The following is a 71,739-nucleotide window of genomic DNA, read 5'->3' on the forward strand; positions in this document are numbered from 1 at the left end:
GTGAGCCGGCCCCTAATCCCAGCTAAGCCCCAGTCAACCGACCATATCCTTTCTTTATTAAAAAAGAAAGAATGAACAAGGCACTCCGACTCTAGTTGAAAACAAAGCACTGACATGAGAAGAGACGGTTCCCTCCCTGAGACCAGCCAGGAGAGAGTCACTCTGCTTCCCACACGGGCTCGCAGGTGCAAATGAAGCTCAGAGTTTCAGCACAGATCCTTTCTGCAATTTCTGGATAAAGACTTGCTTTTCACCTTTCTGACCATAACAGCAAACGCTGAACACTCACCATTAGGAACTGATCCTGAAAGCTGTCGCCCCGGCAGACACTGTGCTAAGCTAGTTCCTCTACAGAAAAGAAACAGACACACCTGTTTTAACATGTGACCAGCCGAGGTGGAGACGACGGCCTGTTCCTGTGGAGCGTCCCAGGGTAGATTGATTTAGAAGGCAAAGTGGCCCACCCCACTGGCTCCAGCAACCACTTATGGAATTCTCATGGAATCCAAGAGAACAAAACAGCCAGTCTCCCACCGGACAACAGGACATAGAAGTCCCCTGGGAGCTTGGTCAGCTCCGCCTGGGTTCCTGGGGCCCTTCCTGCCAGGCCAGCACCCAAATCCCCACTTCCACACACACCAGGCAATCTGGGACTCACGAGGGCACCTGTGTGTCTCAGTCAGCCTGTTCCCATGTCCCAGCTCGGCCACATCCCTGAACATCCCAGGGCATGGCACCCGCATGGTCACTGACAATACCTCCTCTGAAAAGCAGTAATTAACACAGCCATTTTAAGGGGGCAGGGTTACACCCCCTTAGGGAGAGCAATTTGACAATGTCCAACAAAATTGCAAGTTAATATGGTCTTTGACCCAGCAATGCCACTATACAGATATACTCAGATGTGTGTGGACAGATGTGAGGACAGGCCCCATTGCTCTGTTTAGAAGATCAGAGATCAGAAGCAGCTTAAGTGTTCATCCACAGGGAAGGGTTGAGTGAACCACAGCTTACTCATAAAATGGCAGGAAAAAAGAATAAGAAAACCTACAGACAGGGAAAGATCACCAGACAAAAGATATGGTGCATGACCTACACTATGTATGATGATCCTACAATATGTATAGTCAGAAAAATGAGAGATTATACTCCATTTATGTGTGATCTATCAAAATGCACTGAACGGTGGTGTTAACGCAGCACCATCTCCTGTAGAAACTGCCACCCGAGCCCAGCCTCTCTCTCCCTATTGGAAAGGAGAGTGAGAAAGCTGCCCAGGTCACCAGCACCTCTGGAGGTCCCTCATGTCATTGTCAGAGGCCGAGGGAGAGCGTAGCGTGGCTACCAGATTGTGCAGCACTGAACTGCTTAGGAACTGAAGCTGCTGACCCAGTCCACTCGCTCCTCCTCTCTCCGCAGAGGTCGAGCTGCCCAGTGAGCTGCAGCACCGGTGTGGGCCTTGGGGCTGCACCTCACTCATGAACACTGTAGCAGTTGGACACGGCTCTTGAGCCAGGTAACAAGCAGCACAGAACGCACAGCAATCTATTAAGTGCGTCACGGCCCACTCTTCCCTCTGCCCCTCTCCAAGGTGAACTGCAGACGTGCCAACAACTTGGCTGTGATGGTGTCTCAGTGGTGACAGGTAAATAATTTTTGTCTTATTTTTTAGCTGAAGTCAACAGTGCATGTAATCAGATACATCAATCTGATTTCCACAGACAGCTGCCTCTTGGCTGCCAGGGCCACAATTCCTGGGGCCCAGGAGGAATGGAGGCCTGGGACCGGCAGAGAGCGGAGCCCCAGGGCTCTCTGGGGAGGAGATCAGGCCTTAGCCCTGGGGATTTCAGAGCGACCTGCAGAAAGGCCTGCATGGAGAGCTATGTGTTAACACCCTGCTGAGTGACTCCCGACAGGTGGCAGCACGGATGTCTGATTAGCGGCTCTCCCTGGCTCTGTGTCGTTTGCCTCAGTGGTTCCTGACGAGAGCCTGGTGGCGCTCAGGAGCTGCACACCTACAAACGGAAGAGTCAGCCGAGGTCGAACGGCCGGGCCACCGGGCCAGGGCACTCAAGTGAGAGCAGCAGACCAGGGGTGAATTCTCCCCGGATGTCTGATCTGTTAACCGATCCAGCAGCCTCAGAAAGCGAGACGGACCCAGGCACGTTGGTTCTTCATGACCCACGAGGGAGAGGGACTTATGGCCTCATGCAAATGAAAAGTCCAGTATCACTATCTGCCTCCCTGGGTGGCTTGGATCTCAGGACCCTTCTGTTCCGAGGGAACCCAGGGCCTGCTCCTTGCCAGCTTCACAGAACCAGCAAGCGGGGACTGACCCAAAAATTAACTTTATCCTGATGGGACTGCATGGATGACCAGGTCAACCCTGACCCGACCACCAATACCAGGAATGTGGGACATGTGGCCTGGTGTGCACCGTGCGCAGGCTCCAGATGAGACGGCAGTTCATCTTCCAGGAAGAGGGCAATGCGTTTGAGGAGGAAGGAAATAACAGATAATAACAGATAGCCACATGGAAGCTGGTGTCTGCCTGGGGACAGTGGCCTGTCTTCAACAGCACTGTGACTCCACCTTCCCTGTCCACCCCATCTGCCCTGGCCAGCTTCCATCCTCCCCTCCCGCCTCAGCAGACAGTCTGGAGCCTGCAGGAGGGCCAGATCTCAGAAACTGTAGAAAAGTGGCCGTTTTCTCTCCGGACCCTGCACTCTTGCTGGCCCTCACCCACAGACCATCCCCACCCACCCACCCTGCTCATTCTCATGCCTGGAAACCCCCACATGAATCATGCCACACCCAAATGCCACCGCACCATACTACTTATTCAAATGATCTCACTTTTCAAAAGTATATTTAAAAGTGCAGCATGCCATAAATAGAAAGCAACAGTGAACAGGAGGAACGCTGTAAAATCAATGAGTGTTATTAAATCCTGCCTGGATACTGAGGCCTGTGGAAGACCCTGGGCCTCCGTGCTGAGGCCTGAACCTCTCCAGGGCTCATGGTCCCCTGCAGAGAGGGAAAATCTGAACTGGGCATGTAGCTCAATGGCAGAGCACCTGCCTAGTATGTGGAGGGCCCTGCCTCTGGTCTCCAGCACCACAGAGAGGGAGAAGCACCCTGGACCTTCAGCCCTCCTCCTGGAAGGGACAGCAATGCACCACAGAGAGTCCTTTCTCGTCCAGGAGAAAAGCTACGCGCTGCACTCTGAATCAAACCAATCAATACCTGTCTCCCACTTTATGTAACACACAAATCTTGGAGCCCTTAACACGCACTTTAATGAATCCCTCCCCTCAAATCCAGGCAGGTCGGCAGAGCAGCCCAGTGAACTAAAGCAAAAGGTGGCAGGTCCCCTCTTGGGAATTGAGGCTATTACACCATCACAATCCAGCACGATGTGGGCGAGCACGGGAGGCATGGAGGACGGGCTGCCCCTCTGTCAGCGGGAAGGGAGGACAAGAACCTGAGGCACAGGTTTCCAAAGAAAGGAAGAAAAAGCTGCTGCACATCCGAGCAATGGGGTCACGGCAGCCATCCCAAAGAGCAGCGCAGGGTCGTTTCCACGGACACGAGCGCTACCGGCAGAGTGAGCGCACAGAGCAGCCCGCTGGCCATCGGCGTCACGCCGAGTGATGCTGTGCCCAGTTTCAGATGCATTCACGAGCTTTATGTACAGTCACGTCTACCACACGCTCGGTCAGCGATGGACGATTTATATTTCACTGGTCACATAAAATTATAATGGAACTGAAAAATTCCTATCACCTGCTGACATTGTAGCCATGGGAACAGTGCCCGTGCCTGTGGCCATGCTGGGGTTGACGCACCTCCATGTGCGGGTCCTACCGAAGTCCAGCAGGTACAGTCGTGCCCGGTACGTAGTGCTTCCTGAGATGAATGCCCCGGGTCTGCACATTCACCGCGCTATACTTCGACTCTCGCTGCAGAGCGCGCCTGCTTATGAAAAGCTCATGAAGGAGCGTCTGCTATGCGTGTTCTGCAGGCAGCAGCCCCTACACCTCCTGCTTGCCGGGTGTCTAGACTGCATATTTTTTCCTCTTGGGCTTGATTTAATTCCTGTGCTGCTTGGTTCCACATAGTCCTAAAAGCATTGAGCTATTATAAATGTACACACACACACACAGATACGTGCATGCCACCTGTGTGCAGGGACCTTGGCCATGGAGTCTGTGTAAGCAGACTGTGATATGTGTACCTTGATGATGTTGGCTGAGGACACCTTTGCACATCTCACAGGACACAGTCCTGCTGTTAGGTGACACACATCTGTCTGTGTCAGATGGCACAGAGATTTTTTGGCACTTACCACAGGCCTTAGTATATTTCACCCTCAAAACTTCCTTGAGGAATGACTGTCACTGGCCCCACTTGACATCAGTATGAACTGGGATCTGAAGTTAGGGAGGTTGGCAGAATTACAGCCACCTGGCCCAGAGGGAGGGTGGCTGGGAGAGAGGGCTCTCCTTTCCCTGTACTCTGTATGCTTCTGTCACTTGATATTCACCTTCCATTGAGCACATGTGGGTTTGTGCCAAGAACCACATCAGGTTCCACTTCCAGGTATGGAGAAGAAAGTGCGTCCACCCTGTCTATCCTCCTGAGTACATGAAGAAAACCTGGACAACATTGCATGGAGCAGCTACTCCAGGACTCTAAAGTCTCCGTACACAGCAGCCAGCAAATATGGAAGACACCAAGTTGAAGTGCCCCAGAGCTACAGGTGGGTTCAGCATCTCTTCCCCCAGAATCTCCCAAGCTGGGATCAACACAGCCTGAGTCCTGCAAGTGGACATCAGAGCTCAGACCCAGACCCTGGGGAGGCTGAGGAGTGGGGAGGGACTCCTGAAGCTCAGGCACTGCAGAAATCCTCTTCTCACCAAGCAGTAGCCAGTGGCAGCAATAGGGGCCCATGGGCTACACTTCTGAGGCAGAGCACGCTTCCCGTCCAGATGGTGGAGGAGGCTGGTGTGAGTCCCTGTTGCTCTTTGTCCTTTCTTCCTCCTGCCACTTGGACACAGGATGGGCACAGTCACAGAAGCCCAGGTCAAAGTGAACCAACATCCAGGGAGAAGATTGAAAACAAGAGCTCTGTGGAGAGAAGAGAACCCGCAGGCCCCAAAGCAGGGGCGTGCGAGCAGCCGGGCAGCAGCGAGTCCTGGCTTTACCCAGAAGCTGCCCAGGAGAGGTCCAGGTGGTCGTGCTGGCACCGGGGCTTTTGAGAACTGACCAACGCACCACTGGCTATGGAGTGTCACCGTCGGGACTGTTGTGAGTAGCACGCAGAGATGCAAATGGAGGGTTTGAAATGAGTGGGAAGTCGCAGCCTCAGCCTCCCCAGTTCGGTTCCTGCTTCCACTCAACATTCTCCATAAGCTGTAAACAAGACACCAGGCCGACAGCGTGTCCAGGACACCGTCCGAAAGACTCAGCATGCAAAAGATCACCTGTGAACAGGGCGTGGACAGATGCCAGTGTCAAAATGGCACAGATGTCAGGACCTTATGGCAAAGGCTATAAAACAGTTCCTTCAAAAATGCTCTAAAAAATCACAATCATGCTTAAAACAACTGGGAAAGGAAGATATTTTAGAAATAGAACACGTATAGAAAGTATGTAGAACACATATAGGAATTTTAGAGCTGAAAAATAAAATAACAAGAAAAAAAATCCCTACGTGGGCTCAAAATCCAAATAGAGATGGCACAAGAAAAAGTCAGTGAACTTGAACACAGATAAACAGAAATTGTCCAATCCGGACAACAAAGAATAGAAACAGTTTTTTAAATGACCAGTGCCTCAGAGGTTGTGGGACAGCAGCAAGTTCTGACACTCATGTCACTGAAGTCCCAGCAAGAAGAGAGACAGCTCAGGGCTATAAAATTAAGCAATGAAACAATGACTGAAAACTTCCAAATCTGATAAAATGTCTACACCTACACATTTAAGAAGCTTAGCAAATTCCAAATGGGATAAATTCCCCTAAAAAAAGTCCATGCCCAGACACATTGAAATCAAGTTAATGAACACAAAAATTGTTAGAAGAATCTTGAACAGACGAGAAAAAATAATCTATCGTATTTCACCAGCTGGGGAACAATGTTCTGCAGGACAGCAGATCTCTCATCAGAAGCTGTGGAGGCCAGAGGGAAGGGGCTTGGGACTTTGAAGAGGCTGAAAGAATGGTCACCCCAGAATCCCATAGCCAGAGTTGAGGAGTGAAGGGAAAATAAAGGTGTTCTCAGGTGAAGGGAAACTACCAGAATGCACATGCGTTGCCTTCAGACCTACACTTCAGGAAATGCACAAGGAAGTCCCCAAACGGGCAATGTGAAGGATCTGGAATGAAGGGAAAGCAGTTCCCCGAGCAAGTGCAGTAGACTCCACCCTTCCTGAGATTTTAAAAATGCTTCATGTTGGAAAGTAACAACCACACCTTCCGCAGGGGTCTTGGAGTACAGAGGTGCAGCGTGACGGGGGAGTGTGAAGGGAGGGAGACGAGCCTGTGACATTTTCTGAATTCTAAACACATCGCTTGCTTGACAATGGCTCCGAAAAATTATTTATGAGCACAATCTGTGGCAAGAACCCTGTGTGTTGTCCCAAGCCCCATGCTGGGCCAGGGGGCCTTTGATGGACAGAACTGGCTTGTCTGTGGTGGCTCTGGGAGTTATCTGTGAGTGGACACCCAGCCCTAGCTGGGAACACAGCAAAGCACCTCTTGGAGCTTGGGGAAGAGTTTTGCTTCCCCTAAAAGCAAAATGGGAGCGCCCTGAAGGTCATGGACAATGCACAAAGCTTATTCTTTCAATATTCTTTCAACCATTTACTTGTTTGTTTTGCAAATTGCATTTTATTTTGCAGATTATTGGTTAGAAAGCTTCCCCATCTCACACAGAGATGGATCCATGAGCAGAATACACAGATACAACAGGGACACAGAGAGGCAGAAAAATCACATCTGGGCACCATTTAGTGCCCTTATAAGCCAGTGTCACTGGTGAGCTGGGTCTGATCCGCTGGAGCTGGGGGACCAAAGTGTTCCACTCACAGCCAGTGCCTCCCCCTCCCCCTCAGGATTTCTCCTCGCTGAGTTGGCAGCAGCAATAAATGATCTGATTTGCGATCTGTCCCTTTGCTCTTGGGACTATAAATGCAACCGTGGTATATGATACAAAGGGCTGGGCTGTTCGCAGCCTCCCAAGCAAGCCGCTACCCAAAGCTGTAATTTCACTTTATCTCTCTCCCATTAAAAGGCAATTGAAAGTGAACCGAGGAGAATGAAAGCTGCCTCAACTTGAGGAAGCTTTGAGCAGTGCTTGCCAAAGGCAGGGCGGCTGGCGGGCCAAAGGCACCCGGGGCTCCAGGAATGGACCAAAGGCAATGACTTGCAGAACAGCAACTTCTTAATAAAAGTAACAACGGTAGCAATCATTGTAACAACCGCCACCGCTGTTTATAGAGCATTTGTGAGCACCGGGCTGTGTTAAGGCCATAGGCACATGGCTTTGTGGCTCTCGTGAGACTGATTTGCAGTAAAAGATCCTTAGTGAGGTCCAGGGAGGGTCAGCTCAACAGCCAGGAAGGCAGGAGTTGGTACTGTCAGGGTCCAAAGCCTGGCTCAAAACTGCCCTGGGCCCACACTTCCAGAACCTGGAGTGGCCAGAGCTCCACCTTTGGATTCACATTTCAAACCCTAGCAAGCATTTGGCAGCCAGTCAGCAGCAGGACCAAGAATCACACCCAGCCTGTGTCCTTTCTGCCATGTCGTGCTGGCCCAGGCTCCAGGGTCTTCTGCTCAAGTCCTGTCAAGGCAGCACCCAAGGAGTCTTCCCCAGGGTGACCCCCAAACAGGTGATGCCCGCACTGGGATAGCAGAGGCCAAGGAGCAGCCTGCTGCAGACACACAAGGTTTGGGGCCTTTGAACTTTGGGCAGGGAGCATGGGTATCTGACTGAGCCGTGGCAAATTTCAGCAGAATTGTCTGTATGTGCAGACTCTGATAAACTCACGCTGCCATCAGAAGCAGAGAAAACGTTTTTTAAAGTCAGTGAAAATGTCCCCAAATAGCTGGATGATTGAGAGCAGAGACTGTTGCCGGGGTTTACACACCAAGGCCCCAGCTTGCCTCTCTGGGACCTCACGTCGTTATTCCTGAGTGAGACTCAATTTTCTAAACTGTGAATTGAGGATAAGGATAGTATTGATGCACCTTGGCTGTCATGAAGATAAATAAAAATTCTACACAAAATGTTTCAAATAATAAGTGGAAATTACTAATTATCTGGTAAATAGTAGGGACACACAGCATGTTCTACTAATGTGAGCCCCGCCTCTCACTGAGAGGGGCATTTCCTCTTTATTTTAGGCTTGGTTTTCATTCAAACTGTGCTGCTGGTCGAGCCTGGTTACTCTTTTTGCAACTTTTGCTCTTTCTGCAAATCCCAGGCTGTGGCACACACACCCTGATGGTCGCATCCCTAAGGAAAACAACCCTGTGAACCTGCTCATAGCAAGACGTGTACAGGTAAGGACAGCTAGGTCCTGAACCATTTCAGCCTAAGGTAGGGCCTGAGCAGAGCCAAGGGGGAAACCAGTGAGCACCCTCCCATCTGAGCTGTGGGGACCTCAGCGGCCTTCTACCCTATAAGCCAGGGACACTGGACTGGATGAAAAGTCCTCTCTCCTCCTACAGGGGCAGGCATTAAGGTCCTGCAGATGGAAGTGCATCAGTGGCCCAAGGTCAGTCAACACATTAGTGAAGCGGTGGACACGGGACCAACGTCCCCTGATGCCATCTCAGGCCCTCCTACCTCCTCCTGTCACTCAGGCCACGCCCACTTGGCACCAGGGAGAGAGCTGTCAAGACTCTGGCAAGTGACAAAGCACGACTCAAACTGACTTCCATTTGAAAGGGAAAGTCATGGGCTTGCAGTTCAGCAAATCTAGGGGGAGACAGTCCTGAGGACTGGCTGGTTCAGGTGGTGGTGCCGGGGGCCACTCGGCAGCAGCTCCTTGTCCTCCTGTCACAACACGTAGGTGGACAAGAGGGAATCAGCTTCCTGTGATTCAAGAAGATTCAGAATCCACTCTCACTCTCCTGATTGACTTTGTGAAGTCATGTGCCCAACCCCAATCCAACCCAATTGCTAAGAAGAGGGTGTGGCTCTTGGACGGACAGGCCCGGGTCACACTCACCACATGGACAGTCAACCAGTCGGGGTGTCTGGCCTCTGGACTGCTCAGCTGGAGGCAGGGGGACGTGGCCAAACAGCAGCCTGGCCGCGCCCTTGGCTTCTCTGCTGTTCTCCTGCCTCTTGTGTAATACAGACAGGAGGGCAAAAGAACTGGAGGGGGCACTTCCTGAACTCAGGGAGCCAGGGCTGAGCTCCCCAAGCTTGCACCATGTCAGGGTGCGCCGGCTGGAGTCGGGAACAAGAGGGAGGCAGCCGTCCTGTGGGAGCTGGGGCTGTGGAGGAAACGGCCGTGCTGGGGAGGCCCCTCGAGCGCAAGCGAAGGTGAGAAAGGGCCCAGGCTTCTGCCCTTTCTCCTCTTCCTCCCACCGCCTCTCCTCGTCCTATCCCAGTGGCCACACCAGTTGCAAAGTAGGCTGGGAAGTGTAGTTCCGTACCCAGTGTGAGCAGGGAAGGAGGAAGACAGGACGGAGAGCCAGCCAGCCAGTCTTGGAGAGTGTCGGGTCTCCAGAGCAAGCCAGCCTGGCCCAGTGACCAGAGACCAGAGGCGCTGAGTGTGGCGGCTGCACATCACAGAGACCGGCCGACAGTGTGTCCCAGAGCACGTGCAAAGCTTGTGCCCAAGATGCGGTCAAAGGGAGCAGAGCTTTGGACCCTCTCAACCACCAGCACCAGTGACACTGGTAGTAATTCTCTAGAATACAGAGCTCTCCGGGAAAGGCATTTCTCAAGCACCTCTTGGACAGGCTTCAGGAGGCTTCGCGGCATCCCCAACGCACACAGGCTTGCCCCACCTCTGTGACCCTGTGCTTGTCCCCTTTAGGGTTCCACGCCTCCCGATCTCCTTGCTGGGATAATTGAAGGAATGGCATCAAAGAAGTTTTCAAGTGCAGTAACACGTCTCGTTGGTGGGGTGGCATGGAGTTCTGCACACAGCCCTCTGCCCCAGCGTGGGGAGGCCCGCAGTGCAAAGGAACCCACCTACCAGGCGTCCTGGGGACGTCCTGCTAGCCATAGTCATGCAGGAGCCCTCAAGCCCCCCGGCAAGGCAGGCATGGCAAGGCGGCGAGAAAACTTGCTGGCCATGCAAGGACCGTGCAATGCTTTCCTCGTTAGAAAATGAGGTGGAGGGCTGGGGAGATAGCTCAGCTGGTAGAGTGCTTGCCTCGTAAGCACAAGGCCCTGAGTTCAATCCCCAGTACCACAAAAAAAAAAAAAAAAGAAAATGAGGTGGAGTCCTGGGTCCACCACGGCCACGTCGGCATCTCAGAAGAGTAACCGAGAATCAGCAGCACGATTCTCATCTAGGACAGAATTGCCCCTCAGGCAGCGGCGTTCCCCGTTTGCCCCGGGAACTCCCATGTACCCTCCTCCCCAGGGCCTCACCCACTGCCCTTCAGCGCCTTGCAAGCCCCCTACCCTCCCATCCTCAGGGTCAGCGTAAGAGGCACCTCCTCAGAGAGACCTCCCTGGCCTGCAGGTGGGCCGAAGGCAGGTGCTGACTGTCCTTCTCAGCAAGCTGCTACCCTCAGTCTCATGGACGGCTGGCACCACCAAGGTTGGAATTGTTTCTTTCACTTCTCCTGAAGAACTAAACAAGGAGCACTGAGGACTGAGGCTTGTGCGTGACGGTGCCCACAATCCCACAGGGTCCAGTGCCCCTGTCCACCTGCCAGCCCAGACTTGGGCTGCCAGAGCAGGATGGGGTGGTAGTCCCCAAGACTCCCTGAGCTGCCCCTCACCACAGGGCTCCCAGCCTTACCCCCAGGTTTAGCCAGACATGTTTAGGCAGCCAGATTGGACCTCCGCCAGCGGCCTTCACGTGGCCACAACTGGTCACCATGACAGGCTGCCTTTCTGGAAAGCTGCCATGAGGGTGGGGAGACAGACAAACAGAAGCAAGGTGGGGGCTTTGGAAGATGAGCGATTAAAGGGAGGCAGCTGCTCCATCAGAAGCCTCTAGAAGGGCCCCAGCCAGGCCAGCCCTCTGGCTCTGGAGGGGCACAGCAAGAGGGGTGAGTGTCTCCCTCCCAAGGAGACCGTATGTGTCCTGACAGATAAAAGGCCAGGATCCTGTGGGTTTATAAAGAACCACCACAGAACAAGAAGAATGTGCCTAATGCCACTGAGCTGTGCCCTGGAGATGGGCTAAGGTGACAAACTCAATGCTACGTATATCTCACCACAATCTAAAAACACCTGGAGGCCAAAAATGTGAACATCTATCCAATCTTAATTGAGGTGGGTGAAAGTGTGCAAAAATATTACAGGTGATTTTTATTTTCATTACACAAAATGTGCTTTCTAAATTTTCCATAAAATGTGCCTTTTTTAGTATTAGAAAAGTTATAAACAGCACTGGCTTTGTAGACAGGTTTCAGAATTCTTTATAACTTCATTAACAGTGAAATTCTGCACAGTAACCATAAACCTGTATCACAAAATGAGACTCTGAGATGTAGATCGTGGCTGCTAAGAGCCCGCGTGCTGGTGGGGGCCGCCTGCAGCCGCCAGCCGACTCCCGTCCCCCCAAGGCCCAGGCTACCCGTGGCCTGGCCCTCACGGGGCTTCCTTCCTGGGACAGAGCTGGGCGTCAGGGTCCTGTGGACAAGTGTGGGCCACGGGCCACGAGTGCCCAGGGGACGGTGCAGGGCGTGACATCAGGAATGGTGCCAGGCTCGTCCTCGGGTGAGTCAAGCTGGGAGCTGTGGCAGTGAGGGGCGGCCCTGACTACTGGGTGAGACACCCCGAGCAGGGGCGCACATGTGCCCAGGACCTGAGGCAGGACCCAGAGCAGGCTGAGGGGCTGCAGGAGGAGCTGCTGGAGGCCTGCGAGAGGCGGGGCCGAGGCTGACCAGGCAGGAAGCCTGCGGAGCTTCAGGGCAGGGGAGTGTGGCTTTTAAAGCAGGGTCCCACCTGGTGCAGGTCGAATGGAATGGTGGGCAGCACCAGGCAGCACCAGGTTGGGCTCAGCCTCAGCACATGATTCCTGACTGGCCTGGCCCCAAAACCCATAGCTGGTGGGCAGTGAACTGGTTTCCAGCCCTCTGCTGCCCCCCTGATGCCCCACTTCTTCCCAGGGCCCAGTCACTGTGGCACCTGTGTATCTACCTAGGACAGATGGAGAGAAGCCCCCCAGGACATCCCAGGATCTGTGGGGCACAGTCTGCTCTTCCTGGGCCCTGAGCCCTGCCGGCCCAAGCACACTCAAGTGGGAGAACAGGGAATCCAGCCTCGGCCACGCAGCCACCCTGCTGGCCATTTCCCTGCTCTAAGTCTTGCTCAGTCCCAGGAGCTAGGGTGCAGGGTGAGGGTCACCACCAGGAGATGGCCCGGGAGAACAGAGCTGGCAGTTCACAGAGGGGACCTGGGCCCTGTGGCTGGTTCAAGGCTCAACTCCACCCAGAGAACTTGGACATTACAGGAGACAGCGCTGACCATGGCTCTTCCTCTGTACAGGACACCTGCTGCATGGGGACTGTGCCAGATGGTTAGCACAGGCTGCCGTGGGTGTCCAGCACAGGTGCTGCCTTGGAACTGGAGCCGATGTCACAGGAGGGCAGCTGCTCCACCAGAGAGACCACCAAGGCCAGGTGTGCCCTCGTCTGTTTATCCTCATCCCAGAAGTTCCTGGAATCAATCAAGGAGTGTCACCAGGGCACCTGCTGGGACCTAGGGGAAGCTGCACCCTCAGTTATGGAAGCACCATGGACAGCAGTCGGCCATGGCTGCTCAGGACGAATCCCTTCTTAAGGCTCAGAACAAGCTTATTTTTCTTTGGTCAGAGGGTACTGTGAAGTGCATTATTACTACCCCAGGGTCCAATGGCATATCTAAGTTGCATGTTCTAATTAAATTTTCTGCTCTGCCCACTGCTATCAATTGCTATTAATTATCTAACGCAGCTCCCCTGTAAAGACAGTTCCATCTGGTCCCCTTCCTCCCCTGCCTCAGCACCCCGCCCGCCACACACACTGTTCTCTGTCTTCTTGCTTGGACGGCAGTAACCTCCACCCTCGCTGGAGATGGGTGACCATGGAGGAAAAGCACCCGGCAGAGGCTTTTCTTTGGACAGAGGTAGGACCGCCCGGGAGGAAGGGAGAGTGTAAAGGAGCGGCGTCTTAATAGCTCAGCAGACACAGTCGAGGGCGGGACGACCCTGCAGAAGCCAGTGTGCTGTCCTGCAGAACAGGACGGCCACTTGCAGACCCCTGCCACTCTGCCTTCAGCCTGCTCTGCTCTAGAAAGGCTGTGACTGCTGGCCAGGTGAGCTAAAGGCTGCGGGCAAGATCCCAAGACACAAACACCCAGGTGCAGCATGTCCCCAAGCCCTGAAGCCAGACTTTAAAAGTGGAGCCTAGCCAGGTGCCGTGGTTAGGGTCAGGAAGCTGAGGCAGCAGGGAAGGGACAGACCAGCATCTGGACCGACAGGATGGTGGAGAGCTTCGGGCACTGCTTTCCACAACTCCCTGTCCCATCTGGGAGGTGCACCAAGCTCCAAGGACAGTCCCTCTCTGCTCACACTGCAGAGGACACCCACTGTGCCCAGGGTTCAGCACCAGCCTCCTCCCACCAGCCCACCTTGTGTGCTCAGCAGCCAGAGATGCTCGTGAGGCCCAGACAGGGCTTCTGAGGCCAGGAAGGAGGATGCACCGTGTCCTCTGTTTGTTTACATAACATTTAATCTGCAAATAGCATCCTGCCTGTCCAAGGGACAGCAAGTCCTCCTTCAGTTATTCTTGCTCCCCAACCCCATAATGTGTCCTTAGTGTGGACTCAGGCTCAGTAGCCCCAAGAGATGTGGCCACAGGCAGCACCTCAGCCCAAGAGTGTGGCTGTCCACACTGGGTCCTTGGGCCTGTCACTCAGCTCCAGGGACGGGCTGAGGACTCCCTCGCAGCTATGCACTTGCATCTCCCCAGAAGACCTTCTGGCCGCCCTCTAGGCCAAGGGAACAGAGCCCCCCTCGCAGCCGTCCTCAGTAGCAACCATGTAGTGACCTGTGTCTCACGCAGGCATGCCTTACCATGCATCCTGTTAGAGGGGACGTCCCCTAACCTTGGGGGCTTCAGCTTCCCTCTGCCCTCAAGCGCCCCCTAGCCTTCTCAGGTGCGGTCCTTGTTCACTTTTGCAGAGAAGTCAGCAGAGCCTCCCTTTTCCAAACATGAAGGCCAAGGACGCCGGAGGGAAGCTGGGCTGCCCAGAGGTGCAAGACGGGCCAAACCCCTTGCAGGGCAGCTCCCCACACCCACCCACACACCAGGTTCTTTCCTGACTCCCAGAACCTGAGACACCCACAACAAGAATGACTGCCATGGACGGCCTGCAGGAGATCTGTCCTCACCTGCCCACTTGTGAGAACCTGTGTCCCTGAGGTCCTCCTCCAAGCAGGCACATGTAGCCAGTGGGTACCAGTGACAGAACAGACAGGGTTCACAGGGACAGCAGGCACCCAGGGGTCACTGTGGGGCCGTTCCAGGGTCCATGAGGGAGAGCACCAGACCACAGAGAGCATGAGCAGGTGTGTCATCAGTGGTCTGTAGTCAAGGCTGGGATATTGGTGCAGTGACGGAATGCAGCCTGGGGTGCTTGCACTGAAGCCTGGCTCTTCTACTTATTCTGAGACTTGGCCAAGCTCATTCACCACTTGGTGCCTCGGTTTCCCCATCTGTAAACCATGGACAATATGTTCCCTGTGTCATAGGGACATTGAGAGGCTCCTGTAGGTTAATACAGGTAAATCACTCAGGTAGGTACATAGAGTAAGGACTCTGGAAATGCTGCTTTTGCTGTTATCTAGGGAAGGTATCTTCATGTTATCTTCATGTAATCATGAAGAACTGAGGGTTGAGACCTGGCAGGTTAGAGGTGGAGCTGCAGAGAGCTGTCCTGGGCTGGAGGGGGGCAATGCGAGTGGAAGTTGGGCGTGGGGAGGCGTGGCCTGCTGGAGGGGTGGAAGGAAGATCGCGGAGGCGTGGCTGGGAGGAGAGGAGCAGGGGACACAGGGTTGAGGAGGCTGGGTAGGATCAGGCCACAGAGGGCCTCGGGTCATGTGAGGACCTGGAACTTGATCTGCAGAACCTCGGAGGCTCTTGGGTCCCGGCTGGCCAGATGCTGTTCAGGCTGCTCTGTGCAGGAAGTGAGGTGGGGCGACCAGCCTGGAGACTGGTGTCCTGGATGCAGGAAATGAGACTGCTGTGGCCCTCGAGGTGATAGATGGGAGGGGGGCAGATTCGAGAGAGAGGAGGCAGGGGAGAAACCAGGAATGATGCGAGATGCCCTATGACCTGGGGCGGGGCAGAGGTGGCACCGTTCCTTGGGCTTTGCTTAAGAAAACACCCTTCCAGGGGACAGAGTCTGTCCTGTTCTCATCATGACACCCAGGGGAGGAAGTTAGGGGGTGGTCAGGCACGGGCTTTGATCTGGGGGCTGCAGCACGAGGCACCAACTGTGGACCCACACAGAGCATCTCCTCTGACCTGTGCATCTGGAATTGGCAGCCCTGCATGGGCACCTGCTGAGCACCAAGCCCTGCAAAGGGTTCTAGAGCATTGGGGGCAGTTAAACATTGCCCCGGCCCCAAGGAGTCACAATCTCGCTGACCCTGCAACCACCCACCATCTGCCTTTGTGGTGCAGAATATCTCACCAAAAAACCCTGGTTCAAGTCCCGTGAGTCTGCCTGCAGAGAGGAGGAGACCTCGTTCACTCCCTTACTGCGACCCTCAGATCCCATTAAAGTATCCGCAAGCCTGGAGCGCTGTCTCCCTCCCTCCCTACAAGGAGTAAAAGAGGTTGATCATTAAAAAGTACGAGTGCTCCCCTCCACACACTGGCTCCCAGACTTCATTTCACCACAGTGAATGACATCAATAGTGTCAGACAGGACAATAGAGTTTGCATAATGCGACAGTTTCCAAGGGTCAAACGCCCCTCCCAGCATGAGTACAGGGGACACAGACCACAGATTACAGGGAAAATTCCTTCGACTGTAGAGTACAGAGTCCCTCATCCAAGTCCCCCAGTGGTGTTCAGGACTTACCTTGGTCTGACAAGCTGGCTTCTGATCCCAGCTTAACCTCTTATTAGCAGGGCAGGGGGAGGGAACCGTGGACAGCTCAGTTTCTCCTGTTTCAAAGTGAAGATAACGCCAGGGTATCCTAGATGCCAGGTGTCCTGTACCCACGCTTCTCTAAGGACAGCAGGTAAGGCACACCCGAAGGACACAGACTTGTAAAAGTTCATGCCGAAGTTTTTCAGAGGGCTTGGGAGAAACTTCAATGAAGCACTCTGAACTTACCAGGCACTGCCCAGCTGGAGAAACAGCTGTTCCTAGGAGATGTTCAAAGATGCCTTTGCCACGTGGCTGGCACCTATCCACGCCCCACGTGGCTCATCTACCATGGAACAAAAGCACCTTCCAACCGTGGGAAATCACTGGAAATGAGCGGCTCTCTTCTTGCTTCTCTCCACAACGTGGACAGGAATCCCATTACTAACCCACAGCATCATCTCTCCACAGTTCTCCTGCCTCCGATGTCTCTCCAGAGCCCCACAGGAGCCTCCTGGTTCTCAAGGAAGGCCTGGTCCTCTGCTCCTCCCCACACTCCCTAACCGGAGGGGTTTGCCCAACCTGCGCCTCTCCATGTTCCTCCTGGGTCGACGGCCTCCAGACTCTCCACGGCTAAGGGGAACTTGGACCTTGTCCCAAACTTCCAGAACCCCTTCCTCCGCCCTCCCGTGGTCTTGGCTCCTCCACTCTGCCCCTGAGTCTTGGCGAGGAATAACGTGGACCAGTGGGAACAAGGCCACCCCTTGCTGGAGGACCCAGTGAGAAGGAGTCGGGAAGGCTCAGCCGTCACCCTGCATGGCTCACAGGCCCTGCTGCTTCCATTTCCACTGAGATTTGCGTTGACAAAGAGGTGTCCTTTCCACCCCAGGGCGCTGCCCGCCAGCCCACAGCCCATCCTCTTCCGCCCACGCTGTTCCTATCTTTCATTTCAATTTTTCCCAGAGGAGGAAAATTGGACTCAGGTCAGTGAAGGGATGGAGCAAAAGCCACACAGCAAGTATAGGACAGAACTGACCCTGGGCAACCTGACCTCTGACCCCAAGTTCACAACTGCCAGTTCCCTGGCCCACAGCTAGCCAGGGGTCGGGCGTGGCACCATAGCAAGCTGATGCTACACAATTACCCATGTTATGGGTGAAAAGACCAAGGCTCAGAAAGGTACCATAACCTGCCCAAGGTCTCACGACCAAAACCCAGCAACTCTGGCCCTGGTCTGATTGACTGTGAGCGCCCTGTGAGTAGCCATGGGACATCTGCCCTATCCAGGCTACTCCCACCATGTAGGATCAAAAGTACTAACAATGGCCTCACTTCTCTCTTCTCTGCTTCAGGCATGAAGCCCACTCTTGAAATATTAATCAAGACCACAAAGTGTGTCCATGGACTTCTCAGTTCCTTCTTTACCTGCATGTCCTGAGGACAGTGGCCTCCCACCTCTCTGGGCAGCACCCCGGGAACCTGCATCACCCAGAACCCCTCAGTCACCACCACAGGTGTCTGTCAGAGGAAGCTGTGGGCACCCATGATACCAGGTGAAGTTCAAGGCCAGGAGCATTCCCAGAAGTCTTGGTTTTAATTTATCCTTATGGTCTCAGGTGTGTTTTCTAGTTCTTTGGGGACTTTTTGTTCACTGGGCAAGAAAACCTAGCAAGATTGGTTTCCCCCAACCTCACAGTTCAGCACAATTTAATGAGCTTGGCCTTTGGGGCAGACAGACCTGGGTTCCCATCCTTGCTCTTTCCCATGCATCTGCAAGGACGCTGGCCATTGAGACTGAGCGCAGTCCCTCTGCATAGTGGAGACAAGCAGGAAGCCAAGTGGGGACCGAAGTGAGCCTGGAGCCCCTCGTCACAGGAGGCAGTGCACCCCACGCTACAGGGAGGGACGGGGAGCTGAGTTGCTCTCAGTCGCATAGTGTCCTTTATGTGCCACCACCCATGTGCTCAGAGCTCCCATCCGGAACTCAGCACAAAGCCCAGACGCGGGCATCTCAGGACTGCGCGCTCCCCTTCGCCCCTCCCTGCTCTCCAGTCCCCATTGTGCTAAAATTGCTCTGAAGTGTCAAGAAAGTCTTTTTCATTTCTTTCCAATCAAAAGGGGAGAAATCTAACATCTTAAGGCTGGGCGCTTCCTTGGAAGGTCACCTGGTGCACACCCTTGACTATAGACAGGGCCTCTTTTAACTGAGCCAGAAAAATAGGAGCTTTTTCTACACATTTGTTTGAGAAGGACATTCCTTTCTCTTTTGTGGTTTAGGAGGAAGCTAATTTTACCACATCAGAGGAGATATTGAAAGGTCTGAGCAATCTGCAGTCAAATGTGCCAATTATGCCTTTGTGCCGCTTGCCGGTGACTGTAATGAGGGCTGCTTCCAGAGGCGCCGTCTGAGCCCGGTCCTCACACTCCTCTGGGGTCAGCCTTTCTTGTTCTTGATTTTGTATATTGGGTGTGGATATCTCCCGAGCAGACAGGGACCGCAAGGCATGCCCAGAAAATTGGGACAGTTTAGTTAAATCCATCTAAACCTGATAATTCTGGAAAAGAGTCAGACTGTTTTAGCTTCCCGATCAAAAGCTCCTCACCTGTGCAGCCTCCTGAACAGGTGACTGCCAGCAACTGCAGCCACCAGGCCAGGCTTTCAAACAGTTTTATTTTATTATCTGAATACCTCAAGAAAGGTAAACCAACGAAGGGAGGGTAATGATGTGGAAGCTTCTAGCCAATAGAAGAGACAGTCGTCTGCTGAGGCCCTTCCTGATTTAAAGGGAGCCAGGACCTCCATCCTCCCGGGAGAGGGAGGAGACGTCGTGGGACAGGGATGATGGAGGAGGAGTGTCAGCTACTGGAGCCTCCTGCCCCTGCAATCCACTCTCAGAAAGGAGTGCGCAGTAGGGGCAGCTCAGAGGCACGGGAGGCTCTGCTGCTAAGATCCCCACCGCTGAGGCAGAACCTGGGCAGGGCCCACAGGGCTCGTGCCCCAGGCTGTGGCTGAGCAAGGTCAAAGGCCCCACCTCCACCCAAGTCCTTCTGGCAGCCCTCCTGAGCCCCCCAGCCTTCAGCCACACTGACAGGCAGACCCTCCTCTGACCCGCTCTCCCTGAAGGAGTCCCTCCCAGGGAAGGTTTTGACCCCAGGTAGCATCCCAGAGTGGCTTTGTCTAGAGACATTTTTGCTTGGGATAGGGCAATGCTGGTATCGAAGGGAAGAGGCCAGGATGCTGCTCAACATCCACAGTGAGAAGGACAGCCTTGTTATGGCCAGGAACTGAAGGTCCTCCAGAGGCCAGCTGGTGAAGGCTTGGTCCTCAGCTCATGGTCCCGTTGGAAGGTGGCAGAAACTGGGACGTGAGACCTAGTTGGAAGAAGCAGGCCTTAAAGAATATATTTTGTCCCATGTTCCCCTCCTTGTCTCTCCTTCCAGCCACCATGAGGTGATGGCTCTGTTCCTCCACATGCTCGCACCATGATGCTCTGCCTCGCCACAGACCCAGAGACAACGCAGTCGAGTGACCATGGACTGAAACCTCTGACACCCTGAGCCAAAGTAAACCTTCCTCCTTATAAGTTGATTATCTCAGGTATTTTGTCACAATGACAGAAAACTGCCTTACACAGTGTTAGAAGTACTGAGGTGCCACAGAAATCAAGCACATGCTTGAAAGTGGGTGGGCAAGGCATTTACTCCTGCCGGAAGGGCTTGCTACCAGACCTGGCTAGCAGGCTCGCCTGGGCTGGCCGTCCATCTGCTTAATCCCTAACATACCACTGCCCTTCACTCCGACTGGAGGAACTTGGGTTACAATCTATGCTTTTAACTAATTTTAAACTGGGGGCAGGAAAAGGGAAGGGCTATAATTAAAATGGCTGCAATTAGATCCAATTAAGGCTAAATACTATATTTTGAAAATGGACCACCAAGCGTTCCATTTCTCACAACGGCCTCCACAGATTACGGCGCTGTCCAGCAGGTCTGCAGGGCCGAGGAACCAACTCAGCACCTTGGGGATGTTCCTGCCCCAAGGGCTGACAAGGCCCAGTTCTGAAGCCTTGTCTAAGGAGTGACCGTACCCCAGCCACTGCAAGCCACCCGTATGTCGGAGGGCAGTGATGGGCAGGTGGCTGGGACACCTCAGCCAGCTGTGGTGGACAGAGCACTGGGAAGGACAGCAGAAAGCCAAGCCCTGCTCTACCATGCAGGACCCAGGACCCCACTTGCAGCAAAGATGAGGCCACGTGTAGCCAAGCGGTGGCTGTGCTCAGACACAGCGTCCCCTGGACCCAGGGCTGTGGTGACTGCCTCATTGGCTCCAGCATCCATTCACCCGAGATGTTATGGAATCACCAACTGCTGGGGACCAGGGCCCAGCGGGGCGATGGCACAGCCCAGGAGGGCTCCCAGAAGGAGCACTGATTCAACCCAGTCCCACAGTTCTACCCGAAGGCGCAGGTAGAACTGTTGACCCTGGTTCCAGTGCCCAGGGCCAGGAAGGGGACAGTAGCAGCTGGAACAAGGTTCCTCCAGGCTCAGCTGCCAGCTGTCCCTCCCTGCAGCAGGGCCCGCTCTGCTCCAAACACCATCTCAAGGCCCAAGAGTCGCACAACATTGTGTCAGGGAAGGAGAAGAGCCTCTGAGCACTCACTTCCTTATCGCTCGTCACTCCAAGACCCGAATTCCACCCAGCCGGCCGCTCACACAGGCACACGAGAGAGGCAGCCGAGAACACCGTGCCTGTGTGGGGCTGTGACCAAGGGACTTGCTAGAATCTGTGCATTTACCTTAAAAGTTCATAAGCGTTGCTAGGCTGCTCTGTAAGCAATCCCTTCTCCCTGGTGGTTATAAAGCTGTGATCACCAGCCCTGTGAGGTCGCCGGTGCTCCCCTGCACCTTGCCAGCTTCGCGTGCAGTGACTCAGCCTCCGACGCTCCACCCTGTGGCACTGGGCTGCACCCCAGCTGGACAGGTGCTGCCCTAGGGTTAAACCGGTAGCAGCAGGGAACATACAACAAGGAACATGCTCGGTCAAGAGAAGCAAAGTCGCACCTCTCGGTTCCTGACTGACAGTAACTTTAGATCGTGTGGAAGGAAAGGAGAAGGAGCGGGGTATGAAAAATGGTGAAATGAGACAGACATCGTCACCTGATGTACACGTATGATTACACCAACGGTGTGAATCGACATCGTGCACAACCACAGAAACAAAATGATGTACCCCATTTGTATACAATGAGTCAAAATGCAGTCTGTAAAAAATTAAAAATAAATAAATAAATTTGAAAAAAGAGTAACATTATTTGACCATTTACACACAATGAGCATCTTATATGCCTTTAAAGCATCTGCCACTCCTAAGACTAGAGTATTATTAGCATGCCCATTTTATAGCTGAGGAAACTGAGGCTCAGGGAAGCTAACTGGCTTAGCTGGGGTCACACTGAGAAGCCACCAACTGAACCCAGATGACCTCAGGTCCAGAACCCACTGCAGTGTAAGATCTCAGGGCTCAGGAACTCCTTGCTCACTCCTCCCTTCAACAAGTAGCCAGGGACTGCCGTCCGTGTGCCACGGGGGGCTAGGTGCTGGAAATTGGAGAGGAACAGACGCCATCTTCTCTTGCAGGGCGTGGACTCTGTGGGGCTGAAGAGATCATCCACTGTAAATGTCACAGGAACACTGTTTTAGGCAAAAACAAATGTGAGAGAGCAAAAGGCCCGTCAGTAACATCTCCAGATGGCCACGCCAACACGCGTGCATTTGCTTCTTACCCCTGCACTCCTGCTGGACTGGGGCCCCACGGGGCGTAGACTGGCATTACCTACGTACGGCGCATAGCGGGCACTGCGTGAGAGGTGGCATGTAAAGGCCAAATCCGTCTTCTGACTTCAGGTAAAGGTTCTCAATTCCACACATTAACAGATTAATGGAACCAACGAGCAGGATTGGAAGGAAGACTGTCCTGCACCAGGCATGTCCAGCGGCACCCCTGGTGTCTGCTCACTGGTCACTGGAAACACAGCCTCCCTCCCCCACACCCAGGTGCCACAACCAGAGTGTCCCCAGACATTGCAAACATCCCAGGGATCAAAAGCACTCTGTCAAGAACCACTTACTGAAGGAGTGCTGGAACAGACTGTGCCCTCCCCTGAGCCCAGGAGAGGCAGGCCCACCTGTGTTGGCATGGAAACCTCCTGACACCATAGAGACAGGGTCCAGAGGAAAAGATGCAGATGAAGGCGCAGCACCTCAGCCCTTGGGCAGCCAAGAGGAGGTGTGAGGGCCTGAGTGGGCCACAGGTGCCTGGGCGAGGAGGAGCCATGCCTGTGACTGGGACTCAGGCAGGTCGTGCCCTGGGCTCAGCACTGCAGCCTGAAGCAGCAGCCGGCGACGCTGGCGGGGCTCCAACCCCCACAGCATGCTGCTCCCACCGGGCAGGGGACAGCTGGGTTCAACCCAAGGCCCGGGTCCACATCAAGACGGGGTGCAGAGGCTGTCGGGAGGGATACGACCTGAGCCCAGGTGTCCTCCGTGGTGACGGAACCATCCAGCATGTATAGAACACCTGCTGTGTGCCAGGCAAGTGCTGCCCATGTCAGAGCACCCTGAGAGCAGGCGCTGGTACCCAGCCCCACCTCCAGGTCTTAGAGGACAGGCAGAGCTGGTGGGAACACAGGAGGCTGTGGAAGACCTCCCAGAGTCCCTAACTGGGAAACAGACAATGTTACTAAAGGCTGCGGAGGAGGAGACCAGGCCACAGGGAGGCGGGGTCAAGGTAACACAAGCCCACGCTGCCCGAGACCTAGACAGCATCACGCCTCCCTGAACTTGGAGAAGTGCTCTCGGCCTGATGAGCAAACTGCAGGACCTTTGAGCCCCACCCTCTCCCCCTCCCTCAGCAGCAGAAATCTTGATTTTCAAAGGCCATGAACGTCCTTCCCCTTTGCGTGCTGATGGTCTGTGTGCTTACATTATGGGGACTCTGGCTCATAACGACACGCAGAGGATGACTTCCTATTATTTTACCTTATGTCAGGATGAAGGGTTCCTGTTCACTTGCTTCTCGGCCCACCATATTAAGTTCCTGAGACTCTTCCAGGTTGATATGGTCAAGGCTAATTCAATCATTCCAACAGCCACTGAGTAGTCCATTGCATAAGTCACCTGGTCCCACCACCCACTGGGAGCACTTAGGCCGCCCCCAAGTTGCTGACCAACATGAGCAACACCTCCTGGTTCATTCCTGAGAGAGCTCCTCTGGGGTCCAGCTCTGAAAGTGAGGCCATGGAATTGTAGGGTAGAGATGTTTGAACCTAAGTAGATGCTATCACATGACTTAAAGTGACTGAAGCCGTTCACAGTCCCACCCAAGCGTGGGCATGACTTCCTGCCTGCCAGAGCCTCCTTTTTGCCCCTATACACTAAACAATTCTAATATGTTGAGAAAGAAAAAATGCCACTGTTGGTAGGGGACAGTATAACCTGGGTGACAAGCTCAACAGAGATCTCTACCAAAAGCTAATTAGATAAGGCACTTGCAAAAGCTTGAATAAGATGCCAGCAAATTGGCACCATGCTAGTGAGTACCTCTCACACAGCCACGAGCCAGGGAAACTTAAAAATACCTCCTCAATATTAATAGGACAAGACAGGGAGAGAGACATATAATCAGTTCTTTTTTAATGACCATAAAGACATCAAATAAAATTTAACATCCATTTCTGGTCCTTGGAAATGGTGACTATCTCCTTTTAGGATTTTTGAAAATACATATTTCAATCCCAAAATTACCATCATAATTAATTGTCAAAACACAGGGAGCATTCCATTACAAACACAATTTAAGAGTGTTCTTTATCACAACTGCAAAACGTTATTCTGAAAGTGCTGAGCACAGCGGTTAGGAATATAAAAGCGGTCACAAACACAGGAGAGAGAAAACAGTCATAATTTGTTGATCATATGACTGCACTCCTGAAAACCCCAAATAACAGAAAAATATTAAAACAATAAATACAGAGATGTGATCAGTTACAAATAACACACAAGAAACAATGGCTTTCTCATACATAAATTATAACAAGTTAAAAAATACGTAATTTGGTAAACATTTGATAGAAAGTCCTAAAACCCCTAGAAATAAATTTAACAATAGTGTGCAGGACACATACGAAGCCCGAGATAAGTCTGAAATGAAGATACTGTTAAAGGTTTCAGCAGGGCTGGGCAAGTAGCTCAGGGGTAGAGCACTTGCTGAGCATGGACCAAGTCTCTGGGTTTGATCCCAGTACTGCAAGAAAAAATTTCAATAAATGGAAATGCATGCCTTTTTATTGGATAAAAATGACTCAATTCAATGAAAATATAATTTTTCCTTACCTAGGCTTTAAATTTCTATGATCCTAAGGTGGGATAAATTCTAACTTGAAAAAAAAGATTCTAAAATTTATCTGGAAGAATAAACATCTTATCAAAGCTAGGAAAATTCTTCAAAAGAATATATCGAGGAACTTGTCTTGCCAGATATTAAAAATGTATTAGTCAGTGACAATGCTATAAAGCAGTGTAGTTTGGCAAAGAAATCAAAAGAGTTCAGAGGAAAAGAGATTGAGTTATAGGAACTGTCCCCAGGGTACAGGATTTTTCATGTGTGATCTAGTGGTCATTTCTACTAACTGAGAATATGGAAATGGAACAACTGAATAGCCATTTACAAAGTATTAAACTGTATGCAAGTCCATTCCCCACTGCAAAGTGAATTTCTGAAAGAAGAAATGTTTATATGAAAAGGAAAAAAATTCTAGAAGAAATTACAAGAGGATATTTACATAATCGTGAGATAGTGTTGTTTTACCATTCTGAACGTATGAGCACCCAAAAACACACAATAAGACATACAAATTTAAAAACATAAAATTTATGACTTCCAAAAGGTTTAAACACCATTAATAAAGTCAAATGATAACAATCCATAATTCTATCTCTATATCTCCAATATACGAAGAGCTCTTTACAAATCAATAATTCAATAGAAAATTGGCAAAGGATCTAGACAGGCATTTCACAAAAGGAAAAATACAAAAGTCTAATGAGCATGTCCAAGCCCATTATCAAGCAAATAAATAAAAATGAAATACATTTTCACCTATCAGATGGGCTAAGAAATAAAGTGTAGTTGCCACCAGGCTAGCAAGCACTCACGGAAGCAGGTGTTTTCTTGTGTCCCTTCCAGGAGGCAGTCTGCATTACTGTGCGAAAGTGTGAAGCGCCCAGACATTTGCACCCACAATCCTATTTCCAGTTTATCCTGCAGGCCTGTTTCAGAAGTGAGAAAAATGCACACATGTGAAAACCCCATTTCCACCACCCTGTTTCCGCCGATGGATGAATGGTTAAGAAAAGTGGGGGTCGGGTTCATACAAACGCTGTGTAGCCATTGAACATGACAACAACAGAATGTGTTTATTAACCAGTAACAGTGCCTTTGTCATTTTGGTTGGTGAAAAGGCGGGTGCAGCACACCATGTGGTACCAAATATGGGGAGTCCCACGGCACGTCTTTATCTGCGTGTGTTAAAGGTTTCCGTCAGGCTCTCCTGAAACAGCAGACCCGCACGCTGCCTGGCTCCCGGGGTCTCTCTTGTCTCAAGGGCTTCTCCTGCCCTTCCTGGTCACAGCCGGCTTCTGAAAGCATGTCTGTCTTCTCACTGACACGTGTACCACCACCCTTATGAGAGGCGAGCTCTGCAGCAGCCAGGCTGGCCTGGTCCACCCCTGAACCTCCAGAGTCCTCCATCGACCGGGCCCAGAGTGTGTGCTTGCTGCACAACTCGGATGACTGCACGGTCTGGGGAGGCCAACCTTTCCTGAGCACGCTCTGGGCAGATGCAAACCTATGCTACGGCACGAGATGCTCCATGCAAAGGCGGTTTGGGAAACATGGGATGGGATCAAACACAGGTCCTGCTTGCTGCAGAACCTCTCAGAGCCTTTAGTATGCAGACACACACGTGACTCTCCAAGTTTTCTGCTCTCTCGGCTCCAGAAGACCCTTCATCCTGGAGCATGACTGGAGTGCCGGTCTCATGGAACCGTGTGGGATGGAGCATGGACAGAGCCGTACTAGGGATGAGAAGTGGAAAGCCCTAGTGTGTCACTACTTGTTTGTCCTTTGAAAAACTTTCAGTGAGCACTACACTGGGTCATTTTCATGATAAAAGAATAAGCATTAAAATGCTCTTGTTGTCTGAATCTCAAAATCCATTTGACGTCCCAAGATCACGAGTTCACTTGAGCTGTTGTGGAAGAAGAAAGACCAGCTTGAACCAAAGAGGAACATGTGACATGGTAGATTCAGCGCTCCTGTGTCCCTTGTCCCTCTCCATCTTCTTGCTGAGGGCTTCGGGGGTTCCTTCCCCTCTCTGAATCAGTCTGTTGAAAGACTCACCACACTGGGTTGTGATAAGATGTAATAGGCCCCCTGGAGATATGAGCTGCTTTGGGGCCACACGGGTGGACCTGCGTTTAGCTGTAACACCTAATCACGTCGGAGGGCAGCACTCCACTCTGTTCAGGTCATGGCCTCCATACCTTGCCCCTCCAGGTCCTGCAAATGCTCAGAAGTCCCAGTAGACCCATGTTTAACCGTGAGCACACTTGGCCCCACCTCCTATGTGTGGTTGAACCGTGCCCTCTGCCCACCCAGAAGGGCTGCAGTGACACGGAGTAGCCATCAGAACCACAGCCCAGGACAACCTTTGTGGGGACACACTGAGCAGTGAGTTGCTACAGCCGGGCACTCTGTTTACAGAATGGTCGTGACAGTAATGTCTATATTCCTTCAACAACATCGGGGAAAAGCAAAGATGAGGTTTAGCCGTCTGGTGTGTTTTAAGGGATGTAGCTTTTATTCTGCATGATTTGGAAATAATTAGTGACTTAAAGTTGATGCCTTCACTCAGAGTTGATTGCACTACTCTCACCCAGCAAGAGATGAGGAAAATGGTGGACCTCACTCACGAATTCCCAGGGTCCACCTCAAATTCTCATGTTCAATGGAAATACAAGAACTTTCTGTCCTTCCATTGAATGAGCAACATTTGAGCTGACTACTACATGATACCCCACATTCCTTGGGAAATGTGAAATGGAAATGATCAAACACTGGAAAAGGTACCCAGTGACCTGATTATTTAACGACCTGCACTAAGATACAGTGGTGGTCCTCCAGGCAACACACCTGGGCAGGATGAAGGTAGCAGAGTCTGAACTTGTAGAAACCCTGGACTCGAAGGGCTCAAGTTCTGACTGGATTAATCCCTGATTGGATCTCAAATCCAATTCCTTCCAAAACCTGTGTTCTCCTCCTCTACAGAGTGGGGAGGGGATAGCACTGGTTCCTTGTGCCCTTCTTCTGGAGGTCCACCAGACAGTACCCAGAGAGGGCTTCCACCAAGCTGGGCATAGTGTCCCCCTGTCTTGTCACTGTATGTTAGAGGATGGCACACAGCAATTCTGTCTAACAGACAACAGTTTCAAAGGCTGTTTGGAACTGGAGGGACAGTTCCAAAGGCTCAGCAAGCATGGTCACTTCACTGGGGAGAAAAGCAGGATTGGGGAGGGACCCCCGTGCCATCTGGGGAAGGCCGGCTCACGTGTCGGCTCTGGGTGGGAGTGCGGGGCACGTCCTGGTTTGCCCTAGCATTACTCACTGGGTATGGGTGCACATTGTTCTCTATGTGTGAATGGTCCAGGTTTAAAGGATTGCGAGTATGTAAAAAAGCAAAGCAAAAGCAGAGCTGAGGTGAGTTAGCCAAGGCCACAGAAAGCTGGACATGATATTGGACTTGCGGCTGGTACTGGTCAGCTTTTTGCCACTGCAACAAAAATGCCTGACAACAACTTGGAGGAGGAAAGATTTATTTTGGCTCATGGTTTCAGAGGTCTCAGTTCATGGTCAATCAACTCCATCGCTCTGGGCCTGTGGCAAGGCAGAACGTCATGGCAGAAGGACGTGAAGGAGGGAAGCTGCTCAATTCATGGCAACCAGGAAGCAAAGTGAGAAGGAGAGAGAGAGAGAGAAAGGGGCCAGGAGCAGATAGAGTTCCCGGGGCCACACTCCCACTGACCTTCTTCCTCTAGCCTTATGCCCACCTGCCTGTCTTACCAGCCAGTAGTCCATTCAGCTATTAATGGATTGATCCAGCAAATGGACTAATCTGCTGATGAGGTCAGAGCCCTCGTGATCCAGTCGTCACCTAGAAGCCCCACTTCTGACCCTTGCTGCCCTGGAGACCACACTTTCAACACGTGAACTTTTTGGGGGGACAGTCCCAGATACAAATCATAACAGAGCCCATTTCTCCCTGCAGCCCCATCATGCCCGTGGCTCCTGCTTCTGGTAGCAGCCACAGTCGAAGTCCCCTCTGTGTTTGGGATGCTGTGTCCCCACACAGGTCACAAGTGTGCACCATGCACACGTGCCCACACTCACACATGCATACAGGCACACATGAGGATGTAGTGGGAGGAAACGGAGGTTTGTCCTGAGTCCCTGCTGTGCCCATGCAGATAGGGTCCGGTGGGAGCGCAGTCTATTCCCCGGGGCTGCTCTACCTGCTCCAGCTCCTCTCACCCTGGACCCTTCTCTCCCCATCCCTCCCCTTGGTGACCGCCAATTTCCCCCGCTCCTCACTCCCCTGCTCCTCAGCCAGCGGGGCCATGCGACTAACTGGGCAAGAGACCACGTGTACTCACAGACTGGTTGGAGCCCCTTGCTCCCTGGTCCCTCGAATCATGTTCTGGGCACATATGAAGACGCTCCAGTGAAATCCACTATTCCGCATAGTGACTATGCACTAATGAAAAGAAATAAAATTAAAGGAACCCGGTAGGTCACATACTGCAAGGTGTGGGGTGCAGCTATAAGGTGCAGGATGTCGGCTGGTGTGGGGAGCAGAGAGAGACTCGGGATTGAGAATTACCACTTTCTGAGAGAGTTGAGCCCCTGAGGTCGGAGGAAGATCTGCTGCTACAACCCATTTACTCCAACCAAAATAAGCACCTACTGTGCATCAGATGCTGGTCCATGAAACATTCATCAGCCTGATGGGACAGAAAAAGTAAGCAACTACATACTGCAGAGCATGCTCGTTCTACACAGTGCCTCTGTGGGATGATGTCTCAGACAAGAATGGGGCCTCTGAAGAGGCCACTCCTAACCCCAAAACTGTGGCACCAGGTCTGGCTTAGCTGTCCCAGGCCATGTTTCCATAGCAACTCCAGGCCCACTCTCATTTCCTTAGGCTTCAATTAGGCAACCAAAAGGAAGAGGAAAGAATTTTGGTTTCCCCAGACAGAGGACCATGACCGCAAGGCATTAGATGGCTCCTACTCCAGACTGCTCTATCCCAGCCCTGCGCCAAGAGCCAATGTCGCAAAGCGGTTGAGAGCCGGGACTCAGCTCCTCTGAAGCCCAGCCCTGGTCCCTCCACAGCGGAAGGCTTGGGCCTGCCCTGAGGAGTCTTCCTGCTCCCGACTCACAGCAGGCCCCTTCCTCCAGGCTCCGCTAATCCCTCCAGCTTTGCTCGGGCCTGAGACACTGCGGCTTCCACAGGCCCATGGCTTTCCAAGTGATGGATTACACCTGAAAACCCACGGAAGGAAGGGCGTTCTCTGTAAGACTGAAGGACTCTCAGGACGCTTCCCACCCCACACCCAAGCTACTGCCACCTTAAAATTAATTTCCAACTGAAAGCAATCATTCAGACCTGACCAGGAGACGGCTGGTCAGGCCGTGTACCCAGGTGCCTGGGTCAGCAAATCCCAAAGCATCTACTCAGCACTTGCAGATTCTCCCACCAAAGTCCAGCTCTCCCCTCCCAGCCCCTGGGGCCAGAGACGAGGGTGGCTGCCCCAGTGCTGGCTGGTGGCAGGCCCGCTCCTGGCTCTGCCCGTGGACACCTCGTTAAGTAAATTAAATAAACCTATTTGGATTCATTTGTGGTCTGCAGGTTTTCCTCATTGGCCTGACCTCCCTGTGTAGCTCCAAAATAAGATTTCTATTACAGAAGATGACTTAAGAGTCTTAAATTTTTATCCTGCCCTGAGTGCCATGGCTTTAATTAACATCATCGGCAAGTGGCTCCCCTGGCAGATGGCAGCCACCCAGGCCTACGGGGGCCTGATGAGGAGGCAGCGAGGGGATTCTGCCGCCTTGATCCCGCCAGCTCTGAAGTCGCATCTCAGAAGAGGACCACAGAATGGGTTTCAGGCCCGGCATCTGTTGGCAGAACACAGGGGAACAGAAGCTGCCAGGCTCTAGAGCAGTCCACCCACATGGCAAGCTGGACAGGCAGTTCTGCAGTGCCCACTGCACAGAACGGGCAGCAGAGAAGTGCAGCAGCAGCAGGTGCCCAGGCAGGACTGGCGGCAGGTTGGCATGGAAGATCCATCCAGACTCCCAGGCAGCACTTGAGTGCCATCCTTGAGAAGAGCCATCCGCTGTGGCTCTAATAATTACAAGCTCTGCCCACCCGGGACCTGGCACCACACAAGAGCCAGAGCGCTGCTCTGCGGAGCCCAGTGGTGTGGCCAGCCTCCTGCTGTGACACAGCTGCAGAGGGGTCTCCCACCGCTACCCTGAGGTGAAGGCTGCTGCCTGGCCACTAACCAGGGAGCCCAGAGAAAGGATCCTACCAGGGGTTCACTGAGCAGCGTTCTTTACCCATGCATTACTGCTCTTGTTAATGGCAAGAGGTGGCAGGGATTGGTCTCGTTAACCTCTGCTCCTTCCCTGCTCTGCCCAATTGCGTGACTATGTCCCCTCCACCAGCAGCTTAGAACCAGTGGGACACAGATACTCCTCAATGCTTGAGATTTCTCCATTCCTGGATATGCGCCCAATGGGATTCAGGTCAGGAGTGTCCCCTGCCCCTTGCCAGCCAAGGGCAACCACGGGTGCCCATGAAGGACTGAACCCCAAGGAGAGACAGGCAGAGAGGACAGGGGTGCTGCCAAACGCCCCTGGATGAGTGGGCAGGAGGAGAGCCACCGTGGCCCTGGCGCCATCTTCTCCTGCGTGCCGGGTGGTTTCTGCTGGCACCTGCAGCAGATCCCACAGAGTGACACTTTAATTCACATGGACGCGGTGAAGTCTGATGAGGCACTAAGACACTCAGATCATGGAAGTGTGGGTGGCGAAGCCATCATCCCTCTGTCCCATCACTCAAAAGTTGATTGACGGCAGCTGTGTGTGACAGGGACCAGTACCTGCCCAGCAGCACCTCCCGGCTTCCTCTTCCCTCCCCACCAAGGAAAATGCTGGCTTTGCCCTTTCCATGCCCACCTGATACCAAGACATGGAGCAGGAAACCAGACTAGGTCCTGAGGACGCGTTCAGCCAGAGCCTCTGAGAACGAGAAGAAAAGTGGAAAAGATGCGAGGGAGAAAGAGGAGAGGTCGTGGGACGAGTCTTAAGGTGTGCAGGGAAGGTGACTGGACTTTCCTGAAGGTCATTCAGGAATTCCAGACCGTGACGAGTGACTCTGAGGCTGGCGCTGTGCCTCCTTCGAGGGACGCTGACGTAAGAGGCCAGGGCCTCAGGTGTGCTGCAAAGTTCATTTACGTTGGCACAGACGTACTTTCTGGGCAGCAGCATTCACTTTTTAAAGGTCCCACGTGTGCCGCCAGAAAGCCTAGTGTTCCACAAAGCGCCACAAACAAGGCAGCCCAGCAGCAGGGCAGGCGGGTCCCTATGCCCCTCACCCGCCACGCCCACACCCGTGCTCCCAACCGTCCACCTTTGCAGTCGCTTGCTTCTTGGAGGGGCTCCAGGGTCGCGAAGAGGACGGGTCTCAGGTGCATCTTCTCCCCGTGGCTGAGGAGTACGGCTGGAGTGGGGCGTCACACGGAACCGCCCTGTGCTGGCTCTGCCCCAGCTCACCTCTCAGCCTCCAGGGATCTCCACTCCTTCCCTGCCACACGGGATTGTTGTGAAGACATCAGGAGACACCTGTGGCAGCTGCAGGGCCTCCTGCACACAGGAGGAGACAGGAACTCTCACCTGGAACAGCCCTCGAGCAGGCGGGACAGGAGGGGAGCAGCGGCCAGCTCCTCACTTCTAGCCCGTGGCCGTGCCCGTCCCTCAGCCCGCCCCTGAAACAGCCTCCAGCCTCTGCGGTGGCCCTGCTGCCTCACCCTCACCCGCTGCCTTCCTGTCCTGCTTGGCCCCACTCACCCACAGCACTTCTGGGGCACTGCCCTTGTTAGCCATTGTTCCCAAATCCTGGTCTCAGTGTCCACTTTGGGGACACCTGTGTGGAGAAAGCAGAACACACCTGGTAACACCAAGCCCTCGGCTAGGTGGGGTCAACATGGAAGATGCATATGTGTGTGCGTGCATGCCTCAGGTGCATGCGTGTGCCTACCTGCGTGGAGAGCTATAGGTGTGTCTGTGTTGCTTCCTCCCACTGTACACCAAGATCCACAGATCGCTTTACAGACGCAGAAAGTCATTTCTCACAGTTCTGAAGGTAGAGTCCGTGGTCAAGTCATGGCGGCCTCGGTGTGTGGCGCCTGTCACTGTCCTCCTGCCTCACATGGCCGGAGGCAGAGGAGCAAGGGCCTGCAGGTCACCTCCAGCCTTCCCACAAAGGGCCAGTGCATCCATGATCCTGACTCATCAACTCCCCAGGCCCACCCCGAGGACACTGCATGGGGGCTAAGTTGCCATGCATGGATTCTGGAAGGACACTTGCAGACTGTAGCAGTGGCATGTGAGTGCCTATATGCGTGTTATGCCTGCTGACAGGTGTTTGTACCCACACACAGGCCTGTGCCACTTCTGCGTGTCTCTGTAACATGCATGTCAAGTATGTGTGTGTGGTGTGCATATACATGTCCATGTGTGTTGTATAGAGGTACTTGCACCTGTGTGATGTGTTTATTCAGGAATAAGTTTGCACAATCGTGTTTATCTTTGTGTACACATGCATGTGTGTGTTGTATACACAGTTACATGTGTATACATGCATATAGCACATAAGTACACATACATCTACATGGGTATGTGTCTGTTGTGCATATCTATGTATATAGATGTGTGTGTATGCAGAGGGGGTGTACCTCAGTGTATGTATATGCATATATCTGTGTATATAGCTATTATGCACATAGGTGAGTGTGGGAACATGTGTGTATACATACATGTCTATGTGTGTGTGCAGGCATGCACATGTATGAATGCCTATATATCCATATGCATGCTTATCTATATGTGCATGCATGTGTGTATATATATCTGAATGTGTATGTGTACATATGTTGGTTGGTTTTCCTGTGAGTGTATATTTACATATGTGTGTCCATAACAGGGCTGAGTTCCACCCAAGCTGGAAACAATTTCAATCACTGTCCACTGCCTTGCCTCCGGGTCCCCCTGCCCTCCCCTGGGCCACCCCCACCTCTCCCTGCACACAGCTCCCCTTCTGCACAGCTGCCTACTTCCAACCCGGGCCACCTCCCTCCCCACTTCTGCTCACTTCAGGAGGATGGCAATGCCGTTAGGAGAGGCGTCAGATCAGAGTCCTCCAACAGCCGCTCTGAGGCAGGAACAAGGGCCTCTGGAAGGAAACGAAATCCCCGCTCACTTAACAGCCTAATAAGGATTTGAACCCGAGTCTGCAAGGAATTGTCAGTTTAACTGTTCTCTCAGATGTGAGGAACATTCTTGGCTTTCAAGCACGCCCCGGGAGGAGCCGTGACAAGCAGGGCCAGCGGGTGGGGCTTCTGCTCAGGCTCTGTCCGCCCCAGCCTCCCTGCGAGGGCCCCCAGCCAGGTGTGCATGGGAGCCGCCCTTGCAGGGGAAGCGATGTCAGAGATCCTGCCCTGAGGACGTTCCAGCTGGGAGGGGACAGCAGAAGTGGAAGGTCTGCAGGGTTCAGCAGCCAAGTCCTCAGTGGAACGGCCTATCTGGCCATCACAGAGATTTCACTTTCTTCCCGAGAGGAATCCCTATCCCTGACCCTGCAGACCGGCGACCAGGTCCCAGGCATCTGCACCCCCGCAGCCCCTCTTGGGCATCCTTCAGCCATATAAGCCTTCTGCTAGGTCCCAACATGAGCAGCTCTCCCTCCTCCCACTGTGCGCCTGACTATCCCTCTGCCCAACCCCCGGCACCCAGGCCTCGCCTTGCCTGACCGCTCCGTGCAGTGGTCAGAGCTGCCGGGTGAGTGGCTTTCTTGCCCCGGCACTGCTCCACTGGATCTTGCTTACATCTACCCACTGTTCTCTTTCCCGCCAGAACATGGGCTCCCAGGCGATGACCTGGACCCTGAGTGTGCTGCTCATGCTGTGTCCCCGGGCCTGGGAGAGGACCAGGCACAGATGCTCGCTGACTGCTCCATGAGTGAGCACACAGCCAGCCACGCCCGCCAGTTGCCTTGTGGCTCGTTGTCAAGAACCCCGTTTAATGACAGGGACGTGCTGGTCACACTCCCCCCCACCCCCGGCCTTGGCACGCCAGTCAGAAAGTTTCTCTGCAGTCGGGAACCCAGAGAGGGACCACCAGCCCTCCCCTAAGGCCTTGGCAAACATGGGCATCCACACCCACAAGAGCAAACATGGGCTGGGGCCCTGGCACCAACCACGCCAGCTCTGAGCTTGTTGAGAATCCTGTTTGGACAGAAGGACTTTCTTCCACAGAGGTCTCCAGAGAACAGGCGGAAGCCGAGGCTCTCAAAGGCAGCTGCCAGGCTGGGCTGGGCTGGGCAAGGCCCGGGCCTCGTTCCTGGCTTGCTTCTGCCATCTGCTGGCCACTGGCTAAAACACACCAAAGGAAGGCCTTACCTCCTGTCAGGAGGTTCTCGTCCCTTCCAAGAGAAACTTCAAGAACACGACTTCTCTGTGACAGGGTCTGCCTGGCCAACCTGGCCCTGAACTCAGGCAGCGGGAGCATGCCCTGGACCTGGGACGGGGGTCATTCATCACCCGGCCCCGCGTCTCAAGGTTCTCCCCACACTGTGACTATATTAGCTCAAATACCACTCAACGTTAGACGTGAGTCGGGGACTGCCCTCCCTACTCACAGCTGGGAACACTAAGCAGAGGAGTTCAGTAAGCCATCCAGAGTCACACAGCTACAGAGCTGTGCAGGCGATACTTGAACCCAAGCCATAGGGCACACATGACCTGCAACCATGCCGATGGCCCAGGCGGCCCCTCCCTCCTCACCTGAGGCCCCACTGGGCAGGGGATGTGGGAAGAGCAGGGGTGGAGGAGGAGGACCTGCAGCTAACGGCTCAGAGGTCTGGAGAAGCCACCCTGCCCTTTGGAGCCTCCATCTTCCAGTCTGGGACGTGGAGCGTCAGAATGCCTGGCCTCAAGTTTTCACCCAGGGTTCCCTGGGAAGATAGGGAGGGGGAGCCATGGTGAGCGCACCCGCCTTTGGGAAGACAGACCCAAGGCAGCACAGACAGCCCACCCCTGCTGAGCGCCGCCTCCAGGCCTCGGCCTGCTCCTCACGCATGCCGTGAAGACAACGCACAGGCGGGGCCAGAGCCTCAGCCCCGTATGGCTCAGAGCGAGTGCTTACTGCAAGTCCTCTGTTGCTGCAGCCACATCAGGGCTCCAAGAAGGCCTGCCGGAAAGAAACTCGCTTCCTTCCTCAGCGCTTCCCAGCTGGCTGCCACAGAGCTGCCCGCGCCCCGTGGTCCTCTCATCCCACAGGACCCACCGCCCTCTCCCGTCAGGCTCCCTGCAGACAGAAGCCTCAGGCCTGGGGCCTCCAGCATGGGCTCCAGGCCCACCGGCCAGAGCGGAGGGACACCTCCCAGCTCCCGGCCCCCTTTCACATTTGGATGCTGCAGGGCTCACTTGTCAGCGCTAAGCCCAGAGGCAATTAGGAGTCTGAGGCCGAGAAGGCTGTTTTCAATAATTCCATCATTATTCTCAATTTTCAGCACCACCACACACAGAAACCCCATTTCCAATTTCTTTAAGGTGGTGAGTGGCTTTTACGCCTGCTGCGTTTGCCACCAGCCACGCTGCTGTGCAGCAGGCGTCAGCCCTGGCCTGGGCCCAGGGACGCCTTGCTTGACTGCTCCTCCAGACAGAGACCCCCTCAAGCCTGGACCTCACAGGACAGGCACGTGGTCACCACGACTCGTGGTCCTGCTGGGTGTGGTTCCGCCATGATTTCTCAAGACTCGGGTGCAGCAACCCAGCCCCGCTGACGGTCAGGCAGGACGTGAACCGGAAGCCACGGTTTCCTGGGTCGGCAAGGTGCAGGCGGTGAAGAAAGCCTGCAAGCAGCCCCTCTGGCAGCAAGAGGAGGCAAGGAGGGGGAGGCGGGTGGTGTGGAGGTGGCGCCCGCTGGCAGGGAGCCCAGCGGAGGGGGCCAAGGCCAGGGGCAGGAGGAGCCATCCACACTCAGGGTAGGAAGGCCCCTGAAAGGGGGCAAGGGCGGCTGTAGGGACTGGAGGCCCTGGCCCTTGGTGGCAATGACAAGAAGAGTAATACCAGGCAGGATCTATGTCGCAGTTACTGCCCGCCCTCCCTCATTCCATCACCTGACAGACTCACGCCCCTATGAGTCAGCACTTGACAGACACACCCCACCATCAACCAGGACACAGAGAGGCCAAGTAACTTGCCCAAAGTCACGCAGTGAAGAAATGACACTGAGGGTACCGTCGGGAACAAGGCTCACAGGCAGTGTCCAGGCGAGTCTGCTGTGAACACAGACACTGAGCAGCAAGTCCTGGCTGCCCCTGGCCAGTGCCTTGGAACAGAAGGGCACTGCTCAGAAGGGGCGCGGGAGCCCACGTGCCGCCCAGCAGGGGCGCTGTCTGCAGGGCCAAGCACAGGCGCCATCATGCCCAGGAGGAGCCGGACAAGCCCCTCACAGGATGCTGACGCTGGCACGGGCGGCACCCGCCTCGGAAGATGCTGGAAGCCACAGAGGGACCCAAACACACACAGGCCACTTGGAGCCGCCCTGCGGCTGCCGTGTGCACGCGCGCCTGCGTCTCTGTGTCATGCCTAATCACTTATTGAGTGGAAGGGCCTCTAAACTCCCTTCCAGGACCAAGGTCTCGGAACGTGGTTCATGTAGTACAGTGACCAGCACGTGAAGACTCGTCAGGGAACGCTCTTCCAGGGGGACGAAGAGAGGATCAGACGTTTGGGCGGCAAACCGAACACCCAGGAGACGGTGCACTACCACCCGGAGCCCAGAGAGAAACCGGGGGGCAGATGAGAGAAGCAGGGGATCTCAGACCCCCTGGCGCACGTGTTGATGGGCAGCCGGGGGCTCTGAAGAGAGAGCGGAGCGCTCCCACAAGGTGAGGTGAAGCCGGAGTCTAAGCACCTTTCCTGATGCCTCCAGCTGCGGGAGCAGCAGGCCCTCAGCACACAGCTGTGGAGGCTGCAGACAGCGTGGAGAGTGAGGAGAGATGGCAGCACTGAGCCGCAAGTGCCAAGAACCTTGCACCATGTCTCCTCCCATCGTCTCTGTGCGCACACGGATACCGCTTTACACAAAACTAGGAACATGTAAAGCAAATTCTCACACTCCTTCCAGATTTTATTGGTAGTAGTTATCATAATAATCCAAGATCCTAACCCTTCACGACAGCATAGTATTCCATTTCCTAGAGGTGCCATAAGGAATCCCAGCAGCTTCCAGGGTCTAGTGTAAATAACCTGGGGCTGGTTCTCATTGCAGGGGTGGAGCAGACGTTTTGCAGGGACAGCATGTGCCCACATCAGCGCCACAGGATGCTGGCGTCGAGACACCATGCTTTCAACTGTGTCACGGGCGCTGTGGCTCCCTGGTCGCCTGGCTCTGGCAGGCCTGCCTCCCTTTCTGCACACCAGTTGGCTACTTGCTGGAGTGGCTTCTCATTCTCCAGCTTCCCTGAGTGGAGGTCTTCCTTCTGCCCTGCCCCAGCTCCCCAGGGCTGCCCCGTGCCCGCACGAGCGGCTACGTGGTTCTTCACCCACTCCGCCTCCCGGCCCCAGGCTCCAGGACAAGGGCTCCATCTTCTCCACGGAAGTTCTCACTTGAACGAGGGAATGAATGAATGAAGTGAACAAATGAATGAACGAGTGAACGAAAGCGTGTGCGATCTAGCGAGGAAGGGAGAGCTGAACTGGCTCCCTGTGCCAGCCCTGGGGGCGCCTGCCCTGCAGCCTCCATCCCAGGCCCCCTTACCTGTCACTCATCCTGTTCCTCAGAAGCAGCCTGTGCTCCACATTTGCCTGCACGTGGGATCATGGCACTTACTCCATTAAGAAGCGGAGTGGAAGGAGGCAGTGCCTGCTTGGCATACAGACGAGAGCGGAGCAAGAGATGTGCCGGGCATCCTGGCCTTGCTTTCCATCCCAAAGAAAGAACTAGTAGCCCTGAGCCCACCTCCCCTCTCTGTGATCTTATCCCTCATGCACAGGTGATATGAGTTGATCCCTCGGGTCAGGTACATCAAGCGGTAGTGAGTTTACAGGCCACGACCCCGTGGCTACCAGACGCCCACGTGTGTGTGCAAATGCAGCAACATGCTTAGAGTCAACCTTGCTGAGTGCTGCAAGCTGGAGAGAGGAACTGTCACTGTCCTGGTACAAGATGGAGAAGCTGAGATGCAGAGAGGTAATGCAACTTCTCAAGTTTGCACAGCCAGAAGTGTTTGCAGAGCCTGGCGTTGCCACCAACCCTCCTGGTTGTCTCCTGGGCCTGTGGTGGAGAGAAGACTTGGACCTGGCCCACCATTCCCTCTTGAGACAGGACTTCTCGCTACTTATATAGGGTGGCAGAAGGCCCACCTGGCATCAAGCTGGCACGTAGCAGCAACTTCTGCAGCACTGGGGCTAACTTTAGCCTCCCTGTATGTTGACAACACCTGAGATCCTGTTGGAGTCCAAACAAAGAGGCCATCCAGCCCCAGGGTGGGCACAGGACTGGGCCAACCATGGGCCCCTTTACTTAGGGTTTCCACCCTCAAGAATATGCCAAGTGGGAGAAAAGGCTGGAGCCTCTTCATTCAGCCTCCGAGCCTCCCCAACACAGGAGCAGCTGGACTCGAGTTCTGCCCAATGTGCCTCTCCAGCCTCCACTCGGAATCTGTCCACTCTGCCAAGCCCTCCCAGGACCTCAGCTGGGCAGAGGTGGCTGCTGCTTGCCACATGAGGCCCTGCCGTGCAGATGTTCCATGCTGGGTGTGAACAGGGAAAGCAATGAGGGTGAGAGCCAAGGTGCATGTATGTGCCTTGGCCTCTGCCAGATGGGCCTGGGGGAGCCCAGGAGGCTCGCTGTGCCTGGGTCCTCGTGAAACCCCCAGTGCTGAGGCATGGGCACGACACAGTGACGGATGGGAAGGGGGCACCTGGCACCTGGCATAAAGCAGGAAAGTTCTCCCCAGCTGTCCTGCCCCCACAGGCCAAGCTGCTTGAGGCTGTGTCTCCTCGGCTCTGAGACGGACAGGACAGTGCCAGCTGGAGAGGCTGGACACGGAGCGACTGAGGTCAGTTAGCACCCTGATGCGTGCGGAACACCCTCCGGAGCACGGCAGTGACTTCAGGTGTGCCCAGAGGAACAGTGAGAAGCTTCCTTCTTTCTTCTAACCACTGATCTCCGCCTCTGGTGACGAGAAGTCTCGGGTCAGGGGTATGTCCCCAACACTTGCCTTGCAGTAACAAGGAGGCGTGGAGTCCTCACAGGCTGTCACCCCGCATGGACTGATTCGTGTCAATTGTTGGTGCTTCCCCCATCCTAGAGAGTAGTGCTGGTGTTCCATTTAGAAGAGAGTTGGGAGGCTTTCTTTTTAAATACATTTATTTTAAGGAAAAATTGAATTATTGAAGTGATAATATTGGCATTGCACAAACAGGGCCGATATCTTGAAGGTGGTGCGTGCAGGGTGAGCTGGGGTGCTGGAGGTGATGGATGCGATGCCGGCGATCAGAGCTGCCGTCTGACTGTCACTAGCCCCAGTGAGCAGGCTGGGGTGAGCAGAGGGGCGGGCCTGCAGAACCCACTTCCAGCTGCCACCCTTCACGAGAGGCAGCTGTGCCGAGGCAACGGGTAATCACTCAGGCCCCGAGCCGCGGGCCTGGGGATTAATCACCAGCTTCCCAAAGCTCCCCACACCCCGTGGAGGGGCACCATCAAACCTCAACATGGGCCTGCCCTCTGGCCACTCAAAAGACCCCTCGCAGCTCACACAGAAGCTCCTTGGGTGTGAGAGTTCAGGAAACAAGTGGGCTAGTTCATCCTGCTCCCGAAGGACACATCAGGCCCTGCCAATAGCCACCAAGCCCCCCCGAGAGAAGGCTGCCCACTGCTCTGGACACCCCAGGAGACAAATGACGTCCTTTGCCTGTGACTGACTGCTCAGCGGGATTCTGGGGTGCCAGACCCAGATGTGGCCAGCAGGCCAAGTTCATTTCTGTCCTGGCTCCAGGTGGCATCTCTCATCTAAGAGTCTCAGCTCTGTCCAGGGAAGCAAAGCACCCTTGACCACATCAGCCACCAGAGGAAACTAGAGATGACATCAAAGCACACCTGGATGGGAGGAAAGATGGCCTGGATCTCATGACAGCTTGTTTGCATGGAAATGAATGAGGCAGAAGCTGGTGATAGGACTTGTGGGACTGGGGATCGCTGCCCCTCTAATCTAAAATGTCAATGTCACTGCCCATCATTCTCCTGACAGCTGAGTGCCTACGGTTCTGGAAAAGAGCTACTCATCATTACTTTTAAGTATCCAGGATTCAAATCTCAGTCATCTGAGGACCACATTGAAGTGACAAATGGATGGAAAGACAAGGACACAATTGGGATCCAGGTTGGTTGCTAGAAGAGACGAGGACAACAGGAGACAGAGAAGCACTCAGGGAAGGTGAAAGAAGGGTGTGGAGGGGAGACTGTCAAGAAGAGGAAAATAGGGTATTGGGACTTTTTCTTTGGAAGTGACAAAAATCTGAAGGAACTGAATTTAACAAGAAGTAGAGGACACTGGCGTATGCAACTGAGAAATTCAAAAACAGTGTGGACTTCAGGCAAAGCTCAAGGTAGGTGTCTAAACAGCATTACCAGCATCTGACTCCCTCCATCCCTCCCGGCTGCTGTCCCCTGAATCCCATGCCGGCCAAGGGGCCAGGCGGCCAACAACTCCAGGTTCCTCTCCTCACAGCCCCGGACCCCAGGCGGGAGAGAACCTGTGTCTACACCAACTCCTCAAAAGATATGGGCTCTCTCAGGCCACGCGCTCGCCCATGGGTCAATCACCAGTCCTGGAACAATGGGCACTCTGCTTGGTCAGCTTGGGCCAGTCCTCTGAGACTGGAGAGAAGAGGAGGGAGTTCCCAAAATGGATGGTGTTAGGCAGAGAGGAAAGACAGGGAAGAGGAGGAAACTAAAATTTCCTGGACACCTACTCTCTGTCAAGCGTGATAAATGCTTTGGAAACTTTTTTCCAATTTAATCCTCATCATAACCCTGCCAGATGTATTTTTATCCCCATTTTGCTGATAAGAAAATTGAAGCACTGTCAAACTCTACCATCTTAAGTTTTGCAGACAGATTGGATGGGACAGGTGTGGATGGATTCATGGAGCCTCCACCCCGGCACACCCACCAGGAGTGTCCTGTCAGGAGCCCACACAGGCTGCTGGCCAGTGAGACCAACACTCCACCCGGGCTGGTGAGCCAGGCCACATCCCCAACTTGAATGCAGCACATGGGACCTTTGTTCCCAAGTAATGATGGGTCCCCTCTTTCACGCCCATGCAGAAATACTTTGTGAGTCCCGACCCTAGGCCAGACACCAAAACAGGGCTGGGGACACACCAGAATAATAGAGTCCCAGCACACAGGGAAAGGCAGCCATGCACTCCAGAAATCAGAAGCACATCTTTGTAAAAATATGCATAAAGGCCTAGAATGTGAGGAACCTTCCAGAAACTTAGCTAATCCAGGAGCCAAAACTTCTGGATAGAAAGCCCTACCTCTTTAAGGATAAATTGGAGGGGTGGTCCTTTGATATACGCAGCTTTATCCTTCCAGAGTAGCATGTGTCTTCACTGCAGTGCACCCTCCTCCTGGCTACTGAGCAGTGTCTGCTGCCCAGGATGGAGCCCTCCTTGACAGTTGGACGTCATCGTACTCAACAAGGGGCATGTCATGAGCAAGCGGCCTCACGGTGGACCTGGCTGCCCAGCAGCAGGTTCTGGGAGTGCTGGTGGAGACGCTGTGTTGGTCACTGTGTGGATGAGTTCCTCCAGGAGCATGAAGAGGCGGATTGGGCAGCAACTCTCAACAGCAGCAATTCTGCCCCCAGGGGACATTGGCAATGTCTGGAGACACATTTGGTTGTCACAACTGGGGATTCAGGGGTTGCTACTGGCCCCCAGTTGGTAGAGATCCAAGATACTGCTGACCACTCAAAAACCACACAGTGGCCCTAAAACAAAGACTTATCCAGCAACAAATGCCAACACTGGATTGTGTGAGAAAGCCCGAGCTGGGTAGAGCAGGCTCCAAGCCTCAGAGTCCTCGCACACCATTGAGCATGGTGTGGTACAGGACTTGTTAAAATGAATTTAAGCTATTTGTTGCCATTATCACCAGCATAATTGCCATCATCAACATTATTTTCATTATTTTAAAAAATCTGCTTGCAATGACTCTCCCACCTTCGGATCCTGCCTTCCAAAGCCTGCATCCTGACTGTGCCGTTCCAGCACTCTGACCCCCCAGGACAAGTGCTGGGTTAGACCTGCCTCCTAGGCTGTCCTGACCCTCTCCCTGACTCCTAAGATGATCTTCAGTGTGTCGCCCTGACTTCAGAGCTCAGGATGTTCACCTGTAATGGACACTCCAGCTGCTCTGCTGTCCAGGATGACGAGGACCCAGTTGACTGTACATCAGACTTTCTGCTGGGAATTGCTTTGAACTTCAAGGTGAAAACCCAGTTTGTCCATTCAGGAAACTAGATACTCATATTCTTCCATGGCCATTAGTCTCAGTGCTGGGCACACCACAGTGGTGACCCTGGCCACCTTCAACTACATCCCTTCTCTACAATCCTCCAGCCCTGGGACCCACCTGCCTGTACCATCCAGGCAAAATAACCACAGCCCCACCCCACACACTCCCCTGGGGCACTTGGTCCTTTTCAGGAGTCCTAGGTGGAGGAGGAGGGCTTATAACTTTCCAGTGGTCCCAAGGCCTGTCCCCGGCTTTCTCCATGATGTCTAGGTCTTGTCTCTGTTTGTCTGTTATCTATACACAACTCCATCTTGATCCAAGCAGGAATGTGACCTGTCCTCTTTCCCCAGTGCACCACCTGGTAGTGTTCACACTAGGTCATGGGGCATAGGGTTGCATGGTGGCCCAGAGCAGGAGGGAGGGAAGAACAAGTGAAGGTGACAGCAGAGTGGAGGCAATTGGCCACCAGATGACAGCCCCTCAGGGACCGTTGTCCCAGAGCCTGCACACCACGGGGTTCTGCCCTCCTAGCTCCCCTCCTTCTCTGTGCCCCATGCCTGTCTTGGGGCCTGCCCAACAGAACTGTGGCCCTAGGGCCCTCGCCCAGAGGACTGGCAAGTGGACACTGCTGCTGGGGACACCTCGTCATTCGGCACCCGAGCACGGCAGACTGGCACCCACCTGGAGGTGCAGAGCATGGTGGCTTTCTTTGCCAAGATGTCCCTACCCAGGCAGCACCCTGCCCTCGGCCTCTTGTGTTTTCTTGGCAGAATGGCCATTTCATAAGTGTTCTCTTCACTTCCTGATTCAGGCTGCATGGGCTGTGTCTGGTTTCTAAGGCAGGAAATTCTCTGGTCCCAGTCCTCTTATTCTGAGCTGGGTCCCCAGGGCTGTCCACTTCCACCAAGCAGGCAGCTCAGTGACCCAACCATCCTACTTTCTGGGAGGCTGACTGAGAAGTTGCTAATCCGTCTGGAGTTGGTCACAAATCCGTCATCTACTGGAGCTTCCTTCTTGGCAGATATTCAAACTGTGCTGAGTTTTAAAACCACTTTCTCTCTGGTGTCTAATATCTTGTGGGTTTGGTACAGCCCTTTTGAAACCAAGGAGACAATTTGTTTTCTTTCCCTTTTGCTGTCCAAATGTGATGCGGAAGTCTGTTCCCAAAGCAGAGCTAAAACTGGCGTGTGCCTCATCCTCTGATCCAGGGCCATCAGGCTGGGTGTTAGGGATCCTCGGCTTAAGCAGCACGTTACAGCCACAGAATAAAGCAGGTCATCACTGCAGGAGGAGGAAGCTCACAGACAGTTGTGCTTGGGTTGGACAGTCAGTCTGTCCCTGCTCTTGACACAGAGCATGCCGATTTCCCCAGAGTGGACATCACGCTGCCACCCCAGCAGAATCCAGCTCCTGGGGGGCCGTTGGCATTCTCTCAGCAGAACCAAGTGAGACAGACGCTTGCTTCCTGCAGGCTCTGCCGCTGTGTGGATAAGCAGTTCATGGAGGACTTACACCCATTTGGTCACAGAACAAGATGGCTTTGCTTATTTTCTAAATCTGCTACTCAGGGTGGTACCTTAACCCCTCTTCACCAGTTACCAATGGGTCAGGTTTCTGAGTTTTCAGTTACTTACAGAAACTCCAGTTTACTTTAGTTCTGAAGACTCAGTTCTGCTGCTTCTCAGATTTCACTTTCTTCTGTCAATCAAAGCTCAGCCCCTTTCCAGGACTGCTGGTAGGTGCCAGGGCCTCCACTCTCCAAGCTACCTTACTTGGAGCCACTTGCTCTGCCCTCTGGGAAAGACCAGAAGAAACCCATGTGCCTGGGGCATGGTCTCAGCCCCCTCACTGGGGATGGAACTGGGGCTTCCCCCTCTTTCAGCACATCGCAACCATGGAGCAAGGAGGGCTTCTTAAAACCTCGATTGCTGGACCCCACTCCCAGAATTCCTGGTCCAATGGGTCCAGGGTGGGGCCTAACGACCAGCATTTTTAACGACTTCCCAGTGTGACTGGCTGCCTATGGGTCCAGGGGCCATAGACAAGAAGTGACGTCAGCAGTTCTAAGCCAGCTGGGTCATGCTTTGGCTTTTGAATACATTTGAATACATAATCACCAGGGCATTCTTAATGGTGAAGATTCTGGATCACAACAGTCAAGAGAAATAGAATGAGAGTCACATGTATAAATAATAAATTATCTGATAGTTACATTTTAAAAAAGTAAACAGTTTAATCAGTTTTTTAAATAGACTTTATTCAAATATGTGCAAACTATTATCATTTCAACCTGCCATCAATACACAGATGGTTGGTGAGTTCTCCCCTTCCTCTGTCTCTGCCAGGCCTTCAAAAGCAGGTGTGTCTTGCTCTAGCTGAAGGTCTCACTGCAGGTCCTTCAAGCCACCTGGTCAGGTGTATGAATGACTTTGTGTGAAGGTCACCAGCTCCTTTCTCAGGCCACCTGCGTTGTTGAATTTGTAGGTAGCATGAGACAAATACAGGTTCTTGTTCTTGTTCTGTTGACATTGGTCTCCATGATGAAGCAGCTACAAGACAGACTGGAAGCATCACAGGCTTAGCAACGCCTTCAGCACAACTCACCTGACTTGGGTCAGCACAGCCTTGCCAGGACCCCAGGTGACCCAGCTGCTGGGAGGGAGACGCTTGGCCGTCCTGGACAGGAGCAAGTTTCAGATGACGCTCTGATGACATTGTGCTCCACCACCAGCATCCCACGTGGCCTCCTCCACCCTCCCTTCAAATCCCAGCACCAGAGCCACCAGGCGGGAGGCTCTGGATCATGTCCTTGCTGTTTACCTCTCTTCACCAGCACCTGGAGCCACCCAATGCACATTGTGTAGACACTCAGTGGAAACAAGCTGAATGAACGAATCAATGAGCGATTCTCACAAGAGTTCACCTTAGCTGGCCTCTTGTGGTCTTGATGATCTTCCAGGGTTCCTGATAGGCCTCCCTCTGTCTGGTAAGCTCTGGAGATGCTCATCACCTTTATCCTCAACACAGTAGCTCTGTGTGGGGATGAGCACAGAGTATCTCAAATGTCAGCAGGATTTGAGTCACCTGTAAAGCATGTCAAAATGCAGGGTCTCAGGTTCCCAGCCCATCACCCTTAAGGACTTTCCGGAGGCAGGACTCTAGCCTTTGCACTTTTCCACGGTCTGGGGAGACTCTGACACAGGGTAGTATGGGTCCAACTCCTGCTACAGCCCTCCTCAGCCCTCGTCAGAAGGGTACTTGATCATTCCGTGTGGAGTTTGACACTCGCCGGAGGAGGTTTTACCCTGCGCCAGGCACTGCAAGTACCCCCCCCCAAGGACTTGCAGCACAGGGAGAGGGCTTGTCTGCGGTGTTCGTCACAAGGCCCACATGATGGGGCTTGTGAGGCACTGTGGCGATTAGAGGAGAGGCCTGGCCAGGTCCCAGCTGGCACCTGCAGGCTAACGGGGAGGGAGCCAGAGACATGAGTGTGGGAGACAGGCTGGGGCAGGTCCGAATCTGCCCTCCATCCCAGGGCAAGGGGAAGCCTTCAATCCGCACCTCCGGTTAGCCTCTTGTGCAACAACGGGTGTGAATTGCCCACATACCGAGAGAAAGAGGTGAGGCACCCTGGGAAGCGGATAGTGTCTGGTTTTCAGAACCCAAATGAATGTCACTCATCCGAAGACAGTTTGCAATAAAATAGTCTTTACAGTTATTGAGAGTTTGCCCTGACCCTGCCAACCCCCATGCTTGAATTAGAATCTTTCCATCTGGAATTATTAGTTAAGGGCAGTTTATCAAAGAAAAGATGGATGGTGTAAGCAGATTTTGCTGTTGGTATTCAGAAAAATGCATTATCCCCTGCCATTCAGCAAAAGTTCCTCAATCACGGTTGATTGAAGGTTACCAACCTTGAATTATTAGTTAATGGCATCTCTGCAAAAGCATGATTTATTGAGCAAGTAAACTTTGAAAATGAACATAGATCCGAAATTGCTGGCTATTTCATCCAAAGCTGAAATGTGCATTATTTTGACTGTCGTCTTACAGCAGAAATAAAATCCAAAGCAGAGGTTAGTACTTGGCCCTGATCTCCAATCTCCCTGGACAGTCAAGATGTTAAGAAGACAGGCACCTGAGACATGGAATGTCCTGGGTCCCCATTGAGGACATCCACGACCGGCTCCCTGAGGTCACCTTCAGATGGGAAGCATGCCCCAGGGTCCACACCTCCTGCCATCTCCTCTGTTTGTTCACTTGGGAGCAAATGACATTGGCTCCAAGGGAGAGGAATGAGTTCATTTTGTCACCTGTCCATGGGAAACACATCCTCCCCTCTTCCTCCAACAGGGTCCTGGTTCAGCCTCAAACCTCTGAAGGGCAAGGTCAGGACAAGCAGGAACGCTGCATCTTCCTCAGCCCTGGGGGCCCTGGGGGCCCAGGTTCCTCCTGCCGTCAGTCCTGCTGCCTGGGACACTACCTCTCCAGGCCCCCGTGCACACCCATCCTCAGCACAGGCATCCCCGTGGGCCTCTCCAGACACGTCCAACAACTGGGGATGCTTTCCTGCCACACCAGCCTCTTCTGCAGCACTGGACATGGTTAGGGTCACCTGTGTGCTGTCAGCTCATTTCCCTCCCCCTCTCAGGAGCCTCACTGGGTTTTGTCCCCTTGGTGTCCCTGGTGCCCAGCTGGGGTTGTAGTGAGTCACTAAGAACCACTGGAGGTCAGAACCGCCTGTGACGGCAAGAGGGAGGCAGGCAGAGAGCATCTGTCAAGTTCACTGCCCCGAGGGGGGGCCTCCTGGGTGTGCAGCCAGGGCCGCCAGTCTGCTGTGCCCGACACGCTTGCAGCGTAGACAGGAGTCTTCTCCAGCTCCTCCCTCCCAGTCCCCAGATCAATGTCCTCTCAAAGCCACGAAGGGAAAGCCTGGCACGTTTGTCTGCGTGATTCTTTCTAAATATCCTCATGTTTAAAAGTATGAAAAAGGTATCAGAAAACAAACAGCAAACCGGAAGGAATGTTTGAAACACCTATAAATAACAGAGCTAGTGTCCTCACACACAAAGAGCTCTTGTGAATACAAAGGGGACTCACCAGCCCACCCAAGAAATGGACCAAGAACAAAAACAGGCACCTCACAGGGAAGTAAATGGCTCATAAACATATCTTCTTGTGCTCCAACTCCACTTATAATTAAAGACATAGTATTTACAACTACAATTTCAAATTACTTTACTAAGACTGATAGAGATTAAGAGTTGGCATACCTTTTTGCTGGAGGGCAATTTGTCAGAGGGCATTCACAGTCTGAATGTGCCTCCTTGCTCCTCTGGGAATTGGACTGCTGGGTTGTATTCTACCAGGCTGTCCGTGCATGTGCCAAAAATGTAAGTAAGAATGCTTCTAACGGGAACCTTCATCGTAGCCACAGCTGGAAACCACCTGAATGCTCTCAGAAAGGCTCAGGTCAGCTACCAGGTAACCATACAGAGGAAAAGAATGGAGCCACGCTCCAGGCTCCAGGGTCCAGTCTCTGGGGTCTGAGTTCCAGGGCCCAGCCTCTGGGGTCAGTCTCTAGAGTTCAGTCTCTAGGGTTCAATCTCTGGGGCTGTCTCTGGGTCACCTCTGGGAAGGAGGGCAAAGAGTTAGCATCTGGGAAAGAAAGCACACACAGTTTCGGGCCTGCTCGTGGTTGCTGGTACACTTCCCCACCACGGTGTCACTGATCTTCACCACGGGGACTTCACCAGGGGGTCCTCACCACAAGGTCTTTGCCTCAGTGCTGGAGCCCCACCAACTTTCCATCCATCTTCCAGCCCCATCACACTGACTCTTGGCAGCCATGGCTCAGGACTAGTGCTTAGAAACCTGGTTCACATTAAGTGTGATGTTCCCCCAAGGAGGCTTCCCATGTCGAGGACAACGGCAGCATTTCAGACACCAGTGTCAGGCCAGGGGGACTCCTGTCCTGCCTGAGCCTGGTCCTCAGGCAGAGATACAGAAAGCAGGGCGTTACCCAGATCCCCAGGAGCTCAGGGATTTCAGATGAAGTGGCCTGGAAACCCTACAGAGGCACATCTGACCCAGTGTTGCCAAGCTGTCCTGCCTGCCTGATGTCCAGCTGCAAGCTGACCCAAAGCAGAATCACCACTAAGGTGGTGAAACCAGGAGAGGGTCTCAGCATTGTGCCCAGCAGGCCAAGCGCTGCCAGGCAGAGTTGCTTAAGATGGCATTTCATTTGATCCCAAAGAAGTCCTGGCAGAAACTCCAGTCTGGAAGCATCCAGCACTGGCTGACCTTTCCAGCCGGGCAGGCCGCTGCCTGGTGTCCAGGGTACTACCCGCTGTTCCCAGGCTGCCTCCAGGGAGCAGTAATCTAAGTGTAACCTCTAGGCCCTTGGCCAAGGTATTTTTAGCATTTCTTGGTGGGGCCACAGCTTGGAGGCTGTGAGCAGAGACGTCAAGGCCAGGGCCAGGAACATTCCTGATAGCTAGGTCCCAGTTCTGGGGTTGGCCTGTTTCCATGACTGATTTAGTTTTTTGGCTACTTTTATGACCCTTTGCCTGGTGACCCTTCCCCCAGCACAGTGCTCCTCCTCAGCAGCCCTAGGACAGAGCCAGGCCCTGGTGCTTGTGCCCTGCTCTCTTCCCAGCTAGTGGCAGCAGGGAGGCCGCAGGTCTGCTTGGATCAGCGGCTCTGTAGACACTTGGGCCTCAAGCTCATCAGGAAGAGCGGAGTTGCTGAGCCTGAGCGGAGGCCTGGGCCTGGGCCTGGGCCTCCTGAAGCAGCTCCCTGGGCCTTCTGCCTTCACTGCCTTAAAACCCCTCCATGGCCTGCCGCTGCTGTTTACGAGTCTCCTTCCAACTGTCGTACCCCCGCAGTGGCACCTGAAGAATACTGTATATGCTAGTTATTTTTAGCTGTCACTTATTTTAATAAAAATATAATATGTGACCATTTTTTAATGGAGCCAGTTCCAGACCCCGACTTCCAAGTCAGCAAGACATCTATGTCGTGTGTCTCCTGTTTACTTGGTGCACTCACATCAAACTCTGCGGGACACCAGGGTTGGGTTGGGGCCCATCCCCAGTTCCACACCTAGATCAGAATCGTGAGTTTGACTTCCGACTGACAGCACAATGGTAGAAACCATCTTTTGGTGATGGAGAGGCCGTACACATTCCACACCCTCCTTGCCCTCTCTGTCCTCCAGCCTCCCTTGCAAATAGACTGTGGCCACGTGACTTTCCCACCTTTGCCTGTGCAACAGGGAATGTCGAGGCCCAAATTGTGCACTTACTAGAATTTACCTGCAGGAGAAATAAACCTTTGTTAGGTGACGGGGCTCTGTGGACCTACCCTTTATGGCTGCTAGTATTAATTTCCCGGACTAATATGCAGATTAATTTCAGGTTGATTTCTCACTCTATCTTCTCTCCTCCACCGCAAAGCTCAGGCCTTCAGGCATCAGTTTAATAATGATTGAATGCTGCAATTATTTTCTTATGCTTCCCAGCCCATTTGGCTTTTGAGGCCCAGTTCAGTGTTGTTCTGGATTGAAGCTGACTCAGAAAGAAGCTTCAAAGACATCTCGTGGGTGCCGCCAAAACTGACAAAGGCTGACAGCTGTCTGTTGGGCTCTCAATTTACACGCGACAGATGAAGTTGATGTGCTTCCAGAGCAGGAGGGCAAAACTTTAAAATACAAAGCCAGAAAATAAGAAAACAGAGGCAACAGTTATCACCCTGCTGCGCCCAGAGGGCCCTAGACCCAGGGCAGAACGAGGGCCCCTGTCCTGGCTGCCCTTTCTGCTCTCTCAGCCAGTCTCTAAGAACCTTCCACGTCTCATACAGCTCTCAGCAAAATGCAATGAGGAGCATCAACTGTTGCGGAAATTGCAAACAGAATTTATGAATATTACACTCCTTTCATCTGAAGAACCTGAGGACGTTTTTACAAATAATTCATTCAATGTATTTCATTCTCCAGTGTTAAATTTGAAATGCCTGAATTCATAATTGAATCTTTTTAAAGAAGAGAAATCTACTACATGTGAACATGCAGAGACTCAAACCTTCTGCCTGATCATGAAGGACTTCCCTGAGGGGCGTTTGGCCCAAGCCTGGCGGCTCGGCTGCCTGGCCTGCACAACCCTCAGCTTCAGCACGCGCCGTAAACGCCTCTGCGGCCTCTGCCCAGGAACAACGGGCGGAGCAGGTGGAGGTGCTGGAGAAGAGGGTTCTCTGGAAGAACTGGGCTCAGGTTGAAACTCCGTTCAAGGAATTTTCTCTCAGGGCTGATTTCTAAAAACCTGAATCAGGCACAAAAGTGGACTTACTTGTACAAGCGATCATCCCGGGCACTGTGGTCGGAGCAGAGTCAGTAGGACTCGCTTCCCCGTCTGGCTCAGCTCGACTCCGTGGTGCCCACACCAGCTCCCTGCACCAGCTCACACCGCCCCTCGATGTTGCCCTGGCACATGCCCCTCTCCACCCAGACCCCACACAAAACCTTGAAGAGAACTCGTGGCCTGAGCCCCGGGGGCCCAGTTTGGGCAACGTGCACATCTCTGAACTAACCATGGCGGCTGCAGGGATGAACTGTGCTAATCAGACAACTCAGGACCGGCTCTGGAACCCATAGGAGCTGAAGACAAAGAGATGGAGAAGAGCTCACATCAACTTCCAGGTGTTTTCCCAGAGGAAGGTGTAGAGATGGTGGTAGGAAAACAAGATCTCAAAGGCCAACGGACAGAACTTCCTGTGCTGCTGTTTCCAGGATCACCCAATGTCCCAGAGTCCTGGGGGCACTGAGGGCTCGGACGGGAAGCCTATTAATCAGAGAGAACCTCGACTTTACCAGTAGTGTTGAGGCCCACGTGAGAGAGTCACCCAGCAAGGGCTGGCAGGGCTGGCTTCACGGACTGCGCACACTTCCAAACTGATCAAGGTGGATGCCTTAAACTTGTGCAGGTTGGTGTATAATACGCCTCAGTAGAGCTGGGGCAGATCAAAGAAAGGCAATCTCAAGAAGTCACTCCCTGTGCAATCCTATTTGTTTAAGTCCCATGCAGGTCAACTGGAGGCCACCAGGGGCTGGGAGAGGAGCCAGGGCTGGAAAGGGGTGGCCTGGAGCTCCTTGGGGTGCAGGCTCTGCCCGGGGGGAGCAGCGTCTGGGAGCTGCGGGGCGAGGGAATCAGGAAAGGGCAGGGCGCCTTCCACTCTCCGTCCCCACTTGAGGGACAGCAGAACGTTGACCTGAGTCAGATTCCGTTCTCCAGTCTCGCTCACCACATCTCCAGTGTGAGGGCCACGCATGACCAGGCGCTGCTGCAGTGGTCAAGCTGGTCATCTCCATCACTGGGGTGCTCCGTTGGCCAGCCCTGTCCATATCTTGCTAGGGGCACAGGTTACACCAACAAATGCATTTATCAAAAATCCTGGGATGGTAAAGTGAAGACTTCTGTGTTTCCTTTGTAAATTTTACCTTTAAAACCATCCAACTCAGTGTGACCTGTTCGAGAGTGAAATATACTGATGTCTGCTGACTGAAGAGCCTCACAGTGTAAGACTGCAGAACAGAACGGGGAGGAGGGGGGCGGGGAGGTGCACCCTGTGTGTTAAGGCAGTAGCGCCAGCAGGACGCGCAGGGCCTCTGTGGGGGTCACATGTGCCTTCGTTACATAATTCTTTAACTTTTTATTGTTTGAAAATTTTTGGATGAAACTATAAAGAGAAAAGCAGTGGCTGAGCAAACGTGACCTGTGGCCCCTGCACTTGCCCAGTTCCCTTGTCACGCAGGCCGCACCCTCGCTCCCACCTGGACCTCCTCTGGCCAAGGGAGCAGAACCAGGATCTGATGGCCAAGTTTGCCCTGAGGCTATGCCCCGGGCCACACCCCATCCCGAGGACTGAGTCACCACTGACCCACACACACATACTCACGGGCACATACTTGGCAACCCAGGCCTCCTCCAGCCTGCCTGTGGAAACCCTGTCCCCTGTCCCCAGTCCCCATGTCACTCGTGGGAGCAGTGAGCAGTAAGCAGAGCCTGTGCCATTCCAGGTACCATGCTGGCAACCTCCAGGCACAGGACACACAGGTATGCTGCACTCAGGTCCTTCGCTCTGACCCTGGAAGCCCCAAGTCAAGGTGTCTCTGAGCTGTGCCCCTCTCCAGAAGCTCTGGGAAGATCCCCTGCACACGCTCAGTCAGGCTGGTAGCTGAATTCAGTTATTCCTGCTTTCGAGACTTAGATTCTGGTTTCCTTGATAGCTGTCAATCGGAGGCCACTCCGATTCAGATGCAGACCCTTGCACCCCAGTGGGCTGGGCAAAGCCCCTTCTCCCCTCACCTCTGCTTCCTCCCCCACAGCGCTCTTTGACTCCAGCCAGGGAGCTTGCTCAGCTCTTCAGGCTCCTGGGGCTGTTTTGCAATTGAACAGCCGCAGGATTCTGCAGACCAGGCTCAGGCTCGGGACTTCTCAGAGCCTCGGGACTGCTGGCCTACCTGGTGCAGGCTGCTCTGCTAAGAGCATGTGCAACGCTGAAGACCCTGGCCTCGCCCTCACAGCCTCTGTGCTCTGCCCACACGCCTCTCTCCAGCCTAACAGCACCCACCTCGAGCCATCAGAAGCCACAGGTGTCACGGGGAAGGCAACGTCCTGAAAGTAACTTTAGAGACAAGGTTTCAAAAGGCAGGACTGGGCACTGGCTTGGCCTCCTGCTAAGTACACTGCTTTGCAGGAGACACTTCCAGGACTACCATGGTTTGAGAGACGCAGCAGTCACAGTTTTCAACCCTTTCAGGCTCCAAATCACCAAGCTGTCAGTCAACCTAGACGGCAGAGCACAAGCTGGGCGAGTCTCCACCAGCTCAGCTGTGTACCTGTCCTTCCTGGCCATCCACAGGCCAGCAGCAGCCAAAGCAGCCCTCCGCCCTGGCACGGTGCTCAAGGCAGTGAGGGGCAGAGGCCAATGCCCTACCACGCTACAAATTCTCCCACCACGTCCTGCCGCTATCCTTGCTCAGACCTGGGCTGCTTTTCAAAACACAATGGGGAACCTTTTTATCAAATGCTTTGTTTCTGTGCAGCGAGGGTTGCCAGCTCTCTTATCCAGGATATTTGAGACCCGCCACCTGGACACATCCATGAAGCCAATGCCACATACTCAGAATCTGCTACCTGAAGCTCACTTTTCTTGGTTCTGTGTTTTGTATCAATTAAGATTAGATTTAGCCATAGTGACAAGAAAAATCAAAATAGCAATGGCTTAAACAGGATGCCTTAAATCTCCTCTGCTTGGAGTCTCTTGGAAGGTGGTGCAGGGATGAGGTAGGCCTCAGGGTTTCAAGATCACTACCCCTTCCATCCTGTTGCCATTTGAGCTAATGTATGGCTTCAATGGCAATGTCCAGGATGGATGCCCCAGTTCCAGCCATCACAGTCTCACTCCCTGCAGTGGAAGAGGGGAGCAGATAGGCTCCTCTCCAGCCTTCACAGACTCTTCCTGGAGGCTGTCATCCATTGGCTAGAATGTGCTCACACAGCTGCATCTCCCTGCAGTGGGGGATGGGAAGTATCATCCCCACTCTGGATGGCACAGGCAGGGACAATTCAGGGTTTCTCTTGAGGAAGAAGAGGGAACTTGGGCAATCAGCAATCCCCACAGCTTCCCCCACATCAATCTCAACTCTCGGGCCCTTGTCTGGGGAGCAGTCAAGGCCCTTGTGTGTGATAGCTCCACATTCCTGATCCTCCTTCTTCTTGGCAGATTTGTTTGCCCTCTGACACACACATTGCAGAGGAGGCAGCGACTGACAAGGTCACACTGTCACACACAATTTCTCTGATGAGGGACACTGTCCCAGAACCTGCCTCTCCTGGGGTTATCTTGGTCCCCCAAAAGTGGGGTGAGTAGGCACAGAGGTTGGCTGCCTGGCCCCCTGTGCAGAACACGCAAGGAGCCTCCCCGATCAGCACATTTCACACCTGAGCTGGCTTCTCGTTCACAGATCACAAAGTGAGCACAGCAAGCACCTCAGAGGGAGCCAGCACCAGCCACGAGGGTGTCACTGCACGTGCAAAACCAAACCATGAAATGCAAGACCAAGACTTCACTTCTGAGGCTGCAGCTAGCTTTGGATTGCTAAGTAATTGGGAAGCTAACACGCCTAATAAAAGCACGTTTTCCCTGAAAATAGTCACAATTTCTGTGACTATTCTCCACTACCATTAGCAAGAGTTGGTTTAATTCACCAGTATATGCGAATTCCACTGGAGGTGCACACTGTCACCAACCCTCCCCTTGCTGACACTACTAACAGAAATCCTTTTAAGCATGTTGATGGATTTGAGAAGAAACTTGTGGGGACAGCCAACCAGGACATCCAGAAATGTCTCCTGCAGATGTCAGCTGGGGAAGGTGAGGATATATAATTCTGGTCACATCTAAGCGGGGAAGGCTCTGATATCTGCCAGGGTTGCTTTGCAAAGTTGCCAAGAAGGCTGTCTTCTCCACACGATGCTAGAAGCCCAAGGCCTGAGGCCTAGGAAAATGATCAAAATCTGAAAAAATAAATAAATTTTAAAAAGCTACTGGCTTCAAAATACAACCACCCAGCAAAATCAAAATTAATAAGTGCCTAATTAAATATCAACAAAATGTAACATTTCGGTCTCTTTGTTAGGTGTTGGATTTGGCATTTATGAATATTGCATGAGTATTTTATTACTTTTGAAAACAACTTGCTGGAGACCTTCTTATACCGTGAGAATCCACAAATCTGTACAACCACTGCCAGGGCTCCACAGCCAGCAGGAAATTAAACGAGCTGCCCACAGCCAAAAGCAACTTATTTGAAAGCTTTCAAACTCAGCATGGTAGTGTGGTTGTTTTTCACCCAGGGTGTGGATACGACTCAACATGTTCACTACAGTGTGGAGTTTCCAGGAAGATCGCCTTAGGGAAGGCCCAAGCACACTTCACTATAAAGGGCCAGGAAGTAAACTCTGTATATTGGGCCTCGGGGGCCACATAGTCTCGGCTACAACTGCTAAACTCTGCAGCTTGAGCCCAAGGCAGCCGTAGAGGAAACTTAAGCAAATGAGTGTGGCTGTGTGCCAATAAAACTTTATTTGCAAGAACAGATGGTGGGCTAGACTTGTCCAGGCGCTAGTTTCTGGCCGTTGGCTTAGATCCTGGAAGGTCGAATAACCACTTACTAACCATTGCCGACAATTAAGGCTCAAAAGTATATTTTTCTAAAAAACTGCTGTTATCCCAAATTACCCAGAAAATATCCTAGACTCTCCTCTGAGCCTCCCCCAATTGCATAACTGTTGGAAACACTCCTGCGTCAGGCTCAGGTGCACTGATGCCTTGGAGATGGCTTCCCTTCCTTTTCAATCACCCACGCACCAGAGAGCGAAGAGAGTGCTATGCACAACTGCTAAGATCGCTTCCAAGTAAACATTTGCACAGCTTCCTCACAAAGAAGGGGAAAGTTTTACTCTGATGTAATAGAATACGGTTAATAGTGTATGTACTCTTACCGTCTAATACAATACTTCACTAATTCAGTAGCAAATATGTTTCTCTTTATTTTTCCTAAGGCATGGGACAGGAACGTCAGAAAAGATGCTCAATGGGTATATGAACTTTTTTAGAGATTGGCTACTGACTTTTAGATATCCAAAATAATAGAGTGTCCTGGTAGCGTTTTGAACTTTGCTTAGTCAGTCTCTTATCTATCACTCAGAAAAGAAAGCTTAAAAGGAGTGTGTCCTCCTATATAAATGCTTAAAAATGTTTAAAGGAAGCCCTGCCCTACCCCCAGCTAGCACCAACAGTAAGTGGACAGGTAAGAACCAACAGCAGACTCTGCTTTTGCTTGAATCTTATCAGAACCTCCTCATTCAAAGCTTCCTACATTCTTTCATTCACATGAAACATGCAAGGTAAACTGTATCAGCACTTCAGTTTTTCAAAGCATGTACTGCTCATAAAGTTTTATGCATAATTATTTCTTTCAAGATAACATTTTATCTAGTTAATCAAAGTGAAAAGGGAATGATGTTTATCTTCTCAAAATCACTAAAAATACTGATTACAAATGTTCTGGGAAACATTTCCCAATTTACCTTTTTTCCCCACTTAAATTGGAGCAGGATCATAATTATAGAAATGTAAATAATCTTTTAAAACCCTATTTTCATCTCTCCCCAGTGTTACCTGCTGCTGCCAAACTGCTCTGGAATCCTTGTGCGGTATTTTCATTTACCCTCGGAGCTGGGTTGTCAGTGGAAGCAAAGAATAATACAACTAAAGTCAAGTTTCTTTAGAAAATGTGACGAATCAAACTTATATAAAGCATAACGCACTGTTCTGCTCTGGTTCAAGACGACTGCTCTGAGAACACCAGGGCATTTAATCCAGATCCATAGTTTACACTCATCCCAGTCCTAGACGGTGACTGAAAAGGAGGAGCAGGGGAGGAAGCCAAAGAGGTCTCTGCTCCATGAATCTGCAGTTCTCCCAATCACACCTCCTGGTAGGAAGGAGCACCTGGCCCAGAGTCATTGCTGCAAATAGAGAAGCTGAGACCCCAGCGTCCAGCAGTCCAGGGACAACTGCAGCCCTGAGGCGAGAGCTAGGAGGCTGAGGCTTCCTGCCATTCAGGTGGCCCTCCTGGCTGCAGATGCATGGCCAGTGGCCAGTGTCCCCCTCCAGCGCATCCACACCACAGAGCTTCTGGGGAAAGCCACAAAGGGAGGAAGTGAGAGCCCCCAGCCACTTTCCCTGGGGCCGAGCAGAGGACGCGTCCTGCAACGTCTACAGCAGTCAGGCCAGGTCCAGGCCGGCAGGGCTTTCTAGCCAGCTGGGGGAAAGACACCACCTTGGCTGATTGCTGGGAGGGAACGTGACAGTGATGGCCTGGACAGCTGAGGGGCCCCAAGGACTCCGTGTGAGTCCCCTTCTGAGGGCAGCACTCAGCTCCTGAGTGCTCAGCACGCCCGGCCATCCCCTGGCAGGCAGCTGTCTCCAGCTTCATCTGACCCACAGAAGGAGCTCTTCCCAGGCCCTCCATTGAGCAGAACAGCTCCCTGACCCTGTGTCCACTGGTGCATGGGGTTTGGAACCCCAGGGAAGGTGGAAAGGCTGTCCCCTTCAGTCTGTCCCTGCAAGGCTCTCTAGCACAGGACACGGTGGCAGGAAGGGGAGAAAGCTGCTGCCAGTTAACAAGCAGGCATACAAGGCGGGCCCAGGAGTTGGGAGTCCCGTCACGTCCCTTCTGTGAAGCCAAATGGATAATTAATGGCAGACCTGGTGAGTGCGGAGCCTAACAGAACCTGCAGTGGGGTTTGTGCCTTGTGGATTCCACTTCAAAGCCCCCGAGGCTGGCGGCGGAGCAGCAGGTCTCCGCACCCTGAGTCAGCAGTTTGGAGCTCCATAAGATCAATAATTCATCATAAACCACCAACTAAGTTGGAAGGCTCAGGAGGGAAGGAGCTGGGCCTTCCCTTTTTTTCTCCTCTTCTCACACCACCAAGCTCAGAGCTCCAGCTTGCTCCGAATAACTCTGCCTGCCTCCTGGCAGAGGGCGGAGGTGCTCCTCTCTGTCCCTGTCCCTGTGGCCTACTTGGCACTGGCCACTCACGTGCGTGTGTGTGTGTGTGTGTGTGTGTGTGTGTGTGTGTAAAGATGTGAAAGCCAGCGGTCATGATCGCCATGTGCAACATGTATGCAGTGACGTGATCCGTCTGTAGAGCTGTTGCCTCCTTCCCTTGAAGGTAGGAAGCGGGCTCGGGTGGGGGAGAAGCTCCCCTGACATTGCCCGTGGTCAGGAGGGCGGGTTTGGAGTTGCCCCCAGCGCCCCAGACCTGGCTCTGCCCCTCATAGCTCCAGCTCCGGAGCAACTACTCGGATCCTTGGTTCTGGGATCCATCTCCCCCTCGGGCTGATGTGAAGAGCAGTCCTTCCCTTTGTTCATTCTTCAGTGACCACGTCACACCAGAAAGGACACAGGCCTGCCCTCCAGGAGTTAGTCTGCTCAGAGGGAGGTGCAGAGGATTCACAGCTCTTCACACATCCTCCCTCTGGGAATCGGGCCTGGCTTAGGGTGCATGGTTTCCTCCCAGAGGAGTCTGGCTCAGGTGGTTTGTTTTATGTCCCAGTAACCACCAGACATCTTTCCCTCTGCAGGACTCAGAGGCAGGAGCTGGGGAGGCCCATCCTACGGCAGCCTCAAGGCACACAGCTGTAGCTCTCACCGGGGGCCTGTGACAGAAACCTGAGAAGCTGATCTGGGGAACCCTGGCGATGGCTGCACAGCCTGACGTGCTCTGGACTCCCTCCCTGGGGATGTGGTGCCTGCAGTCCCGCCTCTCCTCCGCTGTCAGCAGAGGAGGGGATCCCTGGTACCTCAGCAGGTTTTACAAAACAGAGTTCCAGGACCTCAAGTCAGAGGCTCCAGTGAGCCCCAGGCCCACTAAAGCAGGGTCTGCATGGCTTATGCACTTTAAGGAGCTCCCAGCTGCCCAGACCCTGGAGTTAGACAGCTTATGTTTGAACCTGAATCTACCATTGTCATGGCTATGACTTGGGACACATCACCAAATCCCTTATTCCTGGGGTCCACATGAGCTCTGGGAGCTTGTATCTTCCAAGCGCTCAGAAGAGTCTGGGATGAAGTATTATGCGTATTTGCGGGTAGTCTAAGTGGCCGCAGACCGTCTCCACTGAGGCATCTCCTCTGTGCTTACTGAGCCACAGTCTGGTTCCAGCTTCTCTAGACACAGGCAGCTTCTTGGAGCATCCCTGCCCAAGTGGAGCATGCAGGGCTCGGTGCACAAGCAGGTGGACACACCCCGCCCCTTCAATGTAATCCAGTCATGGTTTCCCAACTCCCAAGGCCCTTCCTGACCGACCCTGGGGTACGTGGCAGCTGTGTGGAGGAGCCTCCAGGACACATCCAACATCACAGCCTTGCCCAGAAGCCCCCTCAGCAGGACCAAGCCACATCGTTCAAATTTCACAGAAAAAGACCCATCTTTCTCTTTAAGTTGGGTTCTGCAGAGCATCCCTGAAAGGAGGGTTCCCATAAAAGTGGCTGCCAAGGACAGAAATATGTCCCCCCTAAATTCAGCTGTCAAAGCCCAACAGCATGGTGATGGCGTTTGGTGATGGGGTGACTAGGTGTGGATGAGGGCAGGAGGTGCCCTCATGCTGGGGCCCTAATAAGACAGCAAGGAGCTTGAGCTCTCCCTCCTTATCACACAAGCACACAGCAGGAAGGTGGCCATCGGCGGAACAGGAAGAGAGCACTCACCAGACCAACCATGCTGGCACCCCGATCTCAGACCTCCAGTCTCAGAGTGTGAGGCAGTAAACATCTGCCGTGGAAGCCAGCACACCTGCAGGTTTTGTCATGGCAGCCTGAGCCAGCTAATGCAATGACAGGAGGAGCAGGGCAGGGGAGCGGGACAGACCCTGGGTGCCCAGGGCCAGGGCCATCTACCTGATCCATGCCTCCACCACCCTTCCTCCCTACAGTACCAGGGGCAGGTAGGCACTGTGGGACCCTCGGAAGCCTGTGAGGAAGGAGAATACTACAGCTGAGGACCTCCGTTGTGCCCCCAGAATCAGTGTCCCTAACAACACCGAGGACCCTTGTCATGCCTTCTGCAGGATCAAAGGTACTGGCGGAGATGGTGGAGGAGGAGCCAACTCTACAGGGCCGCTTCTCTGAGGAGCAGACTCAGGTCAAGGGTGACGTGTGCACACTCCTCCTTTGTGCGGTGGGAGGCAGAAGCCCCTGCAAGTTCCATCACTGGTCCTTCAGTGCCTGGGCTGAGTCACGCTCCCAGGATGGAGGAAGCTGGAGCACACCCAGCCACGTTAAGGGCTTTTCTACAAATTCAACTTAGAAAAGTTTGATTCCTCAGAGATCCTCATCTCTGCCTGTGCTCCCACAATGGCCATGCTCTTCCCTGCTTTTTTAACTCCGCTCCCTCCTAACCTGGCTCAGGTCAACCCCAGGTGATGCTGTGGGGTGGGCACACTACCGGTCATTCGTGTTGAAGGATCTGGTGGCTGGGCACTATCCCAGGAACCAGGGCACAGAGGCAAGGAGTAGACTCTGGGTCTACTGTGCCATGTTCTCTTCCACTCTTCCCTTCCAGTTCCCAATGCTCAGGGCTTTCCACAGCTACGAGACACGGCACCAAGGCAAGGCGTGAGCCTTGGCAGGATCAGCACACTGCATGTGCTTGTTTTTCACTCCTCTGAGCTCAAAGACCGTAGCACAACCCTTTGGTTAAGAAGGATGAGGTTTGTTCTTTCCATACAAATCACCAAAGGAGGCAAACACATAACTGGAAACTCCTGCAGCCACGGTGCCTTGAGTTGATTCTGAGGGTGGAATCACCGCAGAAGTCCAAGGACAAGTTCTAGAGAACATGGAGCATGAGAATAGTAGACTCTGTCTTGGGTCCACACATACCCAGATGGCTCCTTTGTTCCATGGCCACCCAGGATGCAGGGCTGGCTACAAAACATATGAACCCTGGTGCAAAAGGAAATGTGGAGCCCTTGTTCAAAAATTAGGATGTCAAGATGATGACAGCAGAGAATGGAGCCAAGCGTGGGCTCTCCTGAGCATAGGGCCCCATGCCACACAGGTTCTGTGCAAGGAAGTTGGCCCTGCCAGGACTGCAGGGGTACAGCTGTCCACAAAAGAACCCCTCACTGGTGGATTTGTGGCACCGTCGTTGTGCAAAGATCAGTAAGCTCCCTTGGTCTAACTTGGGCAAAGATGAAATTACGGAGATCACAAATTCTGATTTAGAAGCTCTTCTACCACGGCTCTTGAATATCTTTCAGCTGTATGTCAGAAAAGTAAGCTTTTGTCAAAATACTAGCTAGTTAAACTGTCACTGGGCAAATGCCCTCTCACACCCAGAGAATAATGCTTGCCAATCAGGGCTCATTCCCACCCAGACAGCCACCCAGGCAGCCACGCACACCCCAGGACTTCCATGCTGCTGTGAAGCCAGATAGGCAAGCCCTGTTTCAGCCACAGAGGACGCCGTGGAACTGCCAACCTCCAGACTCACTGCCACCCCATTGTTACATATGGCCCTGGTAGAATTCCTGCCTGCCAGTGTGCTCTCAGTCTGGCCACTTCTGACCTCCCCTGGAACAGGCCCATGCGGATCAAGAGAGTGACCCCCATCTCCGTGATAGATGCGGCCCCTTCATACAGAGTCATGACTACGCCTCTTTAACTAAAGTCCCCTTTCTCTTAAAAGGACTAAGAATTCCCTCAGGTGCCTCTGTGCTGGGAGAAGCCCATGTGAGAGTTATTCCTTCCAGCTTCTCCTTATTCTCTAGACAAAGAATCAGCTTTCCCTTACTGCATAATCAGCTCTTGGTTTTGTTATGGGTCCACAATTTTGACCAGTTTGGGTCAAAAATTGGTAGCATAACTAGTGAGGTTCAAATGAGACCAGCACTCGAGACTCACATTGACGGTGCTATGCCGAGCCCATTTCTGGCATTGATTGGATGGATTAGTGACACAAGATGTTATCCCAGGGAGTTGGGCAGGGTCCACAGGAGCTCTCCCTGCTGTTTCTGTAACTTCTTGCGAGTCTAAAATTATTTGCAAAGCAAAGCAGTAGTTCTAGAATGTGCATGTAGATTATATAAAGACAGAGTGAAGCCCAGCTCCATGTGGCAGGAGGTATGGGTTCATAGGGCCGGAAATGGTCAGAGCCAAAGCCTGTGCTCTTAACCTTACAGGTGATTCTGGCCCTTTCAGATAGATACAAGAAAACATCTATTTGTAGGTATTCCAAAAAAATGTCATATTTGATCAAGACTATCAAACATCAACTCTTAAACAACAGCCCCATCAAATATAAAAGATGGAAAGATGGTGGAATATATACCAAGCCTGCAGAAAAAGTCTCAATTCTCAAATTTTCATTGAGTGTGTGTTCCTTCTACAGTATCACAGAATCTTCTGGAAGGGAACCTCTTATCAGTCTCTAGCTCAGCAGAGTCGCAGGAGCAGAGGGCACCTGGCTGACCCCCTTGCTGTCAGTGACAGCACCTCTTTGAGCTCCGAGGGGGATACACTGATTCCCCCCGTGAGAAACCAGCCGGCCTGGAGGTCTGCGCCCCTCTGCCTGCTCACACCCAGGGGAGGGAGGGAGGAGCCGGTGGGACAGGAAAGGCTAACGCGCAGAGGGGCTGTGTGGGCATCAGGGCAGACAAGAAAGGGAACCCAGAGACGCACCAGAGGCCTCGCTCTCTCACCTGTAACACAGGATCGTGAGACGGCTCTTCCCTCGCCGTGGGGTTCTGCTGAAATCCAGCAGGACTGTGCATGCACCGTGCATACCCCAGGAGTGCCCAGCAGTCGGAGCTACTAGCAAGCTCCTCAGGACAGCGCCTCTGACCTCTAGAACCTTCCAGACCAGTTAAGGAGGAAAGAGAGGGAAGGCCAGCCCCTGCCCACAGGACATCTGGGTACATGTGGGGGAAGAGGAGAGAACTGAGTGAGCAGATGCACACTGGGCCTGGCCCCAGCCCCTAAACAAAGGCAGCCTGGGTCGATTTTCTGTTCCACAAGAAGGGACAGCCACCACTCAGACAAAGGAAGAGCTAGCCAGTTGGAAACCGTAGTTGGTGGGTGTTTAATAAGTGTAACTGGCCTTTTAAGAAACCTCACATGCATATCCAGAATAATGTTTGACCATCTATCCGGGCCCTCTGTGAACCAGTCAGATAAAAAACAAAACATCACAAATGACCACTGTTAAGAGTATCCATATAGGGAATGCGTTCCATCTCCACCTCCATCTCCTCTTCTTTTCCTTGCTAGGGAAAAGCCCCCCATCATCTGCAGAGTGGGGTCCAGTTTCCTTCCCTTTCGGCTTCCTGTTTATAAATCTATTTGCTTTTTAATTGCACAGGAAATGGTTTTAAACAACACCGAGTTGCCTGGTGAGAGATATTCCCTTTTTAACGCGCCTTCCATATCTGAGGGCCAGGAGGAAGTGTTCCTCTGAGCTAGTGGGGCTTCACCCCCCTGCCCCCTTCCACAGGGAGGCCTGGGCCTTGGCAGGCAGCGTTATCTACCCACAACTACTGTGTTCTCTTTCTTGTGAGACTCTTTTCACACTTTCCAGCTCTTTACACCAGCAAAACTGGTTTTTCACTTACAATCAAAATATAAATTTTCCTGTTTAAAATAAGGTGCTTAATGTGGGTGCAAGTCCATTAGACAGAGCACAAGTGCACACAGCAAGTCATGGAGGCGCAGCAGGACCGGGACTGGGTCATCGGGCACCAGAAGGGCCCCTCACGGCCAGGTGAAGTGTGTGAGGCTGCGGGTGGGGGTGATTTGCAGAGGATCCCACTGGGTGGCAGTAGGAGGAGCTTCCAGGGTATTCCCTGACACGACACCTCTTCTCTTTTTAAACCCAAGAAGTAAATCAGCAGCAGGATCCACACCTTAACTCCCAGCCTGGTGCTGCCCACAGCGCAGCTGACGGACAGAGCTGACATCTGAGCCTCCACAGCGGACCATGTTCATGAAACACGGGAAAAAAAACCATGAGAGGGCTGAAATTACAGATGGCAGCAATAAAATCGGAAAGCCAGGAATGGCATTGCCCCCAAACACGTTCTATGGCCCACAGAAGAGCGCAGGCTGTGACGAAGGTGCTCATCCCATAACCCGGCGGCTTCTCTGTCTTTTGTAATTGTTGGTTGGAGGGTGAGTCACCCTCAGCCCAGAGTTTCATGGAAAGTGACAGAAGATTCTTGCTTCAGAACCCCCAGATCTCAAGGCTCATGGCTATGGCTGGGGTCCCCACTGCTGCACAGGACTCTGTCTCATTCTTGCCTCTTTCAACAAATATGGTAGCTAAGGATGCTCGTGTGGATGGGTGTGGGGTTTCCACTGGCTCAGGGGTCCCCAGCGTCCCCACATCTGGGGAAGGTACCTGTACAATCCCTCAGGTCGGCTCTGTCAGGAGTGGTCCCTACAGCTCAGCACCCAACGGGACAGCATGGGTGGAAACCATGATGGCACCCTGGATGGTGTCCTCCCCAGAGCTCAGAACGCCCCTGGTGAGGGAAGTGTGTTGGCTGGTATGCCCACTGTGTATGCCTCCAGACGGCTGCAAGGACATGATGAGCAATTCACACTAACGACGCCACCACCCATGGCAGGCCTACAGTGCCCTCTCCTATGCTGAGGACCTTGCATGTGTAATTTGATTAAATTGTCCAATAAACTCGAGAAAGAAGTGAGGGAACGTTATTCGCCTCACTTGATACTGAAATCCAGGATCAGCCAGATCATGTCATTGATGAATCGCAGATTTGGACCTAAACCCAGGTTTGTTGCATCCCAGTTTTGAGGGCCCTAAAGAATGGAGATTGGCCAAGCCGTGGGTGGGAAACCAGGGGAGGATGCTCTGTCCCAGAGGAGAATGAAGCCCCTTGTCCTGGGGGAGGCTCTCTTGTCCCCTGACATAGCTGTTCCCAGCCAGCGCCATCTTCTTACCAGGCCTCCCACCATGCCTGGGCTCACTCCACAGTGCCAAGGCCCCTTTCTACTTCTCTGCTTCAGTGCTGCTTCCTTTTCCCCAAGAGACAACCACAAAGCCACCAACGAGAGAGGACCCAGGATGCCCACAGCTTTTGCACCTTGGCTGCAATGTGAGCCAGTGCTTGGGGCAGCCTGAGCTCCGTCCCAGGAAGGAGGCTAGAGCACGGTTGTCTTCCACGTGAGCCTCGGGGCCAGTGGCACTGTTTGAGGCGAGGTCTTCTGTGACTCAAAGATGAGTCCACCAGGATTGTTCCCTCTCGACGCCACTTGGACACTCAGCAGCTAGCGGCTGCCCTCATAGCTGGAGTGCCAAGAACCCTCTCGGGATTCAGCCGCCTAGAGTGGGACCACACCTCCTGCTTCCCCAGCCCCACCCCAGAAGGGGTCACAGAGGCCTGTTCGGGCACACAGTTATGACACCCACAGCATGGCTGAGGCTGCCCCTTGAGTCCTGGGAGTCTTGGTCAGCCACCGCTTCTGCCCCCAGCAAACACCTCTTAGAATATCTATCTTTTTGAGCCCAACAAAGTTCATTAGAATGTGTTCCCCCTAAAACATCTCACTGGATTCAGGAAAAGTAAGAGGTGAAGGCTGCAGTGGCACCCCCTTTGGCTTTCCCTCTGCTTCTGTTAGGTCAGCCACTCCCAGTTCCAGGTGACAACAGACGGGAGAACTCACGCTGCCTTCACCGCACCGCCTGTCTGATCCAGCCCAGGCCACTGCAGGGACAGCCGAGCCAAGGCAGACCCATTCCAGAAACAGCAGTCGCTGACCAGAGGCTCTGCATGGGTCAGGCTGTGTCAGACGCTTTCATAGACACTGTCCTCTTTGATCCATGACCTACCTGGGGGGTGGACTCCCTCATCCCAGTGCAGAGATGACAAGGGTGGGATCCGGCGGCTCCTCAGTTTGGTGAGGTGACAGGTGTGGAGCCAGGCCCATCCTGCAGGACCCAAGGCTCCCTTTTGGCCTCTCTGTAGAGGAGGGAGAGTCACTAGGTTCATCTCCTGCATCCCAGCCAAGGCCAAGAGGCCAGTTCAGACTCATTTACCAGCAAGCGTGGTGCTTTCTACTCAGAGGACCGCTACCAGCCACAGTTGGGTCCCTCTAAGGCGCTTCCCATCCCAGCACGTAGGGCACTGGGCCAGACTCTTCTTTGCAGTTTTCTGTGCCTTGTGTGGTGGGATGTCAAGCAGCAGCCCCACTAGGTGCACTGGACCTATAGCACCCTATGACAATCAAAACTGTCCCCAAGCATTGGCTGGTACCCCCAGGGGTCAAAATTGCCCACATTTGAGAACCACTGAAGAAAACATCAACCCCTGTGCAGGAGACAACTTTTGCAGGATTTTCCCTCCTATTTTCTCTTCAAACACAAGTAAGAGTGAAGGCATGAGAGGGGACACCAATGTGAAAACACGCCACACGTCCCACAGTTATAGCAGAGGACCACCTTGGACGCCGTGCTCTGTGGGTTCCATCGCTGGACTGCAGCCTGCTGAGTAGAAGCTGCTTTTGCCAGCCAACCGGCGGAGTGTGACCTTTGACCCGAGTGGACTCGGAGGTCATCGCAAAGGCATCTCTGCAATCCTGTCACCACTTCCCACCCCTACAGACTCCACCTGGCCTTCAGCCTGGGGAGAGACGCCGAGTTCCCAGGATGTCCCCAGATAGAGCCACAAACACTGCACAGAGGACAGGTCCTCCACCAGGAGCCCAGGTCCTGCCTGCTAGTGCTCCAGGCCTGGGAGACACTGGACAGGGACAGGTCCTCACAGGAGGGTATGCTTCTGGAAAGCCTCTGGCTTTCTCCATAGAGAGTGGCTCCGTGCTATGGCCAGGCAGGTGACGTCCTGACATAAGCTCCATCCGGGGGCCTACAGAGGGAAGGGGGCTCTGCAGGTGCTGCCATCTTGAATCCTTTGTCAATGAGGTGGAATGTGGAATCACTAAACAAGCTACACTGTCAGTCATGCCAAGTGTCAAGGGGGTGAGTATAGAGGGGAGCAGGAGGGTCCCTGTGGGGATGGAAACACCCTGCTCATGGCTGCATGCCCCCAGGTATCCTGGCTGTGTACTGGAGCTTTGCAAGCTGTTCCACTGGGCGACTCTGGGCCGAGGGTACAAGGGACCCACTATTCCTAACACTGTGAATCTACGATTACCTAAAAATAGTCTTTCCTAATTAAAAATAAATGCCAATCATGAAGCCATTCACAGCAGATTCATGGGACCCTGTAACACCGACCTGTTTCCTTCTCCTCTGAATCCTGAGGAGTGTTCGTTTCATTCTTCACACCAGCCTTCCTCCGGTTAATTACTCGAGTGGGCCAGGACTGGAGCCTCAGTTTAGTTCACAGACTTTTTTTTTTAAATTCAATGCTTGAAGATATTTGAAAACTGTTTCTTATTCAACTTTATGTTTTGATGCATTTAAAAATTCAGCCTTGGGAGATGGTTGAGAAATGTGCTAAAACATGTTCATAAAACCACCTATTCAGGTTTATGACAAGTGTGTCCCATACAGTCACATTTGCCTGAGCTTATTTGCCATTCCAAGTACAGGAAGCTGTGCTAAATATTTATCACACATCGTTGGCTGTGACAAAGAGCTTCAGTGTTATCTTACGAAAAGATGAAAAATATGGGTTTGATTGTCGCTTCCTCGCTGGTTAACTGTCTCTCCTGAATGAATATTGTTCCTCTTTCAGTGATATTGGTCCCTGGTTTGCCATATTGAAAATTATTATCAGAAATAATCACTGGCCTGGATGCAAAGTGATAACAAGGCTTATTTCATAATTTTCTCAGTTGGACTGAAAAACTCTCCCTCAGGAAGAAAGAAGGAGCATTGCCCCCCCACCCCAGTTTTGGGTAAATATACCCTTATCAATGGCATGGACGAACTGTATAAAGCTATCATTTTTGTGAGGGACTCTAGGCTAACTTGCTTCCTGGTGGTCACCACTCCAGAGTTTTCATCCAGTGACCCTGTTGGCTGGATCATGAACCAGTTTAAATCTTGTAGAAGGAAACACACACACAATTCCTAAAACTAAAATGCTGCATCAAAAGACAAATTGAAATATGTCCTAGGAACACAATTTCTATCACAAGTCTGTTGGGAATTCCAAAAGCAAAGAATCCACAAGTGCAATCATGAATTCAGTGTGGGCTGGCATGTGGGCATGTGAGGGTGCAGTGGGCAGGGCCCCCATTCACTGCAGTGCCAAGCCACCCCTCCCTGGGCTGAGCCTTCCTGGAACAGAACCAGGCCTCCCTTGCTGTGGGTGTCCATGTCTCCAGCCTCCCCTGGGACAGAGCCACAGGACTCTTCTGCCCTGGAGGGTTCACTTGTAGACACTTTCCACTTTTAGAATTTCAGATTGGAGTTCTGGGGTGAAGACTGAAAATTGTATTTCTGGTAAGTTCCCAGGTGATGCTGATACTGCTGGTCCAACCGCCTCCTTTGGGAGTCACTGTTGCAGAGCCATATCTTTCCACAGCTGCTTTTCTGTCCCCCGAGGGTGACCAGCTCACCGGAGGAGCTCAGCAGATGTTTGGGTGCACAGAGCCCCGAGGATTCCCACATGGGTGACCCAGTCCTCAAAGGGCCTTTCATCCCCCACACCTGTGCGAACCTGGTGTGGTTGTAAAAAGGGAAAGCCAGTCTCCAGGATTTCTGAGAGCCTCCAGCCAACAGATGGCATCCAGTGGAACCATGGCAGGTAGTGCCCAGCACACATGCCTGCTGAGGGACCCGCAGCAGGAACTTCCTGTACTGGTACACAGGAGAAACTGGAGAAGGGCAGATTCTCCTGGTGCTTTCTCTTTCTCCTCCAGGAAAATGTTTTCCAAAAGGTCAACAAGTATCCCTCTGATATTCAACGGGTCACAGTGTCTAAGGGATTGAATCTGTTCCGTGCACTACCTCACCTCTTAGGGAAAGTTCCAGGAGTTCCTGTGGCTTTGCGATATTTAAGAACCAGGCACAGGAACTCAGTTGAGCTGCAGATCATCCAAGCCCAAAGCAGCCCTCTTGGTAAGTTTGGGCATGAAAGGCAATGACAGCTAATGCAGATGGAGCAGAACAAGACCAAACGAAACCTCATCAGCCTCTCCTCCACCTTCTCACCAAAGACACTCACCTGGCTCCTTGGAAAGTTATTGTTGAGGGGAAAGAGAATGGTTTGTGTGTTCAACACAACTTCCCATCGACTGAGATCTTCTGAAGAGCCAGCCACACTCAGGAAACAGGAAAGCAGCTGTGGGAAGATACAACAGTGGTTCCCAAAAGGAGGCAGCTGGACCAGCAGCATCACCTGGGAACTTGCAAGAAATGCAAACTGCAGTCCACACCTCAGACCTCTGAATCTGAAATTCCAGGAGTGGGGCCCGGCAATCTGCATTCAACCAGCCCTCCAGAGGCTCTGACACACACTGCTTGACACCCACTGCTGGAGAACTGTGTTCCCTCGGCCTGGACCCGCTTGGGTGCTCCGGTCGGTGACTTTCCATTAGCTGCTCATCAGGAGGTCATGCACTGAGGCCAAAGGAAGAGGCCAAGCGTTGACAAATCCTGACAGACATGGTATCCCTGTGTTCCTCCAGCATATGGTCATTTTTCCAGTAATTCATTTTCATTATGAATTATGTATAAAGGTGTAGCTTCAAAATGAATTTGAAATCTTTTTTTTTTAAATCTGCCCTTCTCAACAGGTTCTTGAGAAACAATGTTCTAAGAAGCAATCTCAAGATCCAGTGTGACCAGGCACCAAGCAGGTGATAGAAGTGAGAGAACTGGGTGACAGGGCCAGGGGCCAACAGCAGAGGCTGACCTTGAGAAGGGGAGGAGGCACACGTTCACTTTGCCCAGATGGCCGTGGCCCCATGGAATACAAGCCAGGTGCTAAACCTTCCCACTTTTTCCAAGAGCATCCAGAAAATTCAACATTTTGCATATAACCTGTTGATTTTTAAAGTCTTGCCACTTTTCTTTTAAAAACAAACCACTAAGGAACCCAAGGATCCACCAATAGAAGGATGGATCAACAAAAGTATGTTCAATACCCACAATGTATGTAAATCAGTCTCGTAAAGGAAAGAGACCCCTGCACATGCTGAACACAGATGAACTGTGAAGACACCAAGCCAAGTGAAGAAAGCCAGTGAGAGGCGGTAGAGGTGCGGTAGAATTCACTAGCAGGCGGTCCCTAGAGTCATTGATTCACAGAGAAGAAAAGAACTGTGGCGTCCAGGAGTCTGGGGAAGGGAGACATGGGGAAAGAGTTTTTAATGGGAGCAGAGTTTCACCTTGGGAATCTGGATGAAGCTCTGGAGGTAGAGGCTGGTAACAGTTGCGCAGTCATGACCGTGTGAACATGCTTAATGCTATTGCTGTGCACATTTGACAGGGTTACAATGGCGTCTCTTAGGTACATCTTACCAAAATCAACAATGAACTACTGCTGTTGTCCAGGAGCAAGAGGGATACGAGTTTATAACCTCTGGTAAAGAGAGACATAGAAATTTGGGACTAACTTATTTTCATAAGAAAACAACCACGGCATTGGGAAGGGGAATGAGCAGGTGGACTCTCCAGGGGAGGCCCTGGAAGCTGTGGAATCCACCAATGGGCATTGCCAGGTGGCTTCTCGAGTTCTCATGCAGAGGCCAAGTCAACCCCAGGAAGACATCGAAGGAGCCAGTGTGCCCGAGGACTCCTCGTGGGTGTGTGGTAGCTCACTGGCCTGGCCACCCCACCTGTTCCCCAAGATCTGGGGATGAAGGCAGGTCACTTGCCTGCACCACCTGCATCCTGACAC

Source organism: Sciurus carolinensis, chromosome 2, assembly GCF_902686445.1.
Source record: "Sciurus carolinensis chromosome 2, mSciCar1.2, whole genome shotgun sequence".
NCBI classification, from domain to species: Eukaryota; Metazoa; Chordata; class Mammalia; order Rodentia; family Sciuridae; genus Sciurus; species Sciurus carolinensis.